A 72,089-nucleotide genomic window follows, 5' to 3' on the forward strand; every position below is an offset into this window, starting at 1 on the left:
AGAGCTAGACATGAGTTTGCTCGGAAAAACATTGTTTTTATGCCAGCTACAATGAATGTAGCAGACTACCCATATAAGATTGCAATTGTAAACATGTGCTTGATAGCCTAATATGAACCACTATCTGTTGTTCATAGTATAGTATAGCACATACCTGCCAACCCTACCGATTTGGGCGGTAGTCTACCGCTTTTGACATGTTTCTACCGCCTACCGATTTAGCTGACTCTCCCTACCGATTTTCAATCTTCCCAAACTATAACAAATAAAAATGACACTACATAGACACTGGACTCGACTTTTGGCGGACACCGTTTGCAGCGTGTCTGTGATCCCATCATACAAACAGTCCTCTGTGTTTCAGTCGATCGCGAGATGTGTCTAAAAATAGAACGACAATATTCTGTTTTATCGTTAATGTCCTATAACATAATCTTCCTGTGCCAGAATAATGCACTTGAACGCATCAAAGCTTTGTGATTTATCGGGGCGTGGCTGGTAGGCACTGGCAGTGGGCACTAGTTTGCTGTGCAGTCCGCACACACAAGACCACAATTATGGCAGAAGCAAAAGAGCCCAAAATATATAATTTTCACTCCGAGTGGGAGGATGATTATTTTTGTATCTATTCCAATTCAAAGTCCATCTGTCTCATCTGCAATGCGAGCGTGGCTTTATCGAAGAAGGGTAATTTAGGAGCGGCATTTCAAAACAGTGCACAAACGCTACGAGACGGAATTCCCTCCTAATTCTGCCCTACGCTCCCAAAAGGTGAGGGACCTGAAAGAACAGCTAAATGCACAGCAGTCCATTTTCACCAGGCCCAACAACAAGAGCAAGGCTGCTACCATAGCATCTTATCGTGTCAGTCACGTTCTTGCGAAACACATGAAGTCTTTCAAAGACGGCGAGGTTGTGAAAGAAGCATTCCTGGAGGCTGCCGACGCGCTTTTTGGGGACAGTAAAAATAACAGTAGCATTTCAACAGGTTTTTGATATAATAAAAACTCAAGTTAGATACCGTTATTAATCAGCTGTAAGTTTTAGTTTGTTTGAACTTATTCATTATAATTATTGTACAAAATGGTATAAGAATGCAAACTTTAAGATCTGTTCTGTTTAAATTGATTATAGTCTATTATCAATTCAGGTTAAGAAACTAGTGTTGCTTGCATCCTATTTTAAAGGCATTTCTTTTTATACTCTACTAAAATGCAAAAAAAAGAAAAGGGTTTGATTCTATTAATTTTGTCTTTTTTATTGCACTCTGGCAGCAGATTCCTGTGTAGCTTCAGATCTGAGTTGTCTTATTAGTAAAACTAATTTATACTTTTGTAGCAACACTATTTTTATATAATGACAAAGAAAGGGTTCAGTCTTTTCTTTTTTTCCTGTGTCATATGTGGCAGCACTGTTCAATGTTTCTTGAAAACATTACCCACTGTAGTATGTGACGTGTGAATAAACTCCCAACTCTGTATCAACAACACTGTTGTGTAACTTCAGTTAAACACTTGTGTGTGTGTAGATTAGAAAGAGGTAAGATAAAGGATCTGCAGTATTTTATGAAGTATTAATCGTACAAAGTCAGTTTTATACAAGTAGAATATTTACCTGGTAGTAGGCTGTCAGTAATGGCTGCGCCTCTCTATTTGGACTGGTAGATCTCGGCAGACTGGCCACTTTAAAAGTAGCTCTCGGTTCAAAAAAGGTTGGGCACCCCTGATCAACACTGTCAAGGTTCAAGGTTCTTTATTGTCAAACTAACATAGCTACAGAGTAATTATGTCGTTGAAAATCTTATGTCACAGGCTTCTCCAACAATGCAACTGAAAGAGGACCAGAAACACATTAAAAATATAATAAAATGTGGAGACTTTGGGATATTTATCTCCCATTCTTTTACTTTTCGGGCATTTTACAGACCAAACATGTCGTTGATGTCACTGTTTACCAAACTACCACTTTTTCTGAAAAATGCATAAAATGATGCAATATATGTTAAATACATGGTTTATACATGTAATTACTGGGGTTCCATTTCTTCTGATTACCTAATTTGGGCGTGCACATTTGCCGCGCGCAAACCTACCTCTTTTGGATTTGGAAAGGTTGGCATGTATGATAGCATATTGAACAACTGAACAACTAGCAAAACGTAGATTAGCATTGTAATCCGGCTGGCAAGTTGACGAACATCAAACAACTAAGTTTATTTCACACTTCCAGCAGAGACAACGGGGAAATCCCCTCTCTTTGCCCGCTCACAGACCCCCAAAGGACGGTACATTACAGTTGGCTTTCCTCCGACGCTGATAGCATGTATAGCTAACGAGGCTAGCTATACATGCTAGCGGGAAACATTGTATGACCGAACGTAGCAGACTACCCGTATAAGATTGCAATTATAAACACGTTATTGCTAGCCTAATATGAACCACTAGCTTTTGTTCATAGTAGTTTTATTACACTCCATTATAATTGCCGTTCCTCCGAGCTAACGTTCATATCGTGTTTGCTAAGGTAAACAAGAAAGCTAGGCTAGCATATTAGCTGGCAAGCTTACTGTGTTGATTATATAGATGGATTAGATAGATCCACACTCCTACCACAACTACTACTAACGAATCTAAAACAACTAAGTTTCTCTAATATTTTGTGATTTGCATTTGATTTCGTCCAGCCAGATCCTGGCGGAAAATACATCACGGGGACGGGACTACCACACTGAGGCCTCGTCCTAAAAAGCCCCGGCTGCGCTCAGGCAAGATGCCGACAACGGGGAGGAATGGATGATATACCGTGTATATATGTATATTTATGTTCATTTTGTACATTTCTAAAAATAAAGTTTGATGGAAATACTTAGTAGGCCTATCCTTTCTTCCCTGAATTATTTGCTCCTATAACATTCATATATAGCAAACCATGATTTGATTTCTCATCAAACAGTAGTAGTTTATTACAGGTAAAAATAACTTACTCTTCTATAACAACAGTTGTAGGTACAGTTCGGTTAGTTAGCGTATAAAATATACGGCTGTACCGACGCCATTATAAGACTGATGTTCCGAGAGCGAGCCGAAAAAAGCACTGTTAGACATGGGCGGAGCCTCTCTGGTGGTTGACTAATCAGAACAGAGTGGCCGAGCTGACCAATCGGAGCACACTAGGCTCACAGGGAGGGGGGGGCAAGAGCTCCAAAGAGTCGTTTAGTGGAGAGAGTGAATACTGCTGAATACACATACTTTACAGAGATGCTGTATGCGAAACCAATGTGAGTTTGGAAAATTGCACAGTATAAATCTATTTTAGTATACCTCAACAACGTAATTATGATCAGTGGAAATGGCCATGACATGGGCCCTTTAAGGCCTGGTGCTGCACAATAGGGAAAAGACTAACCTCCTTCGAGCCGGAATTGAACCAGCGACCTAAGGATCTCTGCATTTAGCACCTACAGTCCTCCGCTCTACCAACTGAGCTATCGAAGGGGATGCACTGATTGCTTACACATAACTTTATAAAAAGTACAATTTTAGTTCAAATGTTCAGTCTATGGCTAATTAACATGATAAAAACACAAATAAGTATCATTAATTATTTATATTTTGTGTTTATCATCCGCACCCCAGCAGATAATTTGCAATTTGTACACTTTGCTGTTATAGCTCTCTCCAAACCAGCACCTATAATCATCTTATTTTATAATGTTTGCTACATTGCTAGCGTGGTTTTAGACATTGCACACAATGTCAGGGACATGACCAAATCATGGCCAAATCAGACTCAATTCATTACGTCAAGTGAAATAGTAATAAACATTTTTTTTGTAATTATTTCTTTATTGTTTAGAAATTAATAACATTATTTTTAACTACAAAATGACAATTACAATTCAACAATGGAGTTACTTACTGATTATACAAATGTTTTTACAAGTCAATGTGCAGTGTTTGGGCCAACAAAGCAAGACAACTGCAACAGCTCAGGAGGAAATTTCAATTTTATTGTATTTTACAATGTTTAAAATAATCATCTTCATCATGCCACCGGCACTTGTACCATTCTGCAACTTAAAGAGTGGTGAATTTAAGACTAACACCAATGTGTCCATCAACACATCTGCTACTAAAGTTCAGAGCAGATAAAGTTAACAAGACAGATGATGTGTAAAAAATAAAAGCATTCTTTACCTCACAGAGAGCACATGTGTAAGGGTTTGACTTGCTCCTACAATTCATTACATTTCACACTCAAATAAAAGTCTACCATCACATTCCTTTTCCAAGGAAAAGATGACACAGATCAGCTTAATTTCTGTACACAATGACAAAAAAAACATCGTATTTAACAATACCATCTCTGTAAACCAATTGTAACAAATACAAAAATGGCATAATTAATATGACATGAACATACAATATAAAAAAGGCAATTTAATCTATAATAGTGGTAAGGAAAATGTAAAACAAGTGTACCTACTTTTCAAAATAAAATTACCTAACAAAGAAGGAAGGGGGAACCATCATCATCTGAGATAATGAATGACGGAGTACCAAAATAAAACCCTAAACTGGGAGCATGTGGGTAGTATACACAGTACACAGGTTATCTTTCACACTCACATTTCTTGTAACATTGTGATAAGGGGTCCTTTATAGACCCAACTCAAAGACTGGGCCGTGTGACATCAGTCAGGAAGGGTTGAGGTAAGAAGAGGATTCTATTACTTTTTTTAATTTAAAATATATTATTCTGATCTCGAACTGCAGCCAACAAGTCACATATTAAACATCCCATACTCTGTATTGCTTACAATTAGCTTATTTTTTAACTTGTTGGGATTCCAGCCAATCAGAAGCAAGCCCATTTGGGAAGTTTCCTGTTGTTGGTGTTAAATAGTTTTGGGCAATTGCAATTAAACATCTACAGTCATTAACTATTGATGATACCTAACTGGGGAATTCACATTTAAATGAATACTGGATATTTAATAGATGCCTAGTTGATCTTCATTCATAAGAATTTATGTGATTGATTGGCGTTTATAATCCCAGTGTTACGGTGGCCGACAGGTGAAAACCCGCTCCAGCAGCCCAACACATTTTCATTAGGAGAAACGCGCCGCAGTTTCATAAACAAATCAAATAACACAAATGTGCAAAAACACATGCAGATAAAGAATGACCTGACAACACAAGCGCATAAAAAAAAACATTCACCAACTTGCCGAAACAAGGGCAGCGTTTACTGAAAGCGCTGCATTAGCAAAGCGCTGCAAATAAATAACGCTGCAAGAAGCTCAAAACACAACGTAAACCAGAGTACACTAAAAAGGGATGCACACCGGGACCGTGCGCTTCTGTAGTCTGTTGTTGGAACGTTTTCTAAAAATGTACAGTAAGCTTTATAGTCTTATTTTAACAATGCGATCGCATGATTCCTTCTGATATTATGGCAAACACGGTGAATGTTTCTTAAATACTTGGTATGTGTTGTCAAGTTGGTACATTTGTTTCTAAATTTGAATGTATTTTGACACATTTGTCATTTATTTGTATAGTTTCTGAAGCTGCAGTGTTTCTCCTAATGGAACTGTTTTGGCATCTTGTAGCGCGTTTGCACTCGTCGACCAATAGTTTTTTCCCCTCTGTAAGTCATGACTTCAGGTCTACCTCTCCATCTTCTCCATCTTCTCCACCCCACCTGCCCAATCTGAGGATTTCCTGGCTGTGAACAAGCCGAAGATTACTTTATTTTTGAGAAGATAGGTGAACTAGATCTAATGAAAAATCCTCAGCATTTTTGTCAACGCTCAAATTGGTTTTATCTTCAGGTTGTTATTCACATCCTCAGCTTTTCTCACAGCATTTACATCCACTGTGCACCGTCACAAGGGACACAAATAAAGATACATAAGTAAATACTGGCACCTGTGTATGTACGGTTCACTTTCACCACAAGGGCTCGATAAGTAAAACTCCAAACGGACCGGGCCTGCGTTTGGTCTTTTGTCATTTCACACGCAATCATAAACACATATAAAAACCCATCAAGTCAACGTAGGAGGTAAAGTATGGAATGACGTTAAATGAGGATTATAGGTAACAATGATCAAACGTAACAGGTGGATAACTCATAGTAACAGTTTTATCTTGCAGTTGTAGTTTCTCAGCACCGCCACAGGGGGGAGCAGCAGCACTGAGCCACTGACAGGCAGGTGGTGTGAACAAAAGCGAGCACCATCTGTCTTTCCTCCTCCTCCTCCTCCTCCACCGCTCTCTGTTACCTCTTAATGATAACCTAGCTAAGTACCATACAAGTTGATTTGACACTTCTCCTATCCTACGCTACATTCTTACATCATCTTCGTGTCTTTCTGCTTCATCTTTCCCTCCTCCTGTCCCCTCCCCCGCTGCTCTGACTTCTTCCTTTGTCCGTTCTCTCCCGACAGTTTTCATCAAAACTGCGCTCTCTTTTTACTTTCTTTTCCTGGTTCTGCTTTCCCTCAGTAAATGTAACTTGTTTGTGTCCTAAGTGTTAGTACTGATTCATTCTCAGACATTTAGTAGTACCTAGCTGGCTAGTATGAGGACCCATGAGTGATATCATTTTTTTCCCATAGCTTCTTTCTCCTTTTAAAAAAAGAATCTGCTGCAGCTTTGTACTCCCCCCCCCCACTGCTGTTTATGTGCTTGCTCGAAAAGTGTGTAGACAGACTTGTACCGATAAGCGAACCCAGACTCAATCACCATCTTGAAAAGTGGTTCCCTGTTGTCTTCTATAACCTCAAACGTCCCCTGCACCCTGTTAAGTGCTGGCAGGGAGAGTGTCTCAGTCCTCCTCCTGCTTCTTCTTCTTTTATTTTCATGGTTTGTATCTCTCCGTCCTCTCTTTGCTGCTCTCACATGTTTCATGGTCCTCTCACTTCTCCATCAGTCCATCGTCCTCTGTGATGCCCTGAGCTCGCAGCTCTTCCAGGACGTTGTTCAGGTGTCCGGGGTCCGGGAAGCCGTGGCCCGTCAGGTTGGAGCCAAACTCTGTCTTATGGTGGACCTGGAAGAGAGGGCAAAGTCATATTTTATTTTTTCCAGTGACATAAAAACAAGAAACAAGGTACGTACATCACAAAGTTCAGCCTTTCAAATAAATTGTTTTAATACCTCGTTCCAGATGACGGTGTCAGACTCTCCGGTGGTGCTTGAAGTTCCAATGGAGAAGATCAACCTGCGGTCCCACGCTACCAGGAGCAGCTTCAGTACCTGAACAAAGGTTTGGGTACAGGTACACGTTTTAAAGGGGCCCTATATGCTTATTTCAGGTTTACATTTGTACTTTGTGCCTCTACTGTACAAATGATTCTGGTCTGGTAAATACTGTTTTCATGCACTGATGTTCTCATACTACATAACCCACTACAGGGAAGGGAAAACCCCATAAAAGGGCCGCTTTAAAGCATTTCCACGGTGGGAAAAAGTACATTCTTACAGCAAAAGGGCAGATACAAAGGCAAAAATAAAGTTAGAAGACTAACATATTAAATAAAGAGGACGTTATTAAAAGATTAAATCACCAAATGGTAAGAAATAAGTTGCAGCATTATAAAGAAAGTAATTGAACAAGTGAAAGTACTGAAGTAACAGCCAGTAATAACACAAATAAATTGTAAAATGAATAACAAATGAATATTGCAGAAACATTGATTATCTCTTAGTCTGAGGTAGACAAGTAGCAGTCAGTTATAACAAATCACAAGTCAAAAAGAGGTGTTACAGTCTGTACTGTGTGGTGGTCTACCATGGACAACGGCATCAAATAGATGTGTGTAAAGAATGGATTCAAATAGTTTGACGGTGTATTGTGCTCACCTTGCGTCCTTTCTCGCTGTCGGGGAGGTAGCAGTGTCGGGGGAAGCCTCTGGCAGTGAAGGGCTTCCCTGGGTTCGGATGCTCTGGTCCCTGGGAGGAGAGGACTGATGTTAGCAGGCTGATCAAACTAACTGAACCACCTGACGTGGGAGTAAGAGCAATACATCTGTGAGTACCTGAAGGCCTGGCGGTATGTTGTAGATGATGCGGATGCTTTTGCAGTCAGGATGCCCCGGCAGGGAGTGAGGGATGACGTGGTACTCCATCTTTCCCGCCGGTTGGTTGCCTGTCTTCACGCCGTAGATGGTTTTACAGGTGGGACACTGAAGGCTGTCAAGAGAGGAGTGAATTGATGAGCTCATTTGCAAAGCGGTTTGAGAGACAATGAGGAGGAATATTCTGTAACCTACCTGCCGTCCTTGTTGCCGTTATTATACATGGCCACCAAACACTGGAAATGGTACTGGTGTCCACACTGTGCTAACCGCCCGACTGACTCTGCCCGAGACACAGGGGTCACCCCTGGGCCCTTATAACCAGACGGACCCCCCAGCGGCTCCATACAGATGGTACAGTCCTAGGAGAGAAGAGAAAGAAGACCCTTTTTTTAGGCAAGGCACGCTTTTTATATACGGCTTTACAAATATAAAAAACGTCAAAAGCATAGTGCAACAGAAACAAGTTATACAAATACTTTATAAAACATTTCAAACAGTCAATAAAAAGCCAAGAAAATCAAATTAAAATAGCTAAAATAGAATTAGCCGGGTATAAAATAGAATAAAAAAGCCTATTGTGTAGTGTAAGATATGAATAGTTGTTTCATTCAATCAAAAGCAGCGGCAAAAAGAAAAGTATACTGTTTAATAAGAAACCAACATTATGCTTGTTATGAGATACACAAAAACTTGGGCTGCATCATTTGAAAAAAACAACTAAGGCCGATATTGCAACTGCAATGTGATTCATGATATCGGAGGGGTTGATCATTTTTCAATCACTATTTTCATTATATAAAAATATATTAAATTGTGGGATTTTCTTTTTTTTGTGACCAACTTTTTTATTGTTTTCTAGTTGCCCTCATAGAGGGACATATATATATATATATATATATATATATATATATATATATATATATATATATATATATATATATATATATATGTATACAGATACAAATAATGTAAACGATAGTATAAAAAAAGGAGAAAACTAAGAAAACAGATAGGGAGTGGTGGGCTTTCCTCAAAGAGGATCTGTACGGTGGCCGACCGGTGCTAATACATTACAACGGCCAAATACATTCCATTAGTAGAAACTCGCTGCACTTTTAGAAACATTGCAAATGTACCAAACACATGGAAATGAAGAAACAGCTTCACCAACTTGACAACACAAGCGCAGAATTTAGAAAACATTCACCAACTTGACGAAACATGAACAGTGTTTATCTACGCTACATAAACAAAACGCTGCAAATACAAAAAGCAGCAAAAAGCTCATAACACAACAGAAACAGGGAAACTAGCTGACAAAGCTAGGACCGGAGCACTTGTTGATGTCAGCACTTTTAGTAAACACTGAGCATGTGTTGTCAACATGGTGAAGATGTTTTGCTTGTTTTTTGGCTCATTTGTGTTTTTATATTAGAATTGTTTCTGTAGCTACAGCGCGTTTCCCCTAATGGAAATGTTTTAGGTCGTCGTAACGCGTTTGCACCTGTCAGTCACCGTAGCTCTGTACCTAAGAAATATATTTTGTCTGTAGAACACGATTTGCAGGCCAGGATATCTCCACAACAATTCATTTAAAATGGTATTTTGAAACATATGTAGCCTTTAACAAAGTTGTACGTCCTGCTATTTGAATATTGCATTAGCAGATATTGATATTTTGCTAAAGTTTCAATGAACTATGCATTCTAATAAATACTGTTCATACCTCCTCTGGTGGACTTTTTACTTTCTGCAGGTACTTCTTTACCACCTCCTCTGGAGTTTTACCTGCACACAGGACGAAAAGAGGCTTACAGTCAAGAAAAGGTTAACCTTTAATTTCTCAAACTCTCACAATATATAAAAGCTGATGCATTTAGGGAGGTTTAACTATGTTTATGTAGAATTTCACTAACTGCTTTTGCTTACCCTTGCGAGCCTGCTTCTTGGTGGTCTTTCTGCAGCAGTGGCCGAAGCCTGGCACGGGTTTGATGTCGCCCTTGCTGACAGGTGGGGGGTGCAGCACCAGTTTTGGGGGTCTGGTCAGACACACAGGCAGAGCGGCAGCACTCATCAGGATACCTGTGATCCCTGAGACACAGCAAAGAGAACATGAGTGTGGTTAGAACAGAAAGAATAAGACAAATATCTTTGACTCTTTGTAAATCTGAAGCAGCCCGAGTATAGTGTGTGTTTGAGATTTACCGGCCAGTGCAGGGTGGACCGGGCTGGATCCATTGAGGTTCTTCACTGGGACGGTGGGCACACTGCAAGAGAAGACACAAACTGCTTGAGTATTTCAGAGTCAGATCATACCTTAAAAGACAAAACATAGTTGGAGGTTACCCTACACTGTAGCAGACAGATACTCACTTCGAAAAATGGATGACTGTCATTATAGCACTAAATGGTTGCAACCATAAATAATGACAATCAATTCAAATGAGCTTAATCATTTAACATTTTCAAAAAGGAAATACGATTGAAGACACCTAAAGACACAATAAGAGTGTTTTCGTCCTCTCTCCCTCTGTATTGCCTCGTTCTCAGGGTAAATCTACGCACAACTGTCGGTGTATTTATGAGAGCTAATCCACAGACAGCCAATTGCTGGAGATTATCTGAATCATCATCATCGTCACAATCGTCATCATCATCCTCCTCACCCCTTTACCTACTGTAGCTACACAATTCCCTATAAATGATCTCACTGAGAGAATAAACGTGGCTCTTCACTGTGACTCGTGTCTAATAAGCAGTCAGTACTGAAGTTAAAAGATGATTAATAATAAAACGATTAAAAAAACAATAACTAAAGCGGGACCAAACCCAGTTCACCCTGTCTTTCCACAAAACCCGACATATGACAGGTGCATTAAATACAATAAACCACACCCATGGGACATTAAGCAGAAGTGATAACCAATTACAAAAGTAAACCAATAGTGATTATGATAATAATAGATGACAGCTTAATAATCATTTTGACTCCCACACCTACAAGTGACAAACCCACCTGTCACACACAGATACTGTTTCAACAGAGTTGTATAACATTTTGGTGAAGTAAAACATTTCTGGTAATTTAAAGATTCTGTTATCTGCAAATACAAAAAAACAATGTAACTCTCAGAAATAGAGGAGCTGTGATTCAAGAAGGAAATCAAACAAATAGAAAATAATGTGAATAATATACATAAAAGACAGTTTCTTTTAAAAACAGAACCTCCTTCGAGCCGGATTTGAACCAGCGACCTAAGGATATCAGCATTGACCACTACAGTCCTCCGCTCTACCAACTGAGCTATCGAAGGGGATAAATAGGAATTTTTGCATGTGTATGGAAACACAGTCCCTAACACTAACAGTGTGATGGGCAGCAGGACGATGAACTGTTGTTTCCTGTCGTTGGTTTAGCTTTAACAGGCTTTCTGTTAACTAAGCTGCTTTCACTTAACCCCACTCAGTGACACATGACGATGCAGGAGTGAATGACTCACTAATGTGCTGTTTACACGAGAACGCTTTTTTGATATCGTATTCGGTTCGTTTGCGTTTCGTATGCGTTTCCGTGTAAATGGGGTCTCGTGTGTATTTGTGTGTGAGTCTGCACCAGTGTGGAAGAGGTGTGAGGTTTTATCTCACTTGCTTCTGAGAGATAAGCAGAACAGAAAATGTGTAGTAGAAGAACAGTAAACATACAAGTGAGGGCTCAACAACAGAAAACATGGATGCAATGTGGTATCAATACAAATTCATAGATGTAGCTTCCAAAACACACAGTTGCTGCACATGAGTAGTGCAGTCATGTTGTATTTAGTAGGCCGATCCTGAGGTTAGCGTCACATGGCTCCCCTGACAAAAAAGCAATGGGATTTTAGAATATTGCAGAAAATAAGAGCTGCGGCAAACACACGTTTATGATTCTTAGACATTTTGTTCAGTGGGATAATCTCCACATATTATCACCACTTTATGATTTCTGAATTGTAAATGCTATTGGCAGAGGTAAAAAGCTAACATTAGGCTGTTAACGAACTACTTCTCAGTCACGTGACTACAAATCAACAATGCAAAGCTAAAAGCGGCTATCTTTCAACAAAGCTGAGATTCAAGTTGGAAATCAAACCAATAGCAATAATATAGGATTCAATGAAAACAGCACCTCCTTCGAGCCGGATTTGAACCAGCGACCTAAGGATTTCAGCTTTTGCCACTACAGTCCTCCGCTCTACCAACTGAGCTATCGAAGGTCTCCTTGCAGCTCTGCTATAAATAGACTGTGTGCTGATGACGGATGGGAAACACCTACATTAGATCTTATTGGGATCCATTCAATGAGTGACGATGACAGTGATCGCACACACACACACAGAGATAGATATCCCTGTCACCAGATCTATTAATATTTAATAGGCTGCTGGTGAGACAGAAAGAGAGGAGTGTTGAGTCTGATCCTGGATAAGCTTCATGTAGCTCATTAACACACTTTCAAGCTGTCCCACTGATAACACACACATATACACACAGCTCCTTTGTTTACACTGACGACCCGTTATCACACTGGGGCGGGGGGGGGGGGGGGGGGATTTTTCTGCGTACAGTTGGCTACAAGTTGCAGCAATTCCCAGATTTGAACATAGTGCTGGTTATGTACCAAAATAAATGGTCTGATTAATTTCAGTGTTCTATTCATTAAAATTCAATATATTCCTCCATTATTTTGAATAAGAAGAAGAAGTGGGGGAGGAACAACCAGAAAGTGATGACAAACCAGAACAAAGAGAAGGAGAAAAAGAAGAAAAAGAAATAGAAGAAGAAAGGGAAAGAAAAAGATAAGCATGAAGAAAAAGAAAAGAGGGAAGAAGAACAACGAGAAAGGGACATTCTTAAACGTTATCATTATAGAGATACTTTAGAAAGGAATTATAGTCACCATTTTGATATTGTGATGACACTTATATCGACTTTTGTATACGTCACTTTTAATCCTCCATGAAAAATGACTCACAAGAGGAGAAAGTGCTTGGGCAGGAAGCCAGGCAGCACAGAGGGAACATTAAAACTGTCATAGAAGAAGAAAATAAACACAAGACCCATGAAAGAGGAAGGCCCTGTCCCTGTCAGGGGGGGAGGGCCAGGATGGGACCCCAGTCTCTTGACCCCCAGTGACCTCACACCCGCCCACCTTTCTCCGCCCGCTTCCCACAGGATCACACACACACTTGCTCAGCTTTGTCTCACACACTCCCTCCGTCCCCTCTGCTACTGCTGTCCCCTCGGGACCCAGATGGACCTCAGCTGGCCTGATTCAGACACCAGACAATAAAACACACACACACATTCTCACACACACATTGTCTCACACACATTCTTAAGGACACACAAACTCTGTAACTCAAACACTAATGTTGATATTCCTCTGCTTTTGTGAACAATTATTATACGTGACAGGAAGTGCTAGATGGGGTGACTGCGTGATGTTTTTTAAAGATCATAATGCATTTGAAATTCTATTTTGTATTATTTTCTATTGAGTAAACAAGGTGGATGCTATGAGCTACTTATATTTACTTAAGTATTTATCTGACACATTAACAGCTGACACAATTTATTTTGATTTAGCTTGTTGCTACGAATACTCAAGGCCCTGATTCAAAACTTTAATATTGATAAGATTGAATTATTTATATAATATTAAGAGATGTTTAACTAGTTGAAAGCATTCTCTGAAAATAATAATAATTGTTGGGATCCTAAAACGTATAGTATATAGCTAACAAATAACGGATATTAAATTAGAATTCATTTACAATAATTGTCACATCTCAGCTTTTGTTCCAATCTTTCATCAAAGATATGAACTTCATTTCTTATTCTCACAGCTTTTTTTAAGAAAAGTGATCTGTTATCTGCGAGAGGAGAGACAAATCCCTCTTACAGTTTTTGAGACTACAAAACTATTTTTTTTGTTGTGCAGAAATGTTACTAAGTGATGCTTTTTTTACCTCGTAAAAAAATCTTTGGAAGAGAAAGAAAATCTGGCGAGTCCAACCCAATGGAAGGCTTTGCTAATGCTAAATGATGAATACCTATACATTTATTTTTCATGAGGTTGGCGATAGATTTTAACTTTAGAAAATATTTTACGCAATATATCAAATGTTTCTTTTTTGTAGAGACACGTAATATACAATACACATTTGTTACTAGCTTGAGCTTTCCAATCATACTGTACATTCTTTGTATTTCTCCTTCATCAATATTCATTCAAGGAGTTTACCAAAAAGAAGCCACAGCATGGGGGGCCGGGGGCCTACAGGGTAAGTCTGCTGACCGTGTCACAGCAAAGACCTTAAAGTTTTGTTCCTGCTGTCCAATCAAAATATAACATTTTAACAGCATAATCACTGCTAGCTGAAAAGCCAAATATCCCATGCGCATTAGCCAATATATAACAATACTCAGAAGATACATTTGTTTGCTCTGGGAATTATTATTGAATTATTCTCGTTCCTTCAGGAATATTAGTTTTTCTCAAGGTTTCACTGTTCATTTCCCTTGAATGTGTAAATAGATAACACTTTCCCCTATGTGTTTTGCTACAGCTCCCTCTATGGGTCACACATGTTTAATATAGACCTGTTGGTTCAGTGAACAGGTGCCAGCACACTCTCACTGCTCCTCTGCTCTCCTCTCACACAATATACAGTCAGACTTTATGGAGTTCTCTCTTTCCCCCACCTCTTCCTGCCTAATTTCCTTCAACTCTGTATGCTGTCTGTGTTACACCCTCCCCTCAAAGCACCCCCGACTCATTCCCTCCCTTTGTCTCATTCCCATAATCCCCCTCTAGAGAGAGTGAGAACACACTCTCCGCTGCATCTCCCGTTAGGATGGTCAATATTTACTGTGTGCGATAGGGAAGGACAATGTGTGTGTGCTTGTGTGTGTGTGTGTGTGTGTGTGTGTGTGTGTGTGTGTGTGTCTGCGCATTTGTGAAATGCCTTCACAGCCGGGCAACACTCCATGTATGTGTGTATGTGTGTGTGTGTGTGTGTGTGTGTGTGTGTGTGTGTGTGATGTGTAACCTCCCTCTCTAGTGTTGGCCTGATCTCTTGCAACACAGTGTGATCAATCTTTGACAGTTTGATGACTCGTTTCTTTGTCTTGTACCCCCCCCAAACCATTCCCACAAGCCCTTGTCTTGGTGCATGTCTGAGTCTGAGACTGTCCACACACACACACACACACACACACACACAACCTCAGACACACACATAAATGTATCAACACACCCCTCCTCTTGTCTGAATTATGATTGTCTGGGGATAGAAACAATGCTGACCGAATAATACAATATCTTTTTTCTTTTGATATAAAAAGGGTATTACGCAACTTCCACCCACCCCAGAATAATAATAAACACCCTTAAAAACTCTACGAGGGGCTTCTTAGTAAGGCGTTAGTAAGTTTACTAACTTGAGTTATGTTTAGATGGCCCAACTTTACAGGCTGCAATAAGGAAGCAGAGCTAGAGAGATAAAACACCAAGAGCTCATGAAAATCAAAAAAGTCAGAAATACAAAGTTGGAAAAGAATATGGAAAGGGGTTTGAGCAGAGAGAGGGGGAAGGAGACCAGAAAACTCGCAGAGGCTCAGCATTGTGCTGCTAATGCGGCCCAGGCATGGGTAATCCAACAAAGGTTACTGTGGAGACCAACAATGAGGCTCTGAGGGGCCCAGACTGCTCAGACGCGACGGGAGAGGAGGGAGGAGAGGAGCCAGGGTAGGAGGAGAGTGGGCAGGGACATACGACAGGGATAGGAAGGGGGGTTCTACCAAAACAAATCTACATCTAAACCATCCAACCTTGCTTTTGCCAAGAGAAGAGAAAAAAGCACCTGTTGTTTAAATGACGAATGGGAAAGCTTCCAGGAAGTTGTGTGACATCATGGAAAGTTACATCACTATGAAATCTCTTTTTTCTTTCCGGTTGCAGCACCGAATAATCTGTGTTAAGAAGTTGAGTAACTGATAGCTGATTAAAAGCGGCCACTGTGGGTCAAAGAAGAACGGGGAAACAGCACGTGTGTTCAGGCAGCACTCGCTCAGAGCTTTGAGGAGGAAGTGTCATTAGTTTTGCAGAAATGTTGTTAAGAGATTCTCAAAACTTCATATGGATGCTTGTCTCAAATTAAAGACTGGGCTCTGGTTTCAGACAGAGGGTGAAAGGACGTGCTGCAGCACGAGCAGTATGAGAAAAATACTTTTTGAACATTAACGCATGTAAACATGTCACAGTAGAGGCACAACATAAGAAGATAACCCTGTAAATTAGCATAATAAAAATGGAAGGAGATATTAGGAGATTTAGCAGAGAAAGAAATTATGATTTAGAAGAGACACAGTGAAGGGAGAAGGGGGCTGGACAATCATTGTAAAAGATGCACGAGGCTGACAGTTTGTCAAATCTTAGCTCATTCACCATTTCATCTGCAACTGTGTTTTTAATGCATGTGTTCTCCTGATTCCTGAGGTCTCCACTAGGGATGCCAGCGATTATTCGTTACAGTCTCCATAATCGAAGATTAGGGGGGTGGGTCGAATAATCGATTAATATTCGCCAGGGCTGTCCGATTTTCGATTTTGATCATGGTCAGTTTCTGGCATCCCTAGTCTCCACAGTGGCTTTCTATTTTAGAAAGAAAGGTGGAGGTCAGTAGCACCGACCCATGCAGTGCTGCTCTTCGCTCAGACCTTTGCACCTTGCATACTTTATACACAAAATATCTCTGAGGAAAACTGCTGACCCCCAGAGAAGGCTCGGCTGACTTTTGACAAACACGCAATTTTAATAGAGGTCACTTACGCTTGCCTCCATTTTGATTAAATGATTCTTCAACTTCTCAATAATATGCTTGTGATTTACTGTCTTAGCTTTTGAATGATTAAATTCACTGCCTGCTACTGCCGACACAACACACATGAATGTAAATACTTTAATATTCATATTTTTAATATTTCTTCTAGTTCTCTATCTGTGTTTTAATTGTTGTTTTACTTTGATGTATGCACCACGACACCAGTCCAATTCCTCGTAAGTGTAAACCTACCTGGTAATAAACCTGCTTCTGAATGGAGGGTAGGTATTACTGAACACCTATTACTCTTTCAAATCTACGCAAATTTCCCCTCCGTGGGACTAATAAAGGTATATATAAAGGTCAACTGTTACACTATCCGTCACCTTCCTGTGCAATTAAGCATTACTTTCACTTTCGTTTGGTACATTTAGTTCAACTCACCAAATATTTATTCAAAAGAGCTGAACACATCCGAAATAAGAGTTGTGTGTGTGTGTGTGTGTGTGTGTGTGTGTGTGTGTGTGTGTGTGTGTGTGTGTGTGTATGTGCGTGCATATCTAGCACTGCCTGTACCGCAATGAGAGAGCATTTTTTGCGTGTTGGAACATGCATTTCTTATACATGTCTGAACAGACTCAGAGCATTTGGAAATTCAAGTAGCCCTGCTGGATGTGTATTAATAACAACAACATTCCGTTAAACCAGTTTGCATCTTGTTCCAATATGCACAACGAAAGAAGTGCCATGAAATGTTGGTCTACATTTAAACTGTTGTTGACTCTGAAACCGAATATTAAACCTCTATTCTGATCCTGTAGCTCCTTCTGATGTTTATTGTGGAACTTCATACCCCACATGCTTAGACCATGTATATACTGGAAGTTGAAAAGACTCTAGTCAGTATTCTTGTTATGGGTGTGTTTGATTTACTCACCCTGAAGCTATGAGCGCTCTGGACTGGGCCATGGCTATCCTCTGCAACGCTGGTCTACTCAGCCCCGCTAAGCTAGATCTCTGTGGCAACGGGGCATGGCACATTGTTGCCGCCGCCGACAGTGGGTGCTGCGGCTTCATCGGCATTGGCGACGGTGATGGCACAGGAGAAGGTGGCGTGGTCACACTGTTGGCGGGGGTAACTAATGTGGCGGTTGGCACTGGTTCGTTGGCTGAAGATGAGGAGTGCTTGGGCGGGATGGACGGAGGGGCCGCGTTGGGTTTGGAGGATGGAGGCTGAGGGGGCGGGAGGGATGGGGGGGGCGGCCTGTTGGAAGACGAGCTGACCACCAGGGTGGAGGTTCCGGCGGTGAGGGCGGCCAGGGACTGAGCGAAGAGCTGGGCGTTCCTTCTTGGCGAGGAGATGTTTCTGGAGATGGCGAGGCCGTGCGGCAGCGTCTGGTAGTAGTTGGAGTTGCCGTTGGAGTTCAGCTGCTGTCCTCTCCCTAGGGTGGCAGATTTAGACGGACTCAGGGGTTTTGAGGAGATGGGTGGTAGGTTCCTGGCCCGTTGCATGGTTAGTGAGCGTCTACCTAGAGTCTGTATCCCTGGCCCTCCTGCATTGGTCTTCACACTAAGGACCAGCATGCATTGCTGGCAGGAACAAGGCTGGCCCAGTCCAGGAACCGGTAGGCCACCATTGGGATAGATAGAGCTTCCAGTCCCTGTGCTGGCCCCCGACACCCCAACACCCAGCAGGGCTCCTCCTCCTCCCCCTTTAGGTATTGGGACAGGACCAGACACCAGAGGGTAGGCTATGTCTGCTCGTCTCTGAAGTCTCCGACACCTCTGGCTCTGTCGGTTTACCTGCAGGAAAACAGAACAAAACATTAGTTTCATGACATTTCCAATTTGAACTAACTATCATTATTACACCTTAGTTGAATAGTTGATTCTGATTGGTCAATTTGGACATTTAATAGTCTGCTCTTTTTCAATAGCAGACTGTTGCTAAGGATGATCTGATCAATGGACCATGTGAATTCAAATCAATCCACAGAAACAAGTAACCTGAACGTGGCCAACGTGCTTTTATATTTTTGGAGAGCACAACACTTTGGATTCATGATGGCTGAACTGTCTCCAGTAAAGACAGGAAAAATAGAAGAAGAACAAGGAAACAGCCCAAAATTGTAAAGACACAGAGCGCTGAAAGATGGAGAAATCAACAGAACAGAAGACAGACAGGAAGTAACATGAACACAGTATGGGTTAATGGAAAAGATACTGTGCACAGACTTGGACGGTTACAGAAAATGTCGATCAGTGCTGCCCTCATTTGAAGTTACGTTTTCTGATAATGTCTTGCTCGCTGCACATTATCCCTAACTGTATGAGGGTCCTGCAGCCTGTAGCTAAATATCCTAAAGGCAAGGAATGACTTGTATGGAAGAAGTTGATTTTTCATTAATGTCCTTGTTATGAACTTAAACACACCTGCGTCATGTTCTGAAAATCAATGACGTAGCAGAAGCCAAGTGGAGTCAGGTCGAAACAGGGCTGCTGCCGGCTGTGGGCGTTCTCGATGGCGATGGCCACCTCCATGTCGTAGGCCGTCCACGAACCTGCATCGTTCTCCCACTCCCACTGCCAGCCCTGACCTGGGGCCGAGGCTGGGTCATAAAAGCTCCTCCGCACCGGACGGATGGTTCCTGATAAAGAAAGATATCAATAAAAAAAAAAGTTGCATTAATTATTAAAGTCATCCCGTTTCTTTCAGTTTTTTCAAAAGTAACCAAGAGACTTAGGTAAACTGATTTAGGAGCAAAGCAAAGCTAGTAAAATAGGGATGTAGTAAAACCTTTATTTGACAAAAGCTTGGTAGGATCTTCGCAAAATAAAAAATGACACACGAAACAATTGTATATGGTAATAGTATACAGTAATATGAAATAAAAATAGAAAAAATTATTTATCATAAACTCCCAGGAAAACCATGGGATGAAGTGCGAAAAGATGGGCCCAAAATAATCCTGGTCTGTATTTAGGACATGAACTCGAGGACATCACATGGGTTAAGAGCTACTTCCTGTACAAGCCTTTGGACATTTGAATGACATCACATGCAGTAGTGACCTGAAGTTCAGAGAAACAACATGCACACTGACGTAAATCACCACACTGTCACACTGTGGCCAACCATTTGTGGATATATGTCTGTAATACATGCCTGTACAATCACTCAATGTCTGGGTTACATGTCGTCTTATTGTTAATTTCAAGGTTCTATGTAATACTTAAAAATTGACCTAAAATGTTCAAGTAAATCAACAAATTGAACATTTGGGATCTAGATAAAATGTCTGAGGGTGCTGTTGTATATATCTTTCAAAGAATGTCAAAATGTACATATAGTTTTCTATTCAATTGTTAAGTGAATCATTAGGCCACTTGAGAAATTAGAATCAAATGATTGTGTTATATAAACTTAAACTACAATTAACTAGGTGATATTTCTCCCAAAAAGAGGTCAATATTTCATGACATGTTACTTGTTAGACGCTTTTATCCAAAGCGACTTACATCCTCAATACTGTGGACAATCCCCACAGGAGCAATTTGGGGTGAAGTGTCTCAGGGACACAACGACATGCTGACTGCAGTGGGGTTTGAACCTGTGCTCCCCTGATCCGAACACCAACGCACTAGCCCACTGCGCCACAACCCAATATCAGATCCACTTTTATGTCCAATTATGGTATTATATTGGAACAAGTATACAACTTCATACGTACATTCCAATACCAATGTGATGGCATAGAGATCAGCCTTTTAGAAACAAAGTATAAAAAGACACAAAACGATACAACAAAAAATAGCCATTGAGCCATAATGTGGCTTTTCTAACTAGATGCATGATTTTAATAAAATGCTTTGAGGAGTGAGTAAACATATCCGCCAAGATAATATCACAAAGTGATGGGGGAAGGCAGCCTTGTGATACTGATCCCTGCAGGGCAAGGAGTTCTAGGAAGCATTCTGTCTACTTTCCCCTTTTTATCTCACATTCATACATACTGTTTTTACCATCAGTCCAATATTACTAACAAATCAAAGCACATGTAAAAGAAAGTATACAAATAAATAACCAGAGGACAACAGTGTTTGTCTCCAAGTGGGACAGAAGGGTGGAAGGAGGGTCCCTAAACTCTCCTTCCACCCTTCCAAACCTAAACCAACCAACCAGACACTACCTAAGTCTCCAGGGGTAACAGTCTATTCAGTCAATGCCAGGACAAGGAGAGAGTGTGTGTGTGTGTGTGTGTGTGTGTGTGTGTGTGTGTGTGTGTGTGTGTGTGTGTGTGTGTGTGTGTGTGAGAGTGAGCGAGCGAGAGACTAGCACAAAGAGGGGATATTGGCAGAGTGGCATCAGCACACTGACATCAAAAGGAACGGGTTGAATGAATGGGGGGGGGGTGTGATTGTCTGAAGTGGACAGTAAGACTGAGAGAGTGAATCAAACTGAGATGAACCCCACTGTATTGTTTGTTGTGTATGAATATTCTGGTATAGTTCATAGCTACTCGAATCCCTAAAAGGAAGATGTCTATGTTACAGTAAGACAGATATGTGGCACCAAGACGTATGCGAGACAAATATTTGTTTGCGGAAGTCTATGACACCCGCCTTCTCTGTGGTTCTGTGTTGTATGAATCCAGCGCAGCGAGGAGCACTTGACCTGCTGATTAGCATGTGAAATGTTATTTTTTCTCTCTCCAGTCCATTCACAGCGAGACAAACAGCAGACCGAGAACAAGCTGCGCTGCTGTCTGTGTTTCTGACATGGGCAGAGGAGGCAGCTCCACAAATAGCTCAGAGCATGGCCGAGACGTAAACAAAGTAGATGTTTTTAATGGTTTAAACAGGGTGCTAGTATGCAAAGACCTCATCACTAGAAATAGAAAGTAAAATAAATTAAACTTGGACAACAGAGAAAATAAAGGATTCAATTGTTTTATTATTATTATTCATAATCAAAAGCTACTTACTTCGATTAAGTCTGCTTTGTCATTTCGCTGAATCTGTTTTATCGTGTCATTTCCAGTGTGTCTAAAACATGGACTTGCTGTGGTAACAAGTCCATTCTAACCACATGCTATTTGAACCTCTGCATTATGCTAATACAAATGCATCATGCAAGTAAGAGACATCTAACTTTTTTCCCATTCTTACTGTCCAGGACACTATCGTGACTGACGCATGTTACTTCTCTGACATTATATTATGTCAACACTAACTGTTATCCAGCGCAAAGTTGCATTCATTTGAGTTTGCATGCTAGTTAGCTTACAAAGCTAAATTATGAGCTCCCATTAAGAGTTTTGCTCCGAGATATTAGTATGGGTTGTAATTTAACAAGAAATTGTATTTTTGGATTAACTGTATGCTGATTACTCAAGGATACATTTGTTTCGGACGGGAGCAGGCTTGTTTTGCTATCCAAGATGCTAGCCAACATATAAGCTAACTTCGCCAGCTAGCAACTGTAGAAAGTTGACGTCCAATATGTCTTCATTAGTCTGTGCCTGCTAATATGACAAACTCATAGAAGGGTTAAACTCGCCTCTAACACATGGTTGCTTGCTAGAAAATAACAAATGTTTTGACATACATATAGACCTAAAAGATAAAGTACTTGAAAGTTTGAAAGGGGAAGATTCATAAAAGGTGCATATGAATGTATATGATTGAGAACAACAATTGGGTCAGATGTTTCTCTCACATAGGGAAAAGAAGGCCGGACAGACAGACAGACAGATAGTTTGAAACGTGGGCATGAATTCAGAATATGACCAAAAGACCCTCCTTAGATCCTAAACTAGGCCCCATTTCAGCACAGGAGACTGGGTGTGTGTCTGTTTAATCATATTATGTAAATGCACATATGCTTGGGTGTGCCAAATATCTGCAAATAAATCAGAATCAGATTTACTGGTCAAGTTTAGGTACATGCCCAAACAGATAAAAGCAGATGTTATTGGCTCTTACAGCTGTGGGAGTGTTTGTTACACGCAAATAATTTGCAGGATTATATCCATATGCACAGAAATGCAGCCAAAATGTTAACACTGCTGCTCTCTCACAGTACCACTCCTCTTCGGTCAGCGCTGGATCAACCAATGCTGCTGTGTTCACATGTCACTCACAGCTGGAATCAAGTGCAGCGTGTCTGGGTGTGGCCACACTGCAGTTATGCACGGCTCAGACTGTGCGTTTCAAATATGAACCAATGGTCCATACGCGATCTACAAAAAGAATATAGCTTGAAATGTCATTTAAACCCAGACCATACAAACTTGAGTTGAATGGACTGAACACGTTGTTGTAATGGTGGAGAGATACAAGCAAAAGTAAACACGTGAAATATGTGTGAATATTTAAAAGCACCAGTGAGAGAAATTAAAATGAGTGAAATCTAGGAGAGGGAGGACAAAGAGAACGAAGGCAGGTGGAGAGAGACTGGCCATCTGGTCCTCATTGTTCTCACTACCACTGACCCCTCCCTGCAAACACACACACACACACGCACGCACGCACGCACACACACACACTTTGTGCTCCTCACACTTATCAAGAATTCAACAGCAGTGACTCTGTGGGAAAATGTTGCATTCAAGATGATACAGCACTTCCTCTTCCTCATCACACGACCATATGTATGGCTGCAATTCACACAGGGGTTTGTACACACCTATGTAATAATTGATTGAATGAGGCTGTAAATCACAATCATGTATCATCAACCTTTACTCACACCCGACGACAATTGTCCTCCCAGCCTCTGCTTATCCCACCAGTGTGTTTTTGATATAATAAAGGGACTCCAATGACATAAAACATTGACTAAGAAATATAAAACAGCCAGTCAAAAAACGGTTTCACAGTGGTCTTGGTTTAGTGCTAAATATTAAACTAAATATGATGCATGTATTTTAAAAACCAGTGCATATTCTAGGGCTGAACAATTTGTTTAGATATTGGAGGGATTGATAATTTTCTCCTAATTAAAAAAAAAATATATGATTAAAATGATCACGGTTAGATTATTCAGGACGATCTGTAAAACACATATATATTTAATTTAATGCTTAGAATACAAATTGACATCTAAGCAGCACCACAATACCTAATTCTGAATAATATTTACCCATATTTTGTAACAAATATTGCACATCCTGCATTTGGAATATGGCACAAACCCATATTGCGATCCAATTTAATTGTGCAGCACTAGTGTGTAAACATAAAAAGAAAGTTTGAGTCCGGTCAGCGACTAAAAAGCGTCCACATTTTATTTTACACTAAATAGGAAGGTACCACAGGATAACACTAATGTGTTTGTTCAGTTTTTTCTAATGAGCATAAATAGACTAGGCTACACATGCATTTTGTTGCGCAACCCTGTGATCACACACACACACACACACACACACACACACACACACACACACACACACACACACACACACACACACACACACACACACACACACACACACACACACACACACACACACACACACACACACACACACACACACACACACACACCACACACACACACACACACACACACACACACACACACACACACACACACACACACACACACACACACACACACACACACACACACACACACACACACACACACACACACACACACACACACACACACACACACACATCCTGTAAATCCCTACCAATCTCACTCTACTAAATCAGCCACAAATTCACACCAGAAATGTGTGACCTTGCGGGTGATGAGATGACAAAACTCATAATGTATGGGAGTCTCTATCGAGGTTAAATATCTCAAATTAAAATGAAGGACAGGTGAAGAAGAATCTGAGGGAAATGTAAGCACCAGCAACAAATAATGAGACTGACATTGAGATTTAAAAAAGAAGAACTATAGGGGAAGCTGAATCAAAAGCAGATCCCTCAAAGAAGTGAGGATGTGAGTGAAGCGGAAGAGAGAGTGGAAAGAACGAAGTAGAAGCATGAGAGAACAGAAACACATTGAGACTGAAGCAGAGGATGAGCTAGCAAATGATCTAGAAGGTCAAGCTGGAACGGAGCCAGCAGCATTTTTTTTTATTAACTTCTTTCAGACACTCGCATCACTTCCTCCTGTTCATTTCCTTTTTTCAAACACTTTCTCACCCTCTCTACTTCCTTGTTTCCCACTATTTTTTTATATTTTTAATTCGGTTCCTGTCACCATTTCTTCTTTTGTGGTGAGATTCAGGTGTTTTCCCAGTTAGTTAAAGTAAAGAAAATATTCGTTGACATGAAAATAAATGAACAACTTTGTGGAGTCTACAATATTGTCATTAAGCAAATATGAGTTTTTCTTCATGCCGTGGTTCCAGGCCACGACATATCTCTCCTGAATATACAGTATGTATTACTCTCTGTTGTTATGAGCAACGGTGGACCTACAGTATGAGACGTTACTACCGCATATAAGTTAGTGGCTTTGGATAAAAGCAGCAGCTAAAGGACACGTTATATTAATGTAGTAAAACATGTCTGTCTGATACACGTTCAAAGTCAAGTTTCAATTCTCATTTATTTGTTTGCATTTCTTGTTTTTGCCCCTCTAAACCCCATCACATGAGTCATCAGACACAGGTAATCCTCTATTTGTGTATGGTGCTTATGCCTGCTCAGTGTTTCAGTGTGCAGGGTGTCATTAAGGGTTTATTGAGGGTTTAGTGTCTTAAGATTTACTTGTAGTAAAAATGCTGTTGTTGCCAAAACTACAGCAAAATACAGTAAGGCAGCAGAGACATAAACATTTACTGGTGTTCGAATGATACGCCCACTACCTGCATGTGAGTGATGTCCCCCAAGAGTCCACACTCGGAGTAACCTGACACGCAGAGTTTCACAACAACTTAAAGCGCGCTGACCCTCCCCACCTCTCTCATCTTACTTTCCCGGGGTTACTTCCTGTCATTGTCTTCTGATTTATGATGTGAAGACACATTGAACAGGCAATATCCAGCCATCAAACTCAAAGGAAATGTAGATCCTTAAGCAAATGTATTTACTTTTGGGGATTTCTGGTTTCAAGAAAGCCCAGTTCCCTAAATATAATAGCATACATTTTTTCCCTTGCCCCTTTCAATTTTTCTTTGAGGTCACTTTAATTGTCCTCCCTCCCTCCTGTCCTTAGCTGCTTCCTACATCTTGATTCCTCAGCTGTCTCATCCTATCTAAATCTTTCCTGATTCCATCTCCCTCCAGTAATATTCTCCCTTGCTGTTTAACTGCTGTCTAACCCTGTTGCCCTCTCCACACGTTGTTGTGCCGACTACTCCCTTCAGCTCCCTCTCTCTGTCTTTGTCTCTATTTGTCTCACCTTCAAAGAGTCCAGTTCCCTGAGTTTTCGGGTTCAGAGTCAATGTACAGCCCCGTAAGAGGTGAAAGAGAAAAGTGTGAGAAAGAGATAGCGAAAGATGGGTCAGGTGGGGACATAAAGCGGAAGCTTCAGGACAAAAGAAGAATAGATACTAAGTTCAAGAGTCAAAGACCACAAGCAAAAATTCCATAAAAACTCTCTATTGGTTTTGCAATTCCAATCATTTAGGCATATAAATCAAATTTGTGAAAATGGCGCAAAACTACATTGACACAATTTATGGAACAAAGGCACATGGTTAGGGGAACATAGTCCGCACTGCTTTGATATATCTTGAGAGGCCTGATTTTAAACAGTTTTGAAGACTTCACGTCAAACTAGGGCATGGTGTCCAACATTTTCATCACTACTCAAAATAAAGTATCAGTTTAAACCAAAAATATACATTTTTAATACCTTGATTAGAATCTTATAGATTAAAGATTATTTCACTTCTATTTAAGTCATTTTATTTTGGGGATCTGTAAGGACTTGGCTTTGGAATAGCAGGGTTCCCGGTTCAAGTCCCAAATTGAACCAAGTACATAATATGGACCGGCTATTTTAGAGGTGGGCCCTACCAAGGGGCCTTGAGAAAAGCCCGAGCCCTGAACAGTGCTCCCCGGGCCCTGTATAGAAACAGCCCACTGCTTCTACTACTGGATTGGTTATAAACATTTACTAATTTTCACTGTGTGCGATAAGGATTTCATTAAAATCCTCCAGTTCCAAATCTTGACCATTAAACCTTTTTTACAATACTTTTGCAATGGCTTCTTAAAAAAACTTTTCATTTTCAAATCTGTATTCGTCATTCAATAAGAGAATCCCTCAGACCTAGGACTGGAGATATACAAGAGAATGCTGTTAGGTCGATAGCCAGATAGTCCCATGGGGGTTGGCATCACATAGAGAATCATGTAAACATGACGTGTATTTCCCATGGTAACGTTGGTGTCCCACTAACCTGGTTTTTTGTGTGCATGTAAATGTTAATGTTTGGTTACAAGCCCTCCTGCTCGTCACCACAATCCACCTCCCTCCCCCTGCGTCTCTTGGGAGTCCCACATCCAACCCTTGCCCCCCTTCTACTGTGACCCTAACGCCCCGAGGCATTGTGGGGGTCTGGGAATGTGTCTCCTTCAGCAGGACCAGCTGGAGCGAGAGGAGCAACATGCTGCAGGAGCAGGAGAGAAGCATGCCCTCAGAGTTTGAAAACGCCCCTCAAAGAAACTGATGACAAGTAATTCTTTGTAATAGCCATGAAATAAAAGGGGGTGGGGCATTTGCTAACAGTGGCATTTTTACTTGTAACATAATTTTAAAAACCTGAGCCTCCCCTTAAAGTAGCTCAAGTCTATTACCAACTCGTGTTTCATATTAAACTGGTGAAGTGAAGTCCACAGTAAAATCATGAGATTCTGCCAGTTCCATCATAAGTCACTCAGGTCCTTTATCTTATTGTGTTACCACAATAGAGGCTTATTTAGAATGGCAAGAAGCATCTGTTGCTAACAGGATACCCACCGGTTCACACCAAATTAAGTCAGTAAAACTTGAATTAAGGGCGAGGCAACAATACTATTTACTTAATAATATATATATATGTTTTTTTTTTTTATTGAAGTGGCTACAGAATTGTACGGAGCCCTTAAAGGTTCATGAAAAAAAAAAAGTATCTCGTGTGCACAATATACTTTCTCGTGCGCACAAGATACTTTCTTATGGTTAGACACATCGAACTGCCCGATTATTACGCCATATTATTAGTTATATAGCAATGTTAAAGGACACCTATCATGCTATATTTGAACAATATATTGTAGGGCCATACCTATATAAAGTATATAAATATAGTTTTTTTTTTCAAAATACCAAACAGATCCTGCATTTTAGCCATGCCTCATTTCTCTCCATTTGCTCTTTCCAGCACTGTTTTTGCAGGGGGCTGATTCTGTGAGCTGCAGCTGACCACGCCCCCCTGCAGGAGAGGGGAGCCGTGCTCTGACCAGCTGCTGGGCTGTCAGAAGAGGAGGGAGATCTCCGTCCTCCGTGTTTTATTATATTATTATATAGAGTCGTTATTCATTTGTTTTAAAGCTCAATAAATAACAAAGAAGACCTTTGACCGGCACTTTTCTAATTTTGTCCGGAAGATTTCAACTTTAATGGACATATTGACCGGCGAAAAAAAACCTAACTGAAACTCTGCCGCACGGTCCCCTCGTTCCTTGGAAGAGGCGGAGAGGTGGGTGTTTGTCATCTGCGGGATCTGGGGAGGGATTGCATTGAATTACAGCAGCAGGAGCAAACGCTTGCCTCGGGGAGGGAGAAAAAAAGCCACAGCGGAGAATAAACAGAAGGGTAACCATGGTAACCATGCGCGGGAAGTCTTCTTCGCTGCTTTTGTGGCAGACTACAGCGCCACGTACTGGCCTGGCATATGTACTACAGCGTCTCCAGCGCTTTCGAGCGGCAATGGCCGGCCGTGGCCCAACCCCACATTCCCCTGATAGGTGGAGAGTTGGCCCAATAGCTGTAGCGCCACCGTCCTGACGTCAGTAACGTGTTCAAATCTGGATCAGTTTTTATCAGATCCGTTGCAGCCCCGTTTTTAGAGATTTGGGTATGGAGGAAAATAGAGAGGGTTGTGTTTTCTGACACTTGGCGAGTTCCCTGGAACACCGGGGACACATATTCATGTATAAAAGACGTACAAAAGTGCATTTTGCATGATAGGTCCCCTTTAATTTTGTTCACAATATGTTTAGTTCATTTACCTTTTTTTTGTTCAACAGAACCGATAAGAGTACTGTTAAAGGACCGGATCGATAAGCGGTATCGATAAAAGTAGTAGTACCGTATATTTTTAGACGATATTTGATACTCTGAACTTTTCATTTATTTTCAGTTTGCTTCAAGCAGTGGCTGTACGAGAAAGACATGAGGACCAAGAAATGCTGGCCAGATTGGCAAAGACCGGAAGATACATAACAGAGAAGATAATGGATATTAACAAGAAAAAAAAACATTTTTTTAATCATTTCTTTCTTGCTGTTTAAATTTTGAATTATATTTGTTATTTTTATTTTTAAATCAAATGCATCTATTTTAGACTATATATTTATTTAGATGTAGGGTTTTTATGTAATATTATTGTATTGTTAATGTATAATTTATTAAATAAAAATACAGTTATGAACACTAAACAATGTCTTTATTTTGATAGTTACCAGAATACATTGTATATGTAATACTAAACATAAGCTGGTGATAGATAGATACATCCCTGCTGTTCTATGCTGGTCACCAGCATAGAACAGCATACAAGTGACCAAAAACACAACATATGCTGGTTTGCTGGTCAACTATGCTGGTCTATGCTGGTCAACACCATGCTGGTCTATTGGCGCGTTCACCACCGGAGGTACTTTTCCCCACAATAGTTCATCAGAACTCAGATATATTTGCGTTCACACCAAAAAGCCCCCTGAACTAAATTAGTTCATCAGAACCATTTTTACCCCCTTTTCAGTCCATGCTAGAGAGCAGGGACTTTCGTGGGAGAAAAAGGTTCCTATGTCTGATTGGCTGGGCGGAATGCAAACCACGCCCCGTAAAGCTCCCAAAAAGTTTTGTGAAGCCGTCATTTTATTATCCTCGCATTAGCATTATTAGCATTAGCATTAGCCCAGCGCACAAACGCAGAGAGACTAACTTATGGCAACACAAAAGAAAACATGGGAGCGGTGGAGATGAGGAGGTGTCGGCGTTCTGGCGATTTACTCGGAAGGCTTCAGTAGAAGCTGCTGGGAGTCGTCCCCCCCCCCCCCCCAAAAACGTTTTTTCCTCAAATAGACCTGTGGAATTAAGGTGATGTTCATTAACTGCAACTGGAATATATAAACATTTCCTGCTATTTTCGAGGGGTTTGTACATTGCAAATAAAAAGGAGCTCAGAAAATTCAAATATTTAGTATGAGAATATCAGTTTGGTAAATATCAGTATTTTGATTCATGAGAGGAAAAGGCTTAGAACCCAACATTGACGGTACTTCTTCCCCACTTTATAATTATTTATAACCTTGATCTTACACTTTACTGACCTTGTAACAATGAATAACCCCCAAACCTAACAACCCCCCACTTTGCCTCCAAGTTCTGCTCTGCTTCTCAAAACCCTCAGACTTTCACCTCCTGTGTGTGTATCACAGCCACAATGGAGTACCTCACATCTGTTCGACAAAACCCAACAATGGTGGACAAGCGAAAGACAGAAAGAGGGAGAGAAGGAGAAAACGGACTCCCCAATTATCTCACTCCTTCTGCAACAACCACTCCTGAGTTTTCTACAACCCCCTCACTGGACAAACACAAACACACAGGAGTTATCTTTCTATCTCTCCCATGTCGAAGCCAAATCCGAAAGGCCCTTGGGACTTTTCCCCATTGACGAAACGTAACACTTGTACAAAACAGAGGGAGAGGAAGGGGTGAGAGAGGACGAGAACTGGGGGAGGGTGGACAACCAAAGTGAACTCTCTGCTCATCAGGCCTTGAAATATTCCATTCTTTCCACGAAACCAAGGTCTCTCTCCAATTCTTGGTGTCAGGAGTGTGCAGCTGCTGTGTGTGTATATGTATGTATGCATGTATGTATGTATGTGTGTGTGTTAGTAGTGATAGTGGGTAAGGGCTAAAGAATGCAGCTAACTCCTTCGTGCAATTGTCATTTGCAGCTGCTCCACTCCATCATATTGTGAATTTCAACCCAACACAGCAAAGCACATAAACACTTTCAGTTTCTGACAGAAGTTCCATGATACTCTAAACTTTCCGAATGAGCTGAGCAAGTGTTTAAAGTATAGAGCAAATCAACCGATAAAGAGTTGTAGGTCAGACACCTAATTACTTTGTTTAAGGCCTCTTATGCTCAGATGCTTAAAATCCAAAAAATCCTCAATAATATTTGTTTGGAATCCCAAGTTCTAATAGCATTTTGTATTCTGATACTGCTCATATTTACCTTTACTGTGTGACCCTGCTGGCAATTAATGTGTAATTAATCATAGAATCCATTTCCAATCGGAGGTTTGACCTACTCTTCATTGTACATTTTACAGTAAATGTTGTAATAGAAAAATATTATACTCACTTAATAATATCATTGTGTGATTCTTATTTTCTAATGTTTATCTATATTTGCTACTTCTCACACTTCTTATCTAAGCTTGGGAAAATTCCTTATTAAGAAGATTTGTTGCAGTGTTGTTAGTTACACTCTATGTGCACCAACAGTATGACCTTCCACTCAGGTGAACTGACAACATCCTGATATGGCCTCCCTAACTTCCAGAATGCTCCTTTGTTATCACCAAGCTTCACCCCTCCCTTTCTCCTCTCTCTGTGTTTAAATATGCAACCCAAACTCGATTCTTCGTCTTTCACTCTGCAGACTGTCTGCTCTCTTGCAAGAAATAAAATATGACAAAGACAGCTGAATGGTTTGATTCTCTATCCACATTTGATGAATAAATTCCCACCACAATGTTGAGTAGGTAAGTACTCTTAACTTTACCAAGATTAATAGTATCAACAATGGCTCAATGGTGTGATCCAAATGTAACCATAAAAAGGGTCCTCCAATCAAAACAGCACTGGTTGTGTTATGGCTTTGTTTATAAAAGTGGGGACAGTTGGCACAGCAGAAAAACAGGCCAAAGTATTTGTTCCTTGCTATAACGCAATATTTACAATTATATGTGTTGATATGTTTATTTAAGTAAAACAAATCAGCAGGCAAACTTCATTCAAGATAGTGATCATTTACAAAACATCTATATGTGTACTTGTCAGTCTCTGTGGCCTGTATCCTGTATGACCATGATTATGTAGCAAACAAATGAACAAGAAGCAGATTGTTTAAGTTTTTGAATAAACACCTCTGAACGTGCCACAATGCCTCTAAACCCTGAATGAGATACCCAAATGTGACACTCATGCACAGTTAACCCTCTCTCTCTAGCTCCCACAACAAGTCTTACCTGTGTCCTGTCTGAACTGGTGCATTGACTGGAGATCTATGATGTACGGCGAGAGCCGGTTGTCCACCTGGCCGAGGACCACGCTTCCTCCGCGGGGGTCGCTGCTCCGGATGGCCGCCTCTATCTGGTGGGAGACGGCGGGGCCGTAGGGCCGCCACCGTCCGTGTTCGTTCAGCCATTCCCACACCACCACGACAGAGGCCAGGAGCATGTTGTTACTGTTGGCCCTGGAGAGGAAATGAAAGATGAAGCACCAAGTAAACACTTATTTGTTAGCTTCATGCATCGCTAACCACAGCGGAGGGATTTGTTTGCCAAAATAAAGGCTGCCTGCTCAGAGCAGAGGCCAAACACACATCAAACAAGACGGAATTTAGACACACTGTCCTTTTAATTGCGATATACATTTGAATAATACCCTTTATTTTCTGTCTGTGTCTTTCTCCCCCGTTATAAATGAATACAGGCAGTCTGTACCCCCGAAGCTAAAACAAAGCCAGTTCCTTACATGGAGCCGCGGCTGAGCTAACGCCGGGAGATGCAGAAACATTCTTCTACGTAGATCCGAGCTCCTCGCATGGTCAAGCGACGAAGGAAACCCTGGTCCTCGCCCGACTGTCTTAATTATATGGTGTTGTGTCAGTCGCAATAACTGACAACAAAGCGGCCTAAATAGTGTGTTGTATTCTTGCTAGTCCTTGCTCAAGACACAACGATAGCTTCTCCGTCGAGTCGTGTATTTCCAGCGACGGCCTCAGCGGAAGAACCCGCCTCGGTGTGGGGAAACGCGTTTCGAAAAATATCGCTTGTTATTCCTTTTTTAGCTGGAGCTATAGGTGTCTATAAATCCCGTCAGAACCAGACTCGACAGGGTGAGGATAGCAACAGCTAGTGTGTGTTTGTCTCCTGTAGTTTGGGGCGTAGCATTCCGAAATGTTGAGAAAGTAGTGGCTTCCCAATCCCAACAGCGCAACCTCAGTAATAAGCAACCCGGGTCATATCGGAACAGGTTAGACTGGTGTCGAACACAACACTAGAGGGATGAACTAAAAACACATGTATCTAAAAAAAAAAACCTGTCCATTGTGCATTTGTCCAGAGTCTAGTTATTATTAAGAATTTCAAACAACTGACCATAAATAAACAAGTTTGTCATTTGTAAGGTTTTACGACATCATTAATACAGTGTTGTTAGTCAGGTTGTGGTGGTGGACACTGTATTTTAACATTTGGTTAGGTAATATGCACCAGTATAGAATATGTCATGTCGTTTACACTTTTACATCATTTAAAAACAAATCTTAATTAATCATTCACCTGTTGATGTGAACTTCTTGGTCCACTATCATGGTCCTGGACACTTGAAACAAAATCCAGGTTCTTCACAGACCTATTCATGAATTAAATCTGCTCTTTCGTCCTCCTGGCTCCACCATGGCACTTTCTTTCCCCCAGCCGGTCGAACAAAACCAAATCCCCTTTCTTTCTATTAGAACAATTCAAAGTCCAAATAGAGATGGACTAAACTCCCTCCAAATGTGCTAAGGTTAGGGAAATGTAACCTCCACGATGCATTGAAATTAACTCTGCCATGTTTATCCCTTTGCTATCCTTTAGCGTCCATCTTCATCTTCCTGTGGGGAAACTTGTGGCTGCAGAGTGGGGGGACAGCAGCGGGCCCCGGCCTCTCACCACGCCCTGTAGCCCCAACCGTAAGGGTGGCCCACAACCAATAGAAACATGGTCTCCCAAAACATTTCATGATCCAGGCAACACTGTCGGCCTATATGTAATACATGCTTTGGTTTTACCTAATTCACATAGGTTTTGACGTTTGTCAATTTATTTATGAATTGTTACCAGTAATTTATACAATAGTGAAAGCGCAATGGATTAAAGTCATGTTCTGATTATGGTTTTTATACAAAGACAAACAAACAAACAAACAAACAACTTCCTATGGTCCCCTTGAAATGACAGGCAGTAATTTCAGACGGAGATCGCTGAAGACGTATGTATTTTTTAAATGTGTTGATGTGCTGCCACCTGGTGGACGAATTTGGAACCACACACTTTTCAAGTCGATACATGTACAGTGAAAATCATGATTTGAATGAATCGTAGGCAGTTTATTAGGACGGGATTACATTGTGGGTCGAAAATTAATTCCTATAATTTACAGATGTGCAATATTTTTTTAAACATTTTATATAACAAAATAAATCCATATAGCTGGAAAAGTAAATATTTAGTTGAAAGTGACGTCGAATGCATACGGCGATGGCTCCATAGCTCAGGGGTTAGAGCACTGGTCTTGTAAACCAGGGGTCGCGAGTTCAAATCTCGCTGGGGCCTAGTAACCTTTTACATTTTCTTTGATAAACATGATACAGACAATTTACATACAAGCATTTTACAAACATCAAATCTGTAAACATCTAATTACAGTAAGCAAGCAGTAACAAATAATACATAGAAATAATACAACATCAATAACTACATGAAATATGAAATAATGTTCATCATCATTATAGCCACTTGTTCACAAATCAGAAAAACACAGACATTATATATAACGGAATCACATTGGACGAAAGCCAATCACGCCGCAGGATAACATTGGACAAAAGCCAATCGCGGCGCGGGATAACATTGGACAAAAAAAAACATTCACGGCCTAGGGTAACATTGCAAAGAGCCACTCACGGCACGGTTTTTTTCGACCACGGCCCACTTATGGAGGACGCTGACGAATGACATTAGATAAACCGTGTAAACCGTAGCCAGATTCAGCAGCTAACCCAGATCAAAAATACGAAAAACAATGTAAAATTGTTTCTGATAAGTCAAATACTAATGTTGTTTGAAAGACATCCAGAGCCCGGATAGCTCAGTCGGTAGAGCATCAGACTTTTAATCTGAGGGTCCAGGGTTCAAGTCCCTGTTCGGGCGGACAGCCTTTTGTAATTGCTTTAATTAGTTAATTATGCTTTTAATTGTTTGTATTTTATACTACTTCAATATTTAACATTTTGAAATGTTGAAACTCGTTTTACAAAAGTGAAAAACAAACTAAAATGCATTCAATCGTGAAACTTTCCCCACTCACTTGGATCAGACTATTAAACATTTAAAAGCAGAGGTGAGATAAAACTTTTACTGCATTATCTGGTGTTTACGATGTTGTCTATGAATTCTGTTGGCAGTGGTTGACTAGTTGGTGTTCTCCCTGTTAAAGTTTGCTTTCCAGTGGGTGATGCAAACAGCCAGCACCATAACCAGCAGAACAAAACCCACAACCAAACAGTACCAGTGTTGAAAGATAGACCAAGAGGATCCTTGAGATGAAACTGAAGAAATGCAGAGAGAGAAATAAAACAAGCTGTGGTTAAGATCATTTTTACTGGATTTTTACTGTTAACGTTACATAATGAAATCACACTTCATACTTTCCCTGAAATGTTCTGTTCCTCCACATCAAATATGATAAATATTAAGGCATTTACTTGCCCTATAAAGTACTTCATTTACACACACAGAACCCTAATGGTGCTAATGGGTAAAAAACACTGGTAACCATGTGTTTTTTTGTACAAACAAAGCAACTTTATATATCCCCTGGTTGTAAATGCTGCATGTTTATTTACTGTGTTAGACTTAAGTTGTCTGGCAGGAAAAGATTGAAGGGTCAGCTCTGACACAACATATCTCCCATTTGCATTATTATTATTAATTTATGTTTTTTATTTATTAAGGTGACATGCCTTTGAGTGAGACGCATGCAGAGAAATCTACAGGCTTGAGATACAGCCATTATACTTCAATAAGCAAGTGTGCAACAAGGCCTAGTAAACACAACACAAAATATTCACCTTGAAGCGTGGTTCCTCTCCCGACCGTTAAAGCTGTCTCCACATTAGCAATACAGTAGTACAGCCCCAGGTCTCCCTCCTCAATATTAGTGATCTTCAGTGCCAGAGATCGGTTCATTATTTCCAATGAGAAGCGAAGGTTAAGCTGAAACCCTGAGCAAAAGTTGTAGTCGGTTGAGCACATATCAAACAATACGACATATTGTACATTTCCCCTCTGTGGGACGAATAACGGTATTCTGATTCTGATGTTCTGTATTCCCAGTTTAAGTTTTTTTTACCCCAGTTTTATTAACACATTTGACACTTAAAGAGTTGTTTACAGTATGTCTTCTGCCTCAGTTCAGTTTAGTTTAGACTTCAGTTGTTTTTATGATTCAATTTTGGTTCAAATCAGCAATTGAGACTGTCTATTACCTTGGACTGGTTGTGCCTCTGTGAGGCTGGCGCTGAGGATCACAGTTGGGGTGGAATCAGGGTTGTTCCTAAACCAGGTTGTATCATGACGGTAGAATATCTTGCAGTTAAGAGTCACTGTTGAACCGTACTGGACATATTGGACCTCAGCAGCAGGCACAAAGGGCATCCAAATACCAGACATCATGATAAACCCTAGAGTGAATCAAATGGATTATTAACTCAGTTTAAACTTAAAGCAAACGTTTAGAGATGTTTTTAAATAACAGTGTTAATTGACATGCAATCATTTGAGTTTAAACATATTTTTTTTTAAAGTATAGTAGTATAGTAGTAAAGTAGTGCTGATGCTAGTGAAATATCTCCTTTTTACTTTAAATTAATTGTACCCTTTTGTTTACAGCCTACTAATCCAATTTTCTTAATTTTGACAGACTTCTTTCATTGACAATTGTGGGAACTTCTTTCTCCATAGCCAATCTCTGTTCTGGTGACCAATGCTAGTTCCACTGCTTTTCTCTATTCTCCTTTGCGCACTTGTAGGCCACAACATGCAATTCCACTGTTATGCACAAAAAGGAACTGGTAACTGAAACTGTACATTTAAAAAACATGCGTAGCAGAATACACTATATTGGGTAACTCGATAGGATTGCTTTCACCCACACAAATATATTCTGCATCCAAATTAAATTCCAGAATGAAAAATGTTGTGTGTGACTTCTTTTAGCGCACATCCAGACTTATAAACTAGTTTACTTGAGAGGCCATCCACACCGACTGATGTCGGAAGTGGGAATGCATTTTTTTTTTTACAGTTGCCAGTACCCCACCTGACACAGGATAAATTATTTCTGCCCAGCTAACCGGGTAAGAAGTTACCATTACATCATTGGCCGGTGGTTAGCTGGGTTTGTCCAGCACAGAAGAGTGTTTAATGTGCACTAATAACCACACAAATGAGCAATCCTCTTAGTCACAGCGGTGCATGGACCGAAAAAATATTAAGTAATCATCTGAAAACGACAATAATAGGTCCCCAAAGCAAAGACTGTAATATGCTACTGTCCATAAATTACATTGCTGTATTCAGACTGAGGTCATAATTTCTTGGTTCTATTATCAACACATCTGATTACCATGATTGATTAAAGATTTCAGTATGGTGCTTGAAGTTTTAGAAATCAACACCTGACTATCCCAAGTTAGTATTTTTAAATATTTTCTTAAAATTCACTTGTACGTACTGTATATGGAGGCTTTTTGCACTTTATCTTTCTTTACCCATGTTCTACCTCCTTATTATAGTTGATTTGATTCTCATTTTCCCTCAACAAAACAATTACTTTCATTCCCTTCTCATCACTTGAGACAACAATCAGAAACATCCCCTGCTGCCGCCACATCTGCGTGTTTGTGCCATTGTAATCATTGGTCGTTGTTTCATGTCATTCGGAGTCTACCTTGATCTAAAAGTATAACCTTATTCCTTACTTATAAAACAAGGTGACTTTCTGCTATCCAAAATTATATTTATATGGTGTTTTTGTTACTCACCAACAACGATCATTGTTATCCAGTTAGACTTCTTCTTCTTGTGTCTCTATTTTTTTTCTTCTGTTCGTGACATTAACAGACCACGGACTTCCTTTTTACTTGCGCGTCACTGTTTCCACGGAAGGTGTATTTCATATTTGATCGTTGGGCACCTTTAAACCGCTAACTTAAAGCCAAAAGATTTGAGCCAAATGTTTTTGCTTAAAATGTTTTATATAGCAAGGTATTGATTTCCTTGGCTTTACAGATTGGTTTTTGTTTTTAAGTTCTTATACATGTAATGGCTTTTATATTGTTTCACATTTATGTTAAAGTCACTTTTAATTTGACGTATATTTAATTATTTTTATTAGATTAGATTCAACATTTTGGCGTAGAACAACAACAAAATGCAGATTGCATCCAACCATTAAGTGCAAGCAGTAGATAAAAGGCAGTTATAATATATTTACAGCATATTCAAGATTTATAATATTTATCGTTTTAGGTTGCAGTATATTCATACTTATAGGTTCAGTACAAGGTAAAGAAAAGGTTGTTTAAATATAACATTTATATTTACATAAGGTGCAAGGTTTGAAGCATTTACGGCGGGTAAGGTGCAGGCTTATGGCATATATAGAGTTGTAATAAATATTAAACACAGATGTAATAAATATGTGAAATCCATCGACCTCTCATTGTTTTATCGGGATTTACATTCATTATATGTATATGACTGAACTGTATTGGCATGAGTAAAATGTGATACAAATAAACTGTCTGAATGTTGACTTTCTCTCTATGCATCTGGAGTTGGCTAGTGTAACAGATGTAAATATGCAGTGGGGTTTATTTAATTTAATTTTGTATAATCACACAACTTCTGTGTTTTATATTATTTTATTCTGTGTTCTTCATTTGATTGAATGTTAAATACCTGGCAAGGACGGAGTTCAGTGGGCGGAACCTCTGAAGTGTGGTCGCTGTGCTCAGGAGTTTATTGTTGTGATGACTTTCCCCCCTATATATTGGGTGTTTCTCAATCGCTAGTACGCTTGCTTGGTAGCACATGTCTGCCGAGCATCTTGCTTCAGAAGCGAGTCAAGAATACTTCCTGGCATTCGGAAAACGAAGAGTGGAACACGCTAGCAAGTGTGCAGGTGTGCGTCATATGAGAGGCCCCGCCTTACATCTTCCGCCACAGATTTGGGGAAATTGGTCCGTGCGCAAAGCATTGTGGGGATTTTAAGACCGCGGAGTCTACTCATGTGCAGCCTCGATATTTCTCCAAACGGAGTACGCCGGGCTCGGTAGATTTCCAAGTATGCTGGAGATTGGAACAGTACTTCGGCGGCACTCGATGACGTAGTATGCTTGAAATAGTGGCTCTGAAGCAGCTTTACTGCTTTACTCTGAAACACCCATTGTGTCCCTCACGTTTCCTCTTCCCTTTTTGTAAACGTTGCACGTGAGAGGAGTCACTGAGGGGAAACTGATGTAAAACTGATCGTTTTTATCTGTTGTCAGTCATTAAACAGAGATCGTCTCAACTTTACGCTGGCTCGGGTCTCGTCCATTATCAACACAACGCAGAGACCGCTTAACCACACCGGTTACACTTGGTGCCGTTTGACCCTTTGCATCCCCGATCGGCGCTCGTCTGATCAGCCGGGAGAGAGCTGCGGACTCCCGTCTTCTTCCTCCCTCCTCCCCGCTCTGTGGACTCCTTGAACAGCGCTCGTGCCCGAGTGCGGGAGGTGTGTCTATTGTGACGAGGGATTAGAGTGTGTTTTTATTGAATTTCTTTCTCTCTATCCCTCAGTCCATTTTGTTTTCTCATGCTTGTGAGGCTATGGTGGCCTGAGAGTGCATTTAGGGGTTACTTTTGGCATGGAAACGTGTTTATATTGTGTAGAATTAGCTCTTTTTATATTTGTTTAATTGATATATATTTTGTATTCATCTTGTGGTGATATTTGATGTCTATATCTGTTTTATACCTGTACTGAGAGTGATAACCTGTTTTTTTATTTTTCTCTTCATTGGTATTTATTTTACAAGTTTTCTGGGCATATTGTGATATCAGAGGGTGGTACATTTTATCTTTGAGCTATGGCTGGTCATGGGCATGACTTTACTTTTGGGGTGGGGAGGGGTCAGCAGGCTGCTTCTCCTAGTTTTGGTAGGGGTAGGTCTATGTTGCCCAATATACTACACAGTTGATCAGTCGGCTGTTGATCCACGTTTGGCCCCCGCTGCCAGTTCCACACCATTCATCCCACCCGGCCCTAAGCCTGCACAAGTCATCTCTGTTGATACATTTGGGGAGTTGATTACAGACTTGGCTAGACAGATTGGGGAAAACATCTCAGCCAGCCTTAGCGCTATTCACCAACCCAGTGTCATCCAGCCTAATTCTGCTACGTGTCAGTCATCCAGTCATGATGGTTTGTCACATTTGAAGGTTGTTGTGCAGTCTGAATCAAAGGCTCCACCTTACTTCAGGGGTGACCATAGTGACACATTCTCAGTTCATGAATGGGAGGACATGATGAAATGTTACATGAATAGGATTAAATGTGACACTCATGAGGAAATGTTCGACCTGATAATGTCAAGGCTAACAGGCAGAGATAGGGATGTGGTGAAAGTGTCGCTCCGCAGCCGCCCCGACTGGATGTCACTGCCCTGCCTGCAGCAGTGTTCGACATATTGAAAGGTAACTTTAGCGAGCTCTCGTACTCCAATTTGCCAATGAAAGATTTCTATAGTACCATTCCCCGTGCAAATAAAAGTGCCATGGATTACTGGATTTGCCTCAACAAATCCATTGATGCTGCTGACAAGTGCCCGAGGAGACGAGGTAGGTCTGTTGAGGACCCCAGTGCTGAAGTGGTCATGATGTTCATTAATCACTGCCCCGATCCCAGTCTTACTATGTCATTCCAGCTGAAGGCACCTGAGCAGTGGACTGCATCCGAGGTCCAGGGGCGTTTGGATAGTTACACGAGAAATGTGAGGAGGACAGCATCTGAGTCCCGACACACAGAGTGTTTGTCAGCTTGCAGTCAGAGCCCTGTGGCTGATTCTTTCCGTTCTTCATGTCCTGGCGGTGCACAAGCTGCCTTCGGGATATGCCAGTTGAATCCCCATCAGACCTCTCTGCCTACCCCTGTGGGGGTCTGCGATCAGCCTCGTCTGGACAATGTGCTAGTGAGTCAACATGCATCTAATGCACTGCCTTCACCCCTTGCTGCTGTTTCTAACTCAGCCCCTGCCACCATTGACTCATCAACCAAGGAGCCTGGTGTTCAGCAGCTAGTGGCTATGTTTGATAAAGTGCTGTCATTGTGCTCTGCTTCCTTCGAGAGCAGCCAACGGCCAGGTTACCATCAGGCAGTTTCCCGTCAGCCTGAAAACAGTCAACCACGCAATCGGCAAGCTGGCCGACCCTATCACCAGCAGGGTTCAGTTCCCACTACATGTAGAGTTTGTAGTTCAGACACCCATTCAACCCATGCGCATTGCAGACTTTACCGATTGTGCCTCAACTGCTTTGGCCCTGGTCACATGAGGCTTGAGTGCCCGCAAGCCTCCCGCTCCCCAACCATGCCTGCCCCTTCACCCTCCAATGCTGATTTAACCTAGCCAGCCCATGTAATGAGAGGGGTAACATGGGCAGTGCTGGTGACACCCTCAGCAGGGAGGAAGATTCGCAGTCTGTCTATGCAAACTGTTCTAGTAGTCTTCCTGACGATAAGACAGTGATTTTTGTGGGATCACATAAGGTGCAGGGGGCTAGCGACTTGTTTTATGCTCCAGTGGTCATCAGTAGCCGGTCTACATTGAGAGGGATGCTTGATTCAGGGAGCATGTCATGCACGCTCAGTGAGGAGGCGGAGTCCAGGCTTAAGGCCACTGGCGTCATTCTGAATCCTCAGCCTGTTCCTGGAAATGTGATCCTAGTTGGCTGTGGTGGCCTCACGGCATGACCCACATGTATCTATGACCTTGACATTGAGAAGTTCATTGTGCCAACCTTCCTTGTTCCTAGCCAGAGGGACGAGTTAATCATTGGGAGCAACGTTATCAGACCCATGATACAGAAGATGAAGTCTGATGAAAAGTACTGGGAGCTCATATCTTCGAGCACCTCAGACCCAGAGTGTGAACAGTTTCTTCTGGCAGATCAGCCTGCTGAACCGGTCTTCAACCCAGAAACCACCTGTAGCCCCCTTCAACAACTCAAGGAATGTGGTTTGGCGGACATAGACATTGATGGCTGCGAGGTGTCGGGCGAATGGAAGCAGCGTCTGGCTGACCTTGTTCTCACTTACCAGGATGTATTTTCCAAGGACAAGCTAGACTGCGGGGAAGCAAAAGGGTTTGTCCATCGAATACACCTCACTGATGATCATCCCTTCCGGCTCCCTTACCGTCGCGTCCCTCCAGCACACTACCACAAACTGAGAGAAGTCTTATCTGAGATGGAGTTGAAGGGCATTATCAGCAAGTCAGTCAGCGAGTATGCCTCGCCGCTGGTTCTGGTCTGGAAGAAGACAGGTGAATTGAGGATCTGCACTGACTTTCGTTGGCTGAATGCCAAGACAGTCAAAGACGCCCACCCATTGCCCCACCAGGGAGACTGCCTTGCCGCCCTTGGAGGGAATGCCTTTTTCAGCACCATGGATCTCACATCAGGCTTCTACAATGTCCCCCTCCATGAGTCTGACAGACGGTACACAGCCTTCACAACACCATTGGGCTTATATGAGTACAACAGACTTCCCCAGGGGCTATGCAACAGTCCTGCATCCTTTATGCGGATGATGATGAGTGTTTTTGGTGACTTGAACTTCTCCAGCCTCCTCTGTTATATGGATGACCTGCTGGTTTTTGCTCCATCTGAAGTGGAAGCTCTGAGTCGACTCGAGACGGTCTTCTCACGTCTCAGAGCTAACAATCTGAAGCTGTCTCAGAAGAAGTGCCACTTCCTTCGCAGGTCTGTGCGGTTTCTTGGCCATGTGGTGAGCAGTGATGGTGTCTCAGTCGATCAGGGGAAGGTGGAGGTCATATCTGCTTTCAGGAAAGAGGACCTTATGGACGGTGACGGCTGTACTCCATCTCAGCAGAAGGTCAAATCTTTCCTTGGGATGGCACTGTACTACCAGCATGTCATTCCTGGCTGCTCTTCCATCGCCAAACCGCTGTACGCTTTGACCGCAGGGACGAAGAGGAGTGTGAAGAATTCCCCTGGTCGGCGGAGAGTCGGTACCTTCCGGAAATTGACTCCTCAGGATTGGACTCCTGTCTGTGAGAAAGCGTTTGAAGATCTGAAGAGTGCGCTCCTCAATAGTGTAGTGCTGGCTCATCCAGACTTTGATAGGCCTTTCATCCTCTCCACCGATGCCTCCCTTGATGGTTTGGGTGCTGTTTTGTCCCAGATGCATGCTGGTAAGGAGATGGCAAGGCCCATTGCCTTCGCCAGTAAGTCTCTCAGTCGCAGCCAACTCAACTATCCTGCTCACAGGCTTGAGTTCTTGGCACTCAAATGGGCAGTATGTAATACATTCAGTCATTGGCTGATGGGTCACAGGTTCACTGTCTGGTCAGACAACAATCCTCTCACATACATCTTGACCAAACCCAAACTTGATGCGTGAGAGCAGCGTTGGGTCTCCAAATTGGCGCCGTACTCCTTTGAGATCAAACACATTCCTGGTAGGCTAAATGTGGTTGCAGATGCTCTCAGTAGGGAACCATTTGTGAAGCCTTTGAGAGAACAGTTGTTGCTAGAGCCTTACTCTGAGTTGCTGGACCGGGCCTGTGATGTCAGTGACAAATTCATACAGGACTCCTTCCGTCTCACCTGTCAGCCACAATCACTGACACACCCATTGACCTCGTCGGCCCTTGATGTATCAATGTCCAGTGAGGATGTCTCCTCTATCCTCTCCTTGTTCGATGAGTGGGATTCTGCCCCCGGGCAACGTGCGTCCTCTCTAGCCGGTCATCTTACCTCATTGGAGGCTCCTGGCCAGGATGTGTTGCCATCTTTGTCTCTTGCTGACCTCCGGTCTCACCAACAACAGGACCCAGTCATCTCACGGGTTGTTCTCTATGTTGACAGGAAACGCAGGCCTTCTAGACGTGAACGCTTCAATGAGAGCCTGGAAACTCTGAGAATTCTTAAGCAGTGGGAAAGACTGACACTCACGAACGGCATCCTTTATAGGGTCACAAAGAACCCTCTAAAAAAAAAAAAGTTCCAGTTTGTTGTACCTGAGACTCTGAAAGCAGATGCATTGGCTAGTGTTCATGACCATGCTGGTCATCAAGGTCAGCCCCGCACACTTTCTCTGGCCCGCCAGCGGTTCTTCTGGTATGATATGGAAAAGGATCTTCGCAATCTTAGCTGTCACAGATGCATACTCAGCAAGGCCCCTGAGCCCTCCGCAAGAGCCCCATTGGAAAGTATTAAGACCTCTGCCCCTCTGGAACTTGTGTGTATTGACTTTTGGTCGGCTGAGGATAATAACAACAAGTCTGTGGATGTTCTTGTGATCACCGATCACTTCACCAAGTTGGCTCATGCCTTTCCCTGTCAGGATCAGACCGCTAAAAGGGTGGCGAAGAAGCTGTGGGACAGCTTTTTCTGTATGGCTTCCCTCAGCACCTCCATTCTGACCAGGGGGCCAACTTTGAAAGTGAGCTGATCGAAGAGCTACTCGAGTTGTCAGGCGTCAACAAGTCTCGTACTTCACCTTACCCCCCATGGGTAATGGCGGTACTGAAAGGTTTAATCGCACCCTGGGCAACATGCTGAGATCTCTACCCCTCCGTTCCAAACAGAAATGGCCACAAATGGTCCAGACCATGACTTTTGTGTATAACTGTACCATTCATGAGACCACTGGGTTTGCACCTTTCTATTTGATGTTCGGGAGGGTCCCCAGACTGCCGGTTGACCTTCTTTTCAAGAATGTATTGCATGATGACACAGTGTGTGACTACAACGCTTATGTCAAATCCCTTTTGGATGACCTTCACTGCGCCATGGTGCTGGCTCAAAAGAACAGCACTGCTGAGCAACGACATCAATGTGACCAGTACAATAAACGGGTCAGAGGTCATCCCCTGTCTCTTGGTGACAGGGTGCTGCTGGCGAACAAAGGAGCCAGGGGGAAACGTAAGCTTTCTGACAAGTGGATGCCCATCATTTACACCGTGGTGGCCTCCAAACCTGCCTTGCATATATACCGGATCAAGGATCGAGAAGGGAATGAACGTGTTGTCCATCGGAACCTGCTGCTCCAGGTTGACTTCCTGCCCCTGGAAGAGGCCTCAAATGGCAGTCCTGCTCCTTTGTCCATGCCTACTGTTAGCTTGGCCGATGTTCCCCCTGCAACTGATTTGCACAAGACTGTGATCTCTGAGTTGGATACTACAGCTGCTGCTGCCGGATCGTCTCTTGCTGGTTCCCTTTCGAGTGCTGTAGGCAGGGCAGATAGCCGCACTGCCTCATGGGTCCACGAACAGTCCTCCATTGATGGCTCAGTTAGTTCAGAGTGTCCACTGTCTCCCTCTCTGGCAATTTCCCCTGCTTTGGATGTTCCTGCCCCAATCCCTGTTCCCCTGTCACAGTCACTGTCTGCCCATCCTGGTCCACAGCAGTGTCCGACTGCCAATGGGGGGCTTGCCTCTCGGTTTGGCAGAATCTTTAGGCCAGTGTGTCGTCTGATTGAGTCCATGACACAACTTGAGTCTGTTCTAGGGGTTGATTCAGGCCCCGGTGCTGTTATCCATGTGTGAGAAATTGGGGTGGCATAGGATTGACGTTTTGTTTTATTGTTATTATATGTATAATGTTTTTTTTCTTGTGACAAAGGAATGTTTTTGGTTAACTCGGCTGCTGTATGTCACACTTTCTTTTGTGTATCCACATGGTTTGGCCGTATGTTTGATGTATAAGGCATCTCACTTTGTCTAGAGGGTGTCATGTGTTATTGCTAGGCGCCGGGTAATACTCTGATTCTCTTATCCTTTCAGTAGGAAGTTTATATTGCTGATTCCATACACTTTGTTTGTGTATTTCATGGCTGATGTGTTGTATGTGTGGATTGTTTTGGTACTCAGAATTTTGTGTAATTCTAGGGGGGAGAGTGTAACAGATGTAAATATGCAGTGGGGTTTATTTAATTTAATTTTGTATAATCACACAAATTCTGTGTTTTATATTATTTTATTCTGTGTTCTTCATTTTATTGAATGTTAAATACCTGGCAAGGACAGAGATCAGTGGGCGGAACCTCTGAAGTGTGGTCGCTGTGCTCAGGAGTTTATTGTTGTGAGGACTTTCCCCCCTATATATTGTGTCCCTCACGTTTCCTCTTCCCTTTTTGTAAACGTTGCACGTGAGAGGAGTCACTGAGGGAAACTGATGTAAAACTGATCGTTTTTATCTGTTGTCAGTCATTAAACAGAGATCGTCTCAACTTTACGCTGGCTCGGGTCTCGTCCATTATCAACACAACGCAGAGACCGCTTAACCACACCGGTTACACTGGCTTCAAGGAAAGTGAAAACCTCAAAAGGAAATGAAGCTATATTTACCCTGAGAATAAAACATGTTTCTCTTCTGTGCTCAAAACAACAATGATTAAAATGTGATACATTGTCCTCTTCTGTACTGTGCTTTACATTTTAGTACTTTAATGTACAGCTTAAAAGTCATTATAGAGAAAAAGTAAGCTCTACTTTACCTTTTATCAATATTTTGGCAGAAGGAACTTTTTCACTTTCTATCGCACACCAGTCCCTTCTAGATTGAATTCGATATTTCAAAGTTTGATTTAACTTTAAGTCAAATTAATTTTAAATCAGATCTGTTTGGGGGAAGGAGGCTGTCAAACTTAAGGAGGAGGTTCAATTAGCCCAAGGTTCTCTTGAGTCGGGGGCCAAAAAGTATTGCCTGTGTGTCAAACACATATTTTATTCCTTCGTGCCATAGAGCCCCATTGTTGTCTAGAATATAACAAGAACATTTGAATGAGCCACACTGGTTGATATATATCCACACATAGGCCTACCTGCCTGCTGTAAATATTAACAAACACTACAATTGCAAATTTAAAGTGTACTGATCTACTGCAAACAAATTAACTAGACAGGGTTATTAAAGACAGGGTATTTAATTCACAAACGTTTACATACCCTGAAGCCATTCTTTTGTTGGTTTTGGTCTGTTAATTTAGTTGAAAATCAGGAAATACACATATATATATATATATATATATATATATATATATATATATATATATATATATATATATATATATATATATATATATATATATATATGAGCAGTAGCCTATCATTATTTTTGAATGCATGGGAGGCAAGAAATCTGTTTGTTAAAGTTATCAAGTCTTGGCGCCCTTTGTTAACTGTGCTTGCTTTTTCAACACAGATAACCATACTTCCATTTGCCAGGTGTGGGTGATTATTAGATATGACTGATAACAGGTAAATAAATAAGGTAAGAAATATAAAAGATATCGGTAATAAGTTGGAGGGTTTTTTCACTTTGAGACACAAGCAAAAGCAGTCACAGGTGGATTTTTTTTAAATGTACCTTATTAAAAGAATATACATGACCAAAGCAGACTATGCTAACTTAACATAAACCCAATAAAATACAACCCACAAGACAATGTAGTATTTCAGTTATACTATTTAGCGTACACAAACACAGCTAGCAACAAATATACTATAATATAGAAATACACAGAATGTAGTACCCAAGTCCCATTCCCCCTAGAATGGTGTGACAGGTTGTGGTGGTAAGTAGCATGACCACTTCCTGTATGTAACACCTCTGCTATGTTGCCCATGCCTGACAAGCAAGTCGGTCAGCAATGGCTTCCTGCTGCATAACCTTCAACACGTTTAACTCATAAGCAGCCCAGACTTAGCTAGAACAAATGACGGTATACTTAACTTAAAGGGGACCTATCATGCAAAATGCACTTTTGTACGTCTTTTATACATGAATATGTGTCCCCGGTGTTCCAGGGAACTCACCAAGTGTCAGAAAACACAACCCTCTCTATTTTCCTCCATACCCAAATCTCTAAAAAAGGGGCTGCAACGGATCTGATAAAAACTGATCCAGATTTGAAAACTGCCCTGACGTCAGGACGGTGGCGCTACGGCTATTGGGCCAACTCTCCACCTATCAGGGGAATGTGGGGTTGGGCCACGGCCGGCCATTGCCGCTCGAAAGCGCTGGACGCTGTAGTACATATGCCAGGCTTGTAAGTGGCGCTGTAGTCTGCCACAAAAGCAGCGAAGAAGACTTCCCGCGCATGGTTACCATGGTTACCCTTCTGTTTATTCTCCGCTGTGGCTTTTTTTCTCCCTCCCCGAGGCAAGCGTTTGCTCCCGCTGCTTTAATTCAATGCAATCCCTCCCCGTCGAGGCAAGCACTGTAATTCTCTCCGGTTAGTCCACCAGCAGATGACAAACACCCACCTCTCCGCCTCTTCCAAGGAACGAGGGGACCGTGCGGCAGAGTTTCAGTTAGGTTTTCTTTCGCCGGTCAAGATGTCCGTTAAAGTTGAAATCTTCCGGACAAAATTAGAAAAGTGCCGGTCAAAGGTCTTCTTTGTTATTTATTGAGCTTTAAAACAAATTAATAACGACTCTATATAATAATAGGCTATAATAAAACACGGAGGACGGAGATCTATTTTTCTCCCCCTCTTCTGACTTGATCAGAGCACGCTCGGAGCGCTCCCCTCTCCTGCAGGGGGGCGTGGTCAGCTGCAGCTCACAGAATCAGCCCCCTGCAAAAACAGGGCTGGAGAACAGCAAATAGAGCGAAATGAGGCATGGCTAAAATGCATGATCTGTTTGGTATTTTGAAAACAGAAACGTATAAATATACCTTATATAGGTATGGCCCTACAATATATCATTTAAATATAGCATGATAGGTCCACTTTAAAGATGCTCTATGCGTTATGGGGTTTTCCCTTTCATGTAGTGTGTTTTATAAGTTTTTGTGCATGTAAATGGTCTGCAAAGGCTAACATCTCAATGTTCTCAAACTTTGAGTTTGATTTATGGAGATTTGTGTCATCATTTATCTCTTTTCTTATACATACAGTATGTGGACTGTGAAGATGACGTAAGTGCAAGAAGGTTACAGACATGTATTTCAACTTTGTTTGGGATGTAGGTGAAGCCTACCTACCCCTTCCTGTTACCCCTCGTGTTAGATTATATAGGCATGGTACATATCTGGAATATCTGCCTCCACCCCAAAACAATATAATTGTAAAACATTTTTTTATTATTATTATTTATTTTATAGTATTTGTATTGTTATATTTGCTTTATTTTATTATTATTATTAACTTATTTACTTTATTTACTAAATCTATTTAAATTTGTATTTTCATTAGCACTTGTTGTGATACTGAAGCAGATGTGGTATCCCCATCATCATGACTACCAGATTATATATATATTTCTCGAACAAAATATATAAGCATTACATCATATTACCTTGGTATGTAGTCAGTCCATCTCCTCCCATGAATAGCAGTCATGAGCATTATACTTTGTGTGTTCAGTGTGCATGATGACGTGGAGGTTAAAGTTCCACTCAGTGACAACAATATCTCGCAGCTTCCATGCTGCACCGAGGCGAATAAAGGGAATTTAACAGCTCTGTGTGTGGTTGCTGGTTAGTTGACTAAAGAGTAAAAAGACCAATGGAGCTCACGGCTGTTTGTGTATAGAAATTGCTTTGGGTTTTAACTATCGGACTGCTGACTGCGACAAAGAACCACTGGATGAAGGAGCGTTCACAGGTGAAACGATAGTTAGCATTAGCATATATGTTAGCTCTATCCCTGTCAAGCCAGCTGTCAACTTGATGTTAACTCACACTTAATATTGTTAGACTGTTAACCAGTTTGGTAATTTGCCTTAACAAGTAACGACCCCACAAACACTCTCACCTATTGTGGGCTTTCCCTTCGAGTGTAATGAAACGTGTTGAGCCATTTAAGTTATACCCTCATGTTGTTTGTTTGCAAGCTGATTAGCTAGCATGCTAACGATAGAAGTTAAGCTAGCTGTCTTTAAGCAATTGCGTCTTTAATTCGTGTAAATTGAAGTTACATCCCATACTTAAAGCCACATCGTTGTGGACACAGAAACACGATTTGTCAACGTCTGTTTTAACCTGAAAGGAGTGCGTTAGCTGTGTTGTGTTTGCCAATACAACTGTTTGAAAGAGGCTAGGCTAACTTTAGGTTCTTCTGAATAGGCCAAGTAATATGAAGTTAGGCTTACCCTCATTTAGTTTTAGTGTGTTTTGTTCTAACATACCTTTTATCCCTGGGTCACTTACTTGCAAATGTGGTCAACTACCTTTAGTACGTAATTGGAAAATGTTGTAGGAGTTAGACAAAACACATTTTTGCTTGATCAGCAGGATAGCATACCAACCACCTTAAGCCTAAAGTTATCACAGGTTCCCCAATATATACTACTTATTATTATGATATATATGAATACATTGGGTATTTCTAGGACACTAAATACAAATAATCATTCAAATTTCAGTCTGATAAATACATTGTGAAAGTCAAATGTCTAAAACATAATTATTTTTTTTACACATTTGATATCTGAAAAAATCATGGTACTTCATCATATTGATCTAGCAATCATGTAAACCTAAATTCTACTGTATATAAAGTAATCAAACTTGATTTACAGTTTTGCCTGCTGTGGCCTTATACATGCAGATATCTCAATAGAATATTTTCCTCGTGAAGAAAAACGTTTCTATAGTCTCATGGTATACATTTTCATATCACCCCAAGATTTACAGCAGACCTTTGGTAGTGTTCTTGTCACAGCGTGATTTATTGCCTTGCTGAACAAAACGCTTCAGTATCATAACCATGCGTTTGGCAAAGTTATTTTCTGCAATATTCCCAAATGAATGAAAAATTCTCATTGCTTTTTGTGAAATCACCCTTCTGTTGCTAGGATATTCATAAGAAAAGACGTCATCAGTGCATCCCTCTATTGCTCATTAGATGTGCATGTTTCATAGTTCTATAGAAATATTTAATTGCTTATTGTGATGAAAGTAAATGTTCCTTTGGTTGAATGAAAGACAAGAGACTTTTTAACAGTAACATATTTTGTTTTAGGATGGCGGGAGTGTTCGACATAGACTTGGAAACTGAGGACCTCAGTGATACAGAGGTCTGTATGCACTAAGTCTACGTGAAATACACAGTAACAAGAATACTATTAATTTGTCTAATTTCAGGCGGTTTCTACTTTAGAAACATTTTAAACGCATGATACTTCTCTGTACATACAACTTACAGATATTATTAAAAGTTCAGATCTGATACATTGATACCTGTGGGTATTGTCCACAGTAATAACTGTTACATGTCTAATATGTGTAATGTGAAGCGCTTTGAGCACTTGGGAAAGCGCTCTAACAAAAATGTAATGAATTATTATTATTATTGCCACAATCATATTCATTCTAAAATGTGTTCTCTGTTTTTCTCTGTTTTTAGGATAAATGTGGCTAATATGAAAAACTAAAATATTAACATATTTTTACCTTTGTTTAACCTCATTGTCTTGCTGTTCATCTGTAGGATGATGTCTGTGACTTGACTGTAACAGAACCAGAGATGTAAGTTTAATTAACAATACAAAATGTATAAATGGATGCTAATATATTGCACAAGATGTATTTTTAACCCAAACTGCTAATGTTCTGTGTCATGCTCATCCCAGTGTGCAGACGGAGGAGGTGGAGCTGACCAGTGAGAGTGTCAACAGAGACAGTGAGAGAGTGGGACCGGACTGCTTTGAGCTTCTGACCGTCCTCGGAAAAGGAGCCTATGGCAAGGTGTGTGTGTGTGTGTGTGTGACGTTTCACTAGAATTTATCCTTGTATTGATGATCCCAATATTAAAACGAAGCGTCTCTTTTTCAGGTTTTCCAGGTGAGGAAGGTTCAAGGTGCTCAGACCGGGAACATATTTGCTATGAAGGTCCTGAAAAAGGTACTTTGTCCCAGCCCACATCTCTCCCCTTAAACACAAAACGTAGGACAAACAGTACACAAAGGGGTCACCCTCTTTACATCTCTCCTTCTTTTCCATGGCATTGTGCTCACTTGTAAAAAAAATTAGGCGAAGATAGTGTGTAATGCAAAAGACACAGCCCATACACGAGCAGAGCGGGAGATCCTGGAGACCGTGAGACACCCGTTCATCGTGGATCTGCTCTACGCCTTCCAGACTGGAGGAAAACTCTACCTCATACTCGAGTGTCTGAGTGGTAAGTGGATGTGGGGGGTAGAAACCTATGATAGAGACTAATGTTAGCATTTATATGACACCTAAAGAGATTCCTTACACCTGCAATATAATGGAAAGAAAATTATCTAATACCACTAACCCATCTTTACTGTTTATCATCAGGAGGGGAGCTGTTTATGCAGCTAGAGAAGGAGGGAATCTTCATGGAGGACACTGCTTGGTAAGGACACATATTCTCGGGGGAATCGCTTGCACACAATCTTGAAAACCAAGTTGCAAATATTCTACTTTCTTTTATTGCTTAAGCATGATACTGATGCGTTGTTTTAAACTAATGTATGTCTGTGTGTAGTTTCTATCTAGGAGAGATCACATTGGCTCTGGGTCACCTTCACTCGAACGGGATCATTTACCGAGACCTCAAACCTGAAAACATCATGCTTAATCACCAAGGTAACACACACAACTTGGAAATACTTATGATCATGTAAAACATGAACTGTCTATAAAATGCAGGTGGAGGTGCAGATATTTTTGGATTTCTTAATTCATGTCATCTGTAATTTTTTTGGGTACAAACTGAATGACTGAATTGAATTTTAAAAGTTCAATAAATAAAATATGAATTTTAAAGCTGAATTATAATGGATAAAGCTTATGTATTAGAAAATACAGACTTAAAGGTAGGGTAGGTAAGTTTGAGAAACCGGCTCGAGATACACTTTTTGTTATATTCCATGGAATGCTCTTAACATCCCGATAGCAATGAATATCTTAAGTGCTTTGACAAAAAATCCATAAAAGAATGTCATCTGTGGAAGCCGTAGTACTGTAAAAAACACGACCAATCATTTTAGCCGGCCCGGCTAAAATAACTGGATGGCCTCCCTGCTTGTCAGCCTTCCATGTGTGCACAAACTTATCTCGTGCCCTCATTGGTCATGTGCACGTTCGTGTGTGTTGGAGGAGGGGCTCTGTAAGGAAGTGGCAGATCTTTTCCGGCTGTGTATTTTCAAATTCTAGCGCACTCGAGCTGGTTTCTCCAAAATTACCTACCCCACCTTTAAGTGTTTGCAAGTGGTATTGGTATTTTGGTGGAAAAATAACTAGATTTTAAACCAGATTCTGACCTTCAGGGTCTGAAGTGTGACCTCAAATTTGTATGTCCCTCAAAAAATACCTCTTATATTTGACAAAAATGTACCTTTAACACCCTAATTAATGTTGTGTGTTTGTTTTGTTTCTTGTCCCCTTTGCGTCATTGTTGAGAGATACTTTTACGATAGTCATGTCCCCATTATTGATAACAAGTAAAAAATAAAAAAAAGGTACCTATTTAGTCATGGATAGGTTTACTATAATATGTGTTATTTTCTTTTTTAGGACACATCAAGCTAACTGACTTTGGCCTCTGTAAGGAATCCATTCATGATGGAACCGTCACACACACCTTCTGTGGCACCATAGAGTACATGTGGGTAACACATAAACATGCATCTACAGGTCACACACACATTGCCACTCTCTTACTCCCTAGATTTTTTTAAATCTTTGTATTCCACTGGATGCTCCTACGATTGCTTCGCCATCTGTTAAATGTGTAATGCGCATCATTATCATTTATAGGATACAAGAGTTTCTTACATCCATACAAACTCAAATGCAACTTAAATTCAAAGTTATGTAATTGTTAATCACTATGTTTTTGAGTCATTCAAACTATTTACCTTGATTCTGCCCATATCACACATATCCTCACATATTTTTAACTCTGATTACTTCTTTACTTTCTGTTTGTTCTGTGTATGTTTTTCAGGGCTCCGGAGATCCTGACCAGGTCGGGTCACAACAGAGCTGTAGACTGGTGGAGTCTCGGAGCCCTGATGTACGATATGATGACCGGATCGGTAAGCTACATCTGTGAGAGAAAATACTCTTTTTACGAAAAATCTGTGTCTGGAGACTGTAATGCGCTGTAATAGTTTAAACCAACTAGCTTTAATACTGAGAAAAGCCTGTTACTGTTTAGAATTGCCTAAGGCAGGGGTGTCAAACTCAAGGCCGGGGCCAAATCCGGCCCGTGACTTCATTTTCTGTGGCCCCACAAGAGCTTGCAAAGAATATTATATGTTTATTATACGGTTACATGATGATTTACAGAAGCACGTTGCCCATATGGTCTCATCTTAAAATTCACAACTTATTATGAATTAAACATTCACGAACTTATAATTATGTATTCACATGTTTAACTCTGTTACATATGCACGCAACGAACAGAAGAGCGTAGGGCAGAATTAAAAGGGGAATTCCGTCTCGTAGCGTTTGTGCACCGTTTTGAAATGCCGCTCTAAATTACCCTTCTTCGGTAAAGCCACACTCGCATTGCAGATGAGACAGATGGACTTTGAATTGGAATAAACAAAAAAATAATCATCCTCCCACTCGAATGATATATTTTGGGCTGTTTTGCTTCTGCCATAATTGCGGTCTTGTGTGTGTGTGCGGACTGTCACTCCTGTTGACACGGACAACGTCAGCTAACTAGTGCCCACTGCCCACCAGCCACGCCCTGACACATGGGGTCACGCCAATCACAAAGCTTTGATGCGTTCAAGTGCATTATTCTGGCACAGGAAGATTATGTTATAGGACATTAACGATAAAACTGAATATTGTTGTTCTATTTTTAGACACATCTCGCGATCGACTGGGAAAATTCCCAGTCGATCGCGAGACTGGTTGGGCACCCCTGGACTAGAGAAAGCATTCGTTTTGATCTTCTTTAGTAAATACTGTCCCTGTGATTCTCCAACAGCCTCCATTCACAGCTGAAAACAGGAAGAAGACCATGGATAAGATCCTAAAGTGTAAAATCAATCTGCCTCCATACCTGACCATCGATGCCAGGGACCTCATCAAGAAGGTCAGTAAAACACAAAAAGATACAGCATGACAATGAAAATGAAGGATCTGTCAAAGTGTTGAGTCGACGCAGATGTTGAAATCGCCAACTACAGAAGGAGGGATGGGGCAGAATTGTGTGAGGTAATCCGATGGGTCAAAAGGGAAAACAGGGGGGGCGGGAGATGTAGATTTCCACCACCGCTCTCATGTTGGCGTGGTTTTTCCAGCTATGTTTCTCTGGTCTGGTTGAGTGAAAAATATTACTGCATTTTTTTGCCAAGATTAAGTGATACAGCGAAAATCCAGATTATTGTTAGTTACATATTCATTGAACATTTGCCCATTGCTATTTAGAAAAAGGGTGTTAAACAGAGCAATTTTGAGATGTGGTTGAGTTTGAACGGGCTTGGGTGCTTTGGCAAGGTTGCACATTTAGATCAGTTAAATTAAACACAATTATGTCACCTATTTGTTCCTCTATCGCAATTGTTATTTTCCTGGTATGACTTCCTAAAATAAATGATTGATTATTTCAAAACGTAGGTATTATTGTGCACAATCATCAATCTTTAAAGTGACTTTGCAACTCTTTTTCTTCTCAGTTGTTGAAGAAGAGTGCAGCCCAAAGACTTGGCTCCAGTAAAGAAGACTGTGCCGATATCCAGGTACCTCATTGCATGAATTTATTCACTCATACTCAATATTGATCACATGCATATTGCCAAAATACACCAAATCTATGCATAAAGGCACCTAAGATATTCTGGAGAGTTGCTGATTTAAAACTCAAAAGTATCATTGAGTAAAGGCAAGGCATGAATCACATACACAATATGCTTGTCATAGATGCACCTCCCTGATATCAATAGCCGCTTTCACACCAAGTACTTAGCCGGTACTTGTTCCCCCAGAACTCTTTAGTCCCTGGAACTGTCCTAGTAGATCCCGTTCTCACCGGAATAAGTCCCTGAGGGCGGATTAGGCAAATGACGCTGACGTCACTTCTTCTTCTTCTGCTTTGGGTTCACAAAACTTTTCTGAGTTTTACGGGGCGTGGTTTGCAATTCGCCCAGCCAATCAGAAATGGTTAGTGTGGCACACCCACACTCACGAACCATTTTTCCTTCTCAGGAAAGTACTACCTCGCTAGCAGGGACTATCTGGGGGTGAAAAGGGTCGCGCGAACTAGGGACTAGTTCCAGATCCTTTTTGGTGTGAAACCAAATCTCCCCCCTTATCGGCCTAGTTCGGGGGGGAAAAGTACTCCGGTGTGAAAGCGCCTAATGATGATTGAAATGCTGCCCAATCAGAGCTTATACACAAATGAGACATTGACTCACAATTCACGGTTCAGGTATTCATCTTCATCTCAGATATATAGGTTGCCCAAGAAAAGATTGATAGGTTTTCCCTTTTTGTTCTGCTGCAGAAACATCCGTTCTTCAGGCATATCAACTGGGATGACCTGCTGAATAAGACCGTAGAGCCGCCTTACAAGCCACAGCTGGTAAGTGACCCATTATGTTTTCAAATAGCTTGTTCAATTAATATTATGCTTGGTATTCAGTGCTACTAGATTAAATGTAGTCATTGTACAATAACCTTATTAAATACATTTATTTTCTATCTAACTTTGTGGCGACATCTGTTTTCCTGTGTGTCCCTGTAGCAGTCAGACGAGGATGTGAGCCAGTTTGACACGAGATTCACCCGACAGACCCCAGTGGACAGTCCTGACGACACAACACTTAGCCACAGTGCAGAGCTCGCCTTTGCTGTGAGATTTATTTTCTTATGGATTCATTAAGAGGGGTGCAGTGATGATTTTTCTTTTTTAGGCCAACCCAGAAGTTAGCTTCACAAGGGCTCCCTTGACAAAAAGCAATGGGATTGATATGATATTACTTGTTTTGTTTAACAGGATAATCTCCACATAATAATCCCACTTTTTGATTTTTAAAGTGCAAATGCAATGGGCAGAAGTTAAAGTTAAGCTATAAACGTCAATGTTGCATGGCTGTGCATCACCACCGCCGAGCTAAAGGTGGTCTCGTGTTGGTGTCATGACATTCAGTAGTCTCATTTAGTCACTTGTTAACAAACTCAGTTTTTACGATGCATAGAACCTTCGGACATTTTTATGTCATTTTTTATATTTTATGTCGTAGAATAAAACTTGAAATGTTCTCAGGCTTGTGTTGACCACAGACCTTATTTTAGGCTTCCTAAGAGAGACAGGTAAACAAAAAAAAAACCTTTACTTTGAGTAGTGGTAAAATGCTCACTCTTTCTCTTGCCCTCTCAATCTTACATTAGTCACTGCCTACTTCAGTGCACGACAGTCCTCCTTTTTAGTATTGCATTACAAAAAACACCTGTTTTAATGAGAAATCCAATGACATTGTAGCTTTATCCATCTAATATCAATGATCCTTTCCCATCAGGGTTTCACCTACGTGGCTCCATCTGTCCTAGAGAGTCTAAAAGAAGGCTTCTCATTTGAACCCCGAACGCGCCCTGTACGCAGACACAACAGCAGCCCACACACACCCATCAGGTAACACACACACACACACACACACAGACACACACACACACACACACACACACACACACACACACATCAAAAGTATATTTTTGTTGTCATAAAGATGATTAATAACTTTATTTACCTTTCTTTTTTAACAAATTATCTTTCTTATGACTTCTCTGTCTTTTTTTCTTTTCCATTTCTTTCAGTCCTATGAAATTTTCCTCAGCGGGACCTTTCAAGACCAGCATGGACAGAGAGCCGGATGTTTTCCCTCCCACCTCGCCACCAGCAGCTTCAGGTCATGCCTCACTGGAAAACGGAGGGGCCAGTCAGCCGATCCGGACTCCTGCAAGAAACAAGAAGCAGAAGGGACACCGGAGATGAGGAGAAATCTTTCAAACAGCCAGCCTGCGATTCAAATCCTTGGTCAGATTAAACATTTTCATAGTAAATGGGCAGTTCTCTTTTGTGCTGGTTTACTGATTTGTATTTGGTGTGATTCAAGTTAGAGGTTCCTTAAAAAGCCAAAATCAAAAGTGGAAAGTTTAAATTGTTTTTACTGCTTTTCTCTCGCATTCATTTATGAAACAGATTAGGTATTATGATGGCTTCTGTTCTGTTTGTTATCTAGAGGGAGATTACTTGACTTCACTGGATCAACATGGAATTGTAATGCTTTTACTTTGATTTGTCTCAGGTGGTTACAGTATTGTAATAGGCTATAAAGAGGCCCTATTATGCTTTTTTGAGTTTCACTTTCCTGTAGTGTTTTATAGGTTTTTGTGCATGATGGTCTGCAAAGGATAACATCCCAAAGTTCCCTCCAGAGGGAGTTTCTCTCCCCCCCCCCCCCCTGCCTGAAACACCTCCATTGGACTCCTTTTTTTAGCGTCTGTAACATAATGACATCACTATGAATTATGATGAGATAGGCTGAGGGGCTGGACATCTCTAACTGGTTGACCAATCACAACAGAGCCAGCCAGCTAACCAATCAGAGCAGACTGGGCTCTGGTTTCAGACAGAGGGTGAAAAGAGGTGCTGCAGCACAGGCAGTATGAGAAAAGGTTTAAGCCTAAAGACCTTTTTGAACATTAAAGCATGTAGACATGTCATACTAGAGCCACAAAATACAAATATGAACCTCAAAATGAGCATAATATGTCCTCTTTAATTTTCAGCATCCATATGTCTGCACTTATAGTTCACATTGTGGCACTAAACATGGAGAAACAATCACATAATATCAATATTTTCAAAAAAGAGGAACAAATGTTTCTTCACCAACTTCACTCGATCTATCATGAGCAGTGAGGGTTAGTAAATGATTGGTGCTTCATGTACATGCTCGAACAATCACTGTAAAGGCAAGCTTTTACATAAAGCTTTTTCGGTTTAATTAGTACATTAGCCTTTGATTAGTTCACTAGAGTCGGAATGAACTGCGAAAAGGACCTTCAGCCACCGGGTTATCAAGTAAAAATAACCTCACAGGCTTAAAGTAGTTAGATTTGTTCATATGATTGGGGTGGGATTATACCATAGAAATCTACTGAATTAAAGGCTGCATCGCACAAGGAAAAAGTATTTACCAATGATCTTAAGTGAGCTTTTCTTTGTGAAAATAAGCTGACAGTCATCAGTGTTTCTCATTGCACTGAGCTTTCTTAACAGAATCTTCATGACTACTGCCAAAGCTTTGAACACATCCTGTTATATTGTACAAAAATACTATATTCAATTACACTTGACAAGAGGGTTATACTTTTATTTAGTAATTTGGGTGAATAAAGAGGTTGTGACCTATACTCTTTTATCAAAATCTGCCCCATTTATAACAATTAAAACATTACCATGTGTTCACATTAACACAAACCTGAATATAATTAGTACAATGTACAATGTACAGTCAAGGTTGTCTGTTAGAAGCTGTCATCATAGGAAACTAATATAATGTATAAAAAGTATTTTGCGTTACTAAAAAAAACTATTTTTACACGTAAAAGTAAAAAAAAAAACAAAAAAAAACTAAACTACGAAGTCGAACACTAATTCAGCAGCAGATGGTCAACAGGTTATGAAATCAATGATGCCAAAATCCTCAGTCTCTGGATTGTGATTTTAGTTTTTCTGTTTTTAGTATAATGGCTCATAGTTTGACGTAGATCAAAGCAACCCTGACCCATGTCACTGTCTTGTTACAGGACAATACAAAAACATTTCATCTTACGTGATTCTTTAACCCAATTATTATGGCAACTGAGACAAAATTATCTTCAGAAGGGCTTTTGAGTGCAATATATCAGGTTATATTACGTTAAGGAAATAAAGTGAATGTTAAATTCTGTGTTAAACAATCTGTGAACTATACAGCTTTAAAATCATTACCATCTATCCAGTAATGTACAATTAGACATAATGGAGAAGTATTGTTTGTATAAAAGAGGTGGAAAGGTTCTTGTGTTTGAACAACTTAGACATTGATGTGAAGGGAGTAACATGCTTATATTTGTTGGCTAAATCATGCATTAGCTTTAACATGTTCCCTCTGTATCATGGTGTTCACTGGAGAATAAAGATTTTTTTCAGGTGTAAAGTATCTCTTGAATAGCATAGAGACCCAAAGTGTTCAATATTACATCAATGAATAATACATCTTGAAAAAAGAATCATGTGAATACTGTAAATTAAAGTGTTCCCCAGAAGATAAGACCCAAATGATTTTCATGATCTTCTGATTTCTACTGAATGTACTTGATGGTGGCAAACGTTAGCATGCTAATCTAAGATGATAATCATGATATACATTAAGGCCTACCTTCTTAACATCAGCATGTAAGTATTACGTATCGTCCACACGGTTCCGTCGCGTGCTTCAACGGAGACGCTTCCCATTCACTTTGAATGGGGTGACGTCACTCTTTGCCGAACTGCATTGTGGTTCCGTTGCTTCACTTTCCCTTCGTTGCTCGCACTGAAATTTGAGAAAAGTTCAACTTTTCAAGCGTAGACGGAATCGCCAGCCAATCAAATCATATGCCAGTACAAGCGCTAGCCAATCAAACTTTGTGCTTGTATGTCCGGGGCGGGAAATTAATGTGATTGGTTGTTGGTCGCACGCCAGACACGCCCACCCGCAAGCTTCAACGTGACGGAACCGTGTGGACGATACGTTACAATTGATATCATGCTAACATGCTGACAACAAATAAAAATGACCAACAAATAAATAATATTTCCTAACAATGAGCTGAATTTTTTTGCATTTTTCAAGTGAGTAAGATATTTAGTTTCAAAATGTCATAGTTTGTTTTTTCTGTATAATTGATATGATTAATTCATAATATACTATGTAGGTATGTAATATTGAACACATTGGGTCTCGCTAAAATCTAAATTCCTGTTTTCCTGCTTCTGTGTGCGGGAAACGGGTTTGACAACTGATATCCTCATATCGTCCTTCATTACCACTGTATGCAGTCTGTACGGTACATGACTAATGCTAATGTGTCAGAAACTCTCACAGTGCACTGTTTCTATGGTGACATTTCAACTACGGCTACATTATTTGTTATGTAAGATAAAAGAATATGGATATCTGTTTTTATTATTTTTGTCTGTACTCCAAGTTGCCAATCTTCTTGACATTTGCAGTTGCACAGCTTGAACAACTGTTAAATTATCTTCAGTTTTGTGTATTTATTTACAAAATTAAGCAATAATTATAGATTTTTCATAATTTGTCATGTCTTTCTTCTGGTGAATGTGTTAAGAAGGGTTAGATATTTAATTGCTGAATTGTTGCATTAAGAATTGTATTTATGCAACTGATTGGTTGAATATTTGCCCCAATTTAAAGTTTCCAGGGTTTGTTTTGGTATGAGTTGCTGTGAAGCCCAAAGTGGGCGGAGCCGGTCAGCACTTTGTAGTGACATCAGCACCTAACTCCTCCCGCTCAATCCAAAAAAGGGCAAAGAGGCGGAACCGATCTTAGATGCTCCCAAGCTAGCTAGCGTTTCCACTACACGGCCTCGCACGGTATGGCTAGGCCTCGTTAGGACTGGCTCACTTTATGGCGCATTTCCTTTACAGTTTAGGAACTGGGGTAGTATCTATAGTAACGCAGTGTAGGCGGAGCCGTGACGTCATCTTCAATGAGAACCCCAGAAAAACAACACAGCTGTTAGCTGTTAGCACTCAGAGCTCACAGCTCCTCATATATGTTCAGAAACTAGACAAAAGTTAAACAAGTACAAACCACAGACTGCCTGTGTCATGGCGAATACAGTCGCTGCTTTATTTATGTCTGTATAGGCCGTTGTTGTGAGTGTGGACGGTCGGAGCATATACTGCGTTAGCTTAGCCAATCTCCATTTAGAAAACACGCATTTTAAAAGGTTTTTCGCCTGCCGTCTGTCTGCAGACTTGTCAAAGCATTAATTCATGGTTTTTACTAACCGGTATCAGTATGTTGTTACTTCGGCATCATTTTGAAACGTGTATTACAATTAAATCACGGTCAAATATGTCCATCTTGTTGTAGTTGTAGCCCCCTTGCCAGCGATGCTCTCTCTAGTTTAGCATACTCAGCCCGACTCAGCCTCGTTGTCTCTGGCCCTAGACCCACGATTTTATGAGGCCAGAAAAACTGTGAATTAGGACCCGCCGGCCGGTACTAGGCCAAGTGGAAATGCGCTATTGCCACACACACAGAGAGCCGAGCTTGAATGACACAAGCACACGTTTATTTCCATGCAACTCTCTGATTGGTCTGGTGTCATGCCTCTGTTGCATTCACTGAACACGGGAAATTACAGTGCTGTCGTCCTCTCTTGTGTCATGATGAGGTTCACGTAAAGCACGGTTAATGTATTATATTATTGAGGGAGAATTGTCCGGGGCTACAGAAAAAACATTCGGGGCTAAAGCCCCGGATGCCCAGGCCAGGTGACGCCACTGCTCAAGACATAACAGTAGTAAATAGAAGTTCACATTTTTAATGTAAATAAAATAGAAGTTGTAGGCTACATGTAAGTTAACATTTTCAATATAAAATAAAGTGTCAGTTGTATCAAGACAATATAATAACAGTAATAACAATAATACAAAATAAACTGTCCCAGGTGTAGGGATAGGCTCAGCAGCAGACATTGTTAACAGTGGCAACAATAGGGAGGAAGACCTGTTGGCTTTCACTAGCTGGGAAAGCACTTCCAGAAACCCATTCTGAAAAGTGGTTTGTCGCTCATCCTGGCGCTGAAATATGGCAGGGGGTGATTATGTGGGATGGGGAACACTCAAAGATCTTTATTGAGGTAGCCTACATTATTCTTTTTATTTTGTATTTTTCTAAAGGCATTTTTTTGTCCGGAAAGGGCCTTTTATCAGTTATAGTATTAAAATTGAAAAGCGGGCAATGATTAAAAGTTCGTCCATTTCAGGATTTGAACCAGTTGCGCAGAGGACGTCTCCGCCTGCTGGCCGCCTGCTGGCCGCCTGCGCCTGCTCTATCCACTGGGCTATTTATTCTTTAAACCGTTGAACCTTTTTTTTAATACTGATAATTGTCTTTTTGTTCACAACTTCTCCACATTTTGAAGTGTTTCCCGAGCTAGAACGACCTATCTTTCTTCCTGGCTTGCTAAATGCAATACCAACAACAACTCAACAGCAACAACACAAACTACGACAACAACTCACACATTGCGCATTGTTTAGAGCGGTTATAAAGTGTTGAAGCGCTCAAATTCGAAACTGTTTCAACCTGTCGCCTGTCAGAATCGAGATGAGGCATTGCATTGAATCACCTGATTGGACGGCGAACCAGTGAGTTGATTCATTCAGGAAATGAAGCAGTTGCTGCTTCGGGCGTCATATATGTCACGTGATTTGAAGCAAGCGTCGAAGCTATGACCAGCGCCGTATAGATAGAATTCTATTATAGGGCTCTGGTGATGACATGGTTATGTTATGATACAAACAAACGGTGGCATCGATCTGCAATGTTTCCGTTTGAAGCTGTGTGGAAGGCAGTTACCATGACCGCAGGGCTACCTAGCTAAAGAGTTCAATTTACAGTAAGTAGAGCCTCATTATATAAATACAAAAATAATAATATATTGTAGTGATCACTAATTAACGGGGTTACATAATTCAATCCAGGAACTACAGGTTGGGGGTATTGTTTCCGCCCGGACATATATGTTGACGGTACATCCGGGGTACCTACTGTGGGTGTTTCTCAATCGCGAGTAAAGCTGCTTCAGAGCCACTATTTCAAGCATACTACGTCATCGAGTGCCGCCGAAGTACTGTTCCAATCTCCAGTATACTTGGAAATCTACCGAGCCCGGCGTACTCCGTTTGGAGAAATATCGAGGCTGCACATGAGTAGACTTCGCGGTCTTAAAATCCCCACAATGCTTTGCGCACGGACCAATTTCCCCAAATCTGTGGCGGAAGGTGTGCGTCATATGAGAGGCCCCGCCTTACATCTTCCGCCACAGATTTGGGGAAATTGGTCCGTGCGCAAAGCATTGTGGGGATTTTAAGGCCGCGAAGTCTACTCATGTGCAGACTCGATATTTCTCCAAACGGAGTACGCCGGGCTCGGTAGATTTCCAAGTATACTGGAGATTGGAACAGTACTTCGGCGGCACTCGATGACGTAGTATGCTTGAAATAGTGGCTCTGGAGCAGCTTTACTCGCGATTGAGAAACACCCAGAGTGTGTGTCCCTTTCACTTTCTCTTGCCTTCTCGGGCTGCGACCCGACAGCATGTGCATTTCTGCTGCTCAATAAAGCCAGATTTGTACCTTCATTGCACCGCCTCCGACTCCCTTCTCTCGGCACTACAATATAAAGTTAAATACCTAAGTTATTTTTGGTGTTATATTAAGTTAAATACTAAATCGGTTTGCTTTATGTATACTCTGTCAGAACAATTGTTTTTCAGCTATTATACATTGTTAAGCTAATTTAGCTTTATTAAGCCAACGTTCAGTCCGCATAATGCCCCGCTATGCAGGCTTACTGTTGTCTACGGCTAACGGTACTTATCGTTTATGATACTCAAAATATTCCTTTTTCTAATTATGTTATTACCTTCTCTGGAATCAGTGGTGTAAAGCAACAAAGTAGATTTAATCAAGTACTGTAGGCCTACTTAAAGGTACTTGTACTTTACTTGAGTATTTTAATTTGTTTGCTACTTAATACTTCTACTCCACTACATTTCAGGTAAATCGTGTAATTTTACTCCACTACATTCATTTAATACCTTTAGTTACTTTTACAGATTTTGGATGAATGATGTGAAATATAATCAAGTGTTAAATCAGACTTCAGTTCCACCTGGAGTAAATTCACAAGCTACCCTGCAGTATACAAAGTCATTCAAACTAGCTGCACAAAACCAGCTTTGATAACACTTTAATGATCAATCATTATAAAACATATCATATTATTCTGAAATGGACAATCTGCACAATGACTACTTTGGTAGCCTACTTTAACTATATTTTGATGCTTATACTTTTCTTCTTTCGTATGAGTAACATTTTGATTGCAGGACTTTGACTTGTAACCGAGTATTCCTACACTGCCTTCCCTTCTGTCTGCCTAGAATTGCCTCAATAGCTTTGAATTGTTACCGTTCTGCAGCTACTGTAATACAGAGGCAGCACAGCCTCAGAGGCTCAGCAATCTCAGGTTTGTCTCACTACAGCTAAGTATCTATTGTAAAAAATAACTATAATAATAATAATCTAATGCTTCTTTCAGACATGGATCAAATGGGGCAGAAGATAGATAATCCTCAACAAATACAGAATAACTCGGCTCCCTGTAAACAAAGACAAGACAGTCCTGACCAGAAGACATTCCTAAATGAACAAGGTGGTTGAGAATAAGATCAGAGCATGTTAAATGTTGCAGAGGCATTACTTATGACAGGAAATGATTGCTGACTTCATATTGCAATTCTCTTTCCTCTATCCTCAGAGACTGATAGCGATGACGAACAGTACAATGAACTCAGGAGAAAAGATTCTGAGGTAAATGACAGACGCAAGACTTTTGACAAATACCAGAAGGCTAGACCCCATCACCCCTGTTTTAGTCTCTCTTCACTGGCGACCTGTCTGTTTTAGAATTTGTTTTATGATTTCACTGATTACTTTTAAAGCTCTTAACGGGTTGGCTCCTGATTACCTCCCTGACTTGTTGTGCCCATATGAGCCTGTCCGCAGTCTCAGATCCTCTGGTAGGGCTCTGCTGGCTGTTACCAACACCAGGCTAAAAACAAAGAGTGATCGAGCGTTCTCCGTCAGAGCTCCGCAGCTCTGGAACTCCCTGCCCGAGATCTGAGGCTGGCAGAATCAGTGACATCTTTTAAATCACTTTTTTCCATTTTAGTATTGCTGCTATTGTTAAAACGCTGTATACTTTACAGGGTGGTGGGGATTGTATTATTATACCTGCTACACCTGCTGTTCTACTTCTCGCAGCAATGCTCTGTGTGAGAAGATTGGGGGAGGGGGGGGGTAGATCAGAGGACGTCTCTGATTGCTGCCGGGGTTTAACTAATGTTTCCATAGAGTGGAGCGAAGCTGTACTGTGCTGGTGTTCCTGCTTACATCACATGCATTGTAGGAGCCATGAATGTCAGAGAGTGGGGGTTTCTGTTGTAAATGTCATAAGGTCTTTGTTTATAATGTTGTTACTTATTACTTTTGGATCAAATATTGGTTGGATGAATTGGCTAACATGGGTATGGGCAGTACTAAGAGTAAATATAATCACCTGTTCACCTGTGTGAGGCGTGTGTGGAAGAGAGGGTGAGAGGCTCGCTATATTTTCTGTTGACAAAATGTAGCGACTTCAAAGTCGCTGAGGTCGGGCCTGGTTGCCTTTGTAAGGCGCGCTATCAAAAATATATGCTGAGATCCAAAAATGTGTTCAACATAATCTCAATTGAATGAAAATGATCAATTTAACATAACGTGTTCATTCTTCCCTGATGACCCCCTCCCTCTCATTAATGAGCTGCAACTCTCTTTTGCCCCTCATCCTTCCATCCACAGGAGTCTCTAAAGACCGGCAGGTCAAAGGCTAAGAAGTTGACGAAAGCCTGTCTTAAAAAGAGGGTACAAGTGAAACTGGTTGAATATGACTTTAAAGAAGTGAATTACATCTCTGAACAGTGCCAGAAGAAGTTTGAGGAGACATCCGAGAATGCCAGAATATTGTGAGCAGCAGTGGATTCTCTGTCATTGTAACTTAAGACTGGATACAATATATTGATCTAATGTTGTAATCTTGTCTCCGTTATCAGTTCTGAAAGACACAGCAAGGTTAAACAGGAGAAGTATTCTACAAATGAGGAGTTAACCGATCAAATAAGGACTAATAAAAGGTAGGCTTATGCTAACATTGTTCATTTAACATAAATACAGTATGTGTACATCTGCCCCACGCTAACTGTATGTGAACATATGCCCAGTGGAGGAAGAAGTATTCAGATGCTTTACTTCAGTAAAAGTACCAATACATTTTTGTCAAAATACTTCTTTACTAGTAAAAGTCCTGCATTCAAAGTCTTACTTAAGTAAATGTACAAAAGTATTCTCAGCTAAATGTACTTACATTTTAAAAGTAATTATAGTGCAGAAGAATTGCCTTAATGTGTGTATATAATGATATTTATACATGTCTAGATAATATTGTTGCATCAAGGAGTATTTTACTGTTGTAGACAAACATAGACATGTAGATTTAGTTTTTGTTTAATATTTAAATAATTTGACTCTTTTGTGACTTAAAGAGTAAGTCCACTAGATACCTTTTTAGAGATGCATTTTGTTAAAAGCATCTAAAGCTTTTCAATAAATGTAGTGGAGTAAAAGTACAATATTTCCCTTTGAATTGTAGTGGGGTAGAAGTACAAAGTAGCAACACATGTCTAAGTGTCGCAAAATGAGTCTTTTGTACAGTACTTGAGTAAAGTGACTTTCCACCTCTGCCCATGGTGTGTATGCAAACAGATATGAACCATTAGGTGCTTGGAAAAGGTTTTATAAATAAACGAGCTGTTTCAGACATACTCATCTGCACTGAACATGGATCCAAACGTACTGTTTCTTCTTCATAGGGAGCCTCCCATGTTTGATGAGATCCGGCCTGAATATAACAGATACCTGAACATCCTGTTGAAGCGGCCGCCTTCAGAGTGGCAGGAGGCTCTGAGAACTACAGACCTCAGAGAGCCAGCAAGGGTGCAGGGTAAAGTGTTACAACTAAGTGAATCAACATCAGTTACAATATGAATGTATTATTTAAGGTATACATTTTTTAAATCCCCTGACTTTGGTTTGAAATCATCCCTGATCACAGACTCGGAGGGAGGTCTGGACTCCAGTGCAGGTGGAGTCCTCCACCCCCCCCCCCACACTGACACGCTGTAAGGACACATCAACGCTCACATCCACCACAATCACCGCCGCAAGTGTTGGTCTAACTCATATACTGTGGTTCAGTGTTTCATTCTCAAAGATTTCCAAGGCTTTATTGTTATATACACAGAAGCTACAGTGTAGATATGGCAAGGACAATCTTAAGTGCCAAGCTCCTCCAACAATGCAACATAATATATACAGTGGAGGAAATAAGTATTTGATCCCTTGCAGATTTTGTAAGTTTGCCAACCTACAAAGAAATTAACAGTCTATGATTTTAATGGTAGGTTTATTTGACTAATGAGAGAAAGAAATTGACATTATATAAAAGATAACGTTTTATTTGCATTTAACTGAGGGAAATAAGTATTTGATCCCCTTGCAGAACATGTGTCAGTACTTGGTGGAGAAACCCTTGTTGGACACACAGAGGTCAGCCGCTTCTTGTAGTTGGTCTGCAGGTTTGTGCACATCTCAGGAAGGATGTTGGTCCACTCCTCTCTGAAGATCCTCTCCAAATCCTGCAGGTTTTGAGGCTGATGCTTGGCCTCTGGAAGCTTCAGCTCCCTCCACAGATTTTCTATTGGATTGAGGTCAGGAGACTGGCTAGGCCCCTCCATCACCTCAATGTGCTTCTTCTTTAGCCACTCCTGTGTTGCCTTGGCGGTATGTTCAGTGTCAGACCCCTCCATGACCCATTTTCAGAGTCCTGGCTGAGGGAAGGAGGCTATCGGCCAAGATTCTACGGTGCATGTCCCCGTACATCCTCTCCTCGATGCAGGGAAGTCCTCCTGTCCCCTTAGCAGAGAAACACCCCCAAAGCATAATGTTTCCACCTCCATGCCTAATGGATGGTGTTCTGGGGTTATAGTCAGCATCTCCTCCTCCAAACACGGCATGTCGAGTTGATGCCAAAGATCTCGATGTTGGTCTCATCTGACCACAACACCTTCATCCCAAGCCTTCTCTGAATCATTCAGATGTTCATTGTCAATCTTCAGACGGGCCTCTCATGTTCTTCTTGAGCAGGGGGGGGGGGCTTCAGGCGCTGCAGGATTTGATCCATTACGGTGTAGTGTGTTCCCAATAGTTTTCTTGGTGACTGTGATCCCAGCTGCCTTGAGATCATTAACAAGTTCCTCCTGTGTAGTTCTGGGCTGATCCCTCAGCTTTCTCATGAGCATCAATACCCCACGGGGCCAGATCTTGAGTGGAGCCCCAGACCGAGGGCGACTGATGCTCATTTTGTGTTTCTTCCATTTCTGAATAATGCCACCAACAGTTGTATCCTTCTCACCAAGCTGTTTTCTGATGGTCTTGTAGCCAGTCCCAGCCTTGTGCAGGTCTACAATCCTGTCCCTGAGGTCCTTAGACAGCTCTTTAGTCTTGCCCCTGGTGGAGAGGTTGGAATCTGATTGATTGATTCTGTGGACAGGTGTCTTTTATACAGGTAACTAGTTGATGTTAGGAGTACTTTCCTAAAGGAAGAGGACTTATGTAACCGGTCTGTGGGAGCCAGAATTCTTGTTGGTTGCAAGGGGATCAAATACTTATTTCACACAATTAAATGCAAATACATTTTTATCTTTTATATAATGTCAATTTCTCGATTTCTTTTGTATATTCTTACAAATATTTTGTATATTAATTTCTCTGTAAGTGGGCAAACTTACAAAGTCTGCAAGGGATCAAATACTTATTTCCTATATAGAACACAAAACAAAAACCAAGTAAATGCACGAGACATGTAAATAGAATAAGATAGACAAGTAAAGACATTCAAATTAAATATTGTACAGTGAAATCAAATCAAATGTATTGTTTATTGTAGTGATATATAATAAAATAAATAAATGGTCAGATGCAAACAGATGAATTCTTTAGGTTATGAAGGCACTTCACAGGGCTCGGGTGCATCTCAATCTGTCTCCAGCACAAACCCTGTCTTTGGCATTGCAGGGTCACGGATGGTAACGTGGATGGCGACAGCTCCCAATCTGAGGTCAGTTTTCCTGCTGCTCTACCTCATTGTGTCTTGAGTGTTTATTTGCAAATGTTCACAGTGTACCCCCCCCCCCCCCCCTGCAGGAACATGTCGTCTCCTCTGAACCCCACCAGATACTGGACCTGGTGACAGACTTTACAGATCAGGTCTTGTCACTGACTCGCATCTCAAACTGGGTGGATGAGCCACTGAAGGAGCTCATGCAGGACATAGAGACCACCTCTAGGAAAATGTAAGCATGATTTATCCTGAGGTTAGTTTGACTCTAGAAAGGAATAGCCCTAAATAATATGCAGAGGCTAAAGCATTAGCTAGATGGATGTATGGATATATGGATGTATGGACGGGGGGTGGAGGGCGGGCAGACCCAGGTGGATGGACGGATGGACGGGTGGGTGGATGAATACTTTATTCATCCCAAATTGTGAAATAATGTTGTCACAGCAGCAGTGTTATCATGCATTCGACAAGTTACAAATGTAAAAAAGATAGAATAAGATACAAATAAAATTAAAAGTGACACTAGCAGCAAGTATATACAAATTCACAATAGAAAGGACATATATCACTAGAGTATTTAAATAATACACAATATAACGAAAATATAGAATACATTGAATACTTTAAAGTCTACAATATACAATCTCCCTAAGCTACAGAAATATATAGAAATGTACTACAGACACTTATTGGCATAGTATTATATATTAATTACAACTGTGCAAAGCAGCTGTTGTGCAAATTGTTGTGGGTTATAGAAAAAGAGACAGGTGCACTCCCAAGTACCTGTAGTCCTTCACCACAACAACATCCTCTCCCAGAATGCACAGGGGCTGTTGAAACATCCTCTTCCTTCTGAAGTCAATGAGCTTTAACAAAAGACAACAAACTAAAGGTATTATTAAGACAAAAAAGAGGCATGTACAATACAAAAACATGTAAAGTAAAAAACGGGACTAAGGGAACATAAAAAACCCACAAACCAACCAATACAATTGAAAAAGATCAAATACGGACTTCCGGGGTCGCCATGTTCTGAGACACATGTCGGGTGTTCCCAGGACTGAGATGACAGTCAATGCTCAGATAATAAGGTTCAATATCTTAGTGTAACTTTTCATAAGATCAAGAAATTATAATTCCTATTCCGTTGTGAGGGATGTGAAGCAGCCAATCACACTGAGTAACAGTTATGATTTTGTTTATCAGTAAATAAGTGTTTGGGCGAAGGTAATAATCGCCTCTCCTCTATTACTAAGGCTGGAGCCACACGAGGACGATAACGCAAACGGACCAAAATCGATATCAAAAAAGTCTTCCGTCCACACGCAACAGGCACCAGAAACGTGTCCGTTCACACGAGACCGCTCGAAAGCGCTGGAGACGCTGTAGTACATATGCCGGGCCTGTAAGTGGCGCTGTACTCCTGACGCAAAAGCAGCGAAGAAGACTTCCCGCGCATGGTTGCCATGGTTGCCCTTCTGTTTATTCTCCGCTGTGGACGCTGTGGCTCTTTTTCTCCCTCCCCGAGGCAAGCGTTTGCTCCTGCTGCTGTAAATCTCTCCGGTAGTCCACCAGCAG

The 72,089-nt window shown here is 41.1% G+C and overlaps 3 protein-coding genes and 5 non-coding genes across 9 annotated transcripts in view; 4 read left to right on the forward strand and 4 right to left on the reverse strand.

The window, feature by feature from the left end:
• Window positions 1–3,406: 3,406 nt before the first annotated feature.
• On the reverse strand, window positions 3,407–3,494 carry trnay-gua. The gene is given in 2 exon segments: window positions 3,407–3,442; window positions 3,458–3,494. It is a non-coding gene; the product is annotated as a tRNA-Tyr (tRNA).
• A 494-nt stretch (window positions 3,495–3,988) lies between these two features.
• LOC117482261 (E3 ubiquitin-protein ligase DTX4-like) lies at window positions 3,989–34,053 on the reverse strand. Of its 2 annotated transcripts, none has more exons than XM_034130326.1 (12): window positions 33,721–34,053; window positions 32,404–32,630; window positions 19,387–19,601; window positions 17,891–18,756; window positions 10,295–10,356; window positions 10,019–10,180; window positions 9,816–9,877; window positions 8,282–8,448; window positions 8,048–8,201; window positions 7,872–7,961; window positions 7,167–7,265; window positions 3,989–7,059 (listed from the first exon to the last, which is right to left on the reverse strand). In XM_034130326.1, exons 1-12 carry the CDS (start codon window positions 33,750–33,752, stop codon window positions 6,928–6,930), a joined length of 2,268 nt encoding a protein of 755 aa, XP_033986217.1. In that variant the 5' UTR covers window positions 33,753–34,053; the 3' UTR covers window positions 3,989–6,927. The 2 variants fall into 2 exon arrangements, with proteins under 2 accessions (XP_033986217.1, XP_033986224.1); XM_034130333.1 differs by lacking the exon at window positions 33,721–34,053 and adding an exon at window positions 32,912–33,392.
• trnay-gua lies at window positions 11,317–11,403 on the reverse strand. The gene is given in 2 exon segments: window positions 11,317–11,352; window positions 11,367–11,403. It is a non-coding gene; the product is annotated as a tRNA-Tyr (tRNA).
• trnay-gua lies at window positions 12,256–12,342 on the reverse strand. The gene is given in 2 exon segments: window positions 12,256–12,291; window positions 12,306–12,342. It is a non-coding gene; the product is annotated as a tRNA-Tyr (tRNA).
• A 632-nt stretch (window positions 34,054–34,685) lies between the features above and the next one.
• On the forward strand, window positions 34,686–34,758 carry trnat-ugu. The gene has a single exon. It is a non-coding gene; the product is annotated as a tRNA-Thr (tRNA).
• A 524-nt stretch (window positions 34,759–35,282) lies between these two features.
• Window positions 35,283–35,355, forward strand: trnak-uuu. Its single transcript has one exon. It is a non-coding gene; the product is annotated as a tRNA-Lys (tRNA).
• A 14,536-nt stretch (window positions 35,356–49,891) lies between these two features.
• Window positions 49,892–58,500, forward strand: LOC117483095 (ribosomal protein S6 kinase beta-2-like). The gene is made up of 16 exons (XM_034131258.1): window positions 49,892–50,110; window positions 51,470–51,524; window positions 51,938–51,975; window positions 52,080–52,194; window positions 52,282–52,350; window positions 52,480–52,627; window positions 52,771–52,828; window positions 52,961–53,061; window positions 53,992–54,082; window positions 54,425–54,515; window positions 55,427–55,534; window positions 56,118–56,180; window positions 56,945–57,022; window positions 57,185–57,292; window positions 57,960–58,072; window positions 58,255–58,500. Exons 2-16 carry the CDS (start codon window positions 51,471–51,473, stop codon window positions 58,430–58,432), a joined length of 1,413 nt encoding a protein of 470 aa, XP_033987149.1. The 5' UTR covers window positions 49,892–50,110; window position 51,470; the 3' UTR covers window positions 58,433–58,500.
• An 11,982-nt stretch (window positions 58,501–70,482) lies between these two features.
• The window catches only part of LOC117481238 (coiled-coil domain-containing protein 38-like), a 5,986-nt gene continuing 4,379 nt past the window's right edge, over window positions 70,483–72,089 (forward strand). The window contains exons 1-2 of the mRNA XM_034128853.1: window positions 70,483–70,505; window positions 70,567–70,740. Of these exons, the coding sequence (XP_033984744.1) occupies window positions 70,483–70,505; window positions 70,567–70,740 (197 nt within the window). The remainder of the gene's footprint in view (window positions 70,506–70,566; window positions 70,741–72,089) is intronic.

The sequence above is a fragment of the Trematomus bernacchii genome, unplaced genomic scaffold (assembly GCF_902827165.1).
Source record: "Trematomus bernacchii unplaced genomic scaffold, fTreBer1.1, whole genome shotgun sequence".
In the NCBI taxonomy this organism is placed as follows: domain Eukaryota; kingdom Metazoa; phylum Chordata; class Actinopteri; order Perciformes; family Nototheniidae; genus Trematomus; species Trematomus bernacchii.

Bases quoted from the DNA above. Each gene is read 5' to 3' on its own strand.
- LOC117482261 (XM_034130326.1), bottom strand. From the start codon at position 33,752: ATGATAGTGGACCAAGAAGTTCACATCAACAG. The intron at 9,878-10,018 runs GTAAGCAAAAGC...TCCTGTGTGCAG, and splicing joins CAAGAAGCAGGCTCGCAAGG to GTAAAACTCCAGAGGAGGTG. The intron at 8,449-9,815 runs GTATGAACAGTA...CTTCTCTCCTAG, and splicing joins TAAAAAGTCCACCAGAGGAG to GACTGTACCATCTGTATGGA.
- LOC117483095 (XM_034131258.1), top strand. From the start codon at position 51,471: ATGGCGGGAGTGTTCGACATAGACTTGGAAACTGAGGACCTCAGTGAT. The intron at 55,535-56,117 runs GTCAGTAAAACA...TTTTCTTCTCAG, and splicing joins CCAGGGACCTCATCAAGAAG to TTGTTGAAGAAGAGTGCAGC. The intron at 56,181-56,944 runs GTACCTCATTGC...GTTCTGCTGCAG, and splicing joins AAGACTGTGCCGATATCCAG to AAACATCCGTTCTTCAGGCA.